The sequence below is a fragment of the Calliphora vicina genome, chromosome 5 (assembly GCF_958450345.1).
Source record: "Calliphora vicina chromosome 5, idCalVici1.1, whole genome shotgun sequence".
NCBI classification, from domain to species: Eukaryota; Metazoa; Arthropoda; class Insecta; order Diptera; family Calliphoridae; genus Calliphora; species Calliphora vicina.
The window spans coordinates 100,152,470-100,224,558 of NC_088784.1; the positions used below are offsets into that span (position 1 = coordinate 100,152,470).

Below are 72,089 nucleotides of genomic sequence, written 5' to 3' on the forward strand. Positions count from 1 at the left end.
AAATTTCGTCTTATCTTACTTTATTGCGGAATTTTGGTTTTTTAAGTTTTGAAGAAATTTGGTGTATCTTTCTGGCGATTATTGAGGATATGTTAGGGATTAAAGTGGTGGACTGTATTGTAGATCGAGATTATGTAGACCTTTGGGAAACACCAATTTCTCATAAAGTATATTTTTCTCAACGCATTGGGAAAAATATACGAGGGTTGGTTGAATGCAATTAGAAATAGGGTTAGATAATTAGTGGATTTAGTATATAAAAAATGTGTGGATGTATGAATGTGAGTGTGTGTGTTTGTGGATGAGCTCACCTTGTGTTTGTGTGTGTGTGTATGAATGTGTGTGGTTATAAATAAATAGATTTTATAATAATTCTTTTCAATTTTATATTACAAAAGTTTATTTAGGGTTTATATTTAATTAAATATAAGTTTTAATTAGATATAAGGTTTTAAATAAATGTAAGTTTTAATTAAATGTAAGTTTTAATTAAATTATTTAGATATAAGTTTTATTCAATTGAAATTAGTTTTAAGTTTTAGATTTCTTTTAGAATTGATGTTATCAATCTTAAGGTTGCAAAAGAAGTGATTTTACAATTTTTATGAGGATAGCAATTAGGTTTAGTTTCTTCATTTTTTAGTACTATTCTTTTTATGTTCGAAAATTAATAATTCACAATAGAAACTCGTTACAATTATTTAGTTACTCGTTACAATTATTAAGTTATTCGTTATAATTATGATAATAATTCATTTAGTGTACAATTCAGGTAAAAAATTCAATTAGTAAATTATAAATACAAAAAATATAATTTTTTATTTATGATTTTTTTATAAAATCATTGGATTTTATACATTCCGGCCACCAGGTGCAGGAGGTTGTGGTTGAACACAAAGAACCTGTGCTAAGGAACGAATGGCTTCGGAAATGATGCGTTGGTCTGGAACTGCTGAAGAAGCTGATTGGTGCTGGCGGTCAGTTGATGTTTGTCTTGGATGATGACGTTGATTTGATGGTGCTGAACGTGTTGACCTTGCTGATTCTCTACGCTTTGGGGGCTTTTTGTCGAGACGACTTCGAATGCCTGGATGGAGCAAAGTGTGGTGACAGTTGCCACATTTTCTGCATGTATCCCTTGATGGACAGGATCGTAGTTCATGGCTCCTTGCTAAGCAGTTAAGGCAATATTTATACTTGCTGACTACCCGGTTTCTAGTCCGTACATCCATGTCTAAGAAGCGCCGGCAAAACCTGATGGAGTGGAAGCGTTTACACAATCGGCACTGGTACACGTCAGGGTCACGTGTTCGCTCCTGATGCCTTCGGTGGTTATATATTGGCCTGTAAATAAAGACGAGATAGAAAAAGAAAGACAAAATCGAAAGGGTTGGATTAGAAAAGGGTTTTTATGAGGGTGAATCATTGCTATAAATTTTCTTAAGAGATAAAACAAATATGAGAAAAGAGTAAATAGAGTTCAAGATAATTGATCATTAACAAGAGGTAAATAGCAAAGCTTAACAATTGGTCGTTTTATTAAACCTGTTGCTGTTCTAACATCCGCTACACGAACGTTATCATCTGAACCAATGTGAGTTGTTTCGATTCTGCCCAATCTCCATTCGGATGGAGGTAACAAATCATCCATGATGACTACGAGATCACCTGATTTCAAATTTGTTGAGACATTTTTCCATTTATATCTTTTGTGGAGCGACTTCAAATAATCTTCTTTCCATCTAATAGCCATCTGTTGATGGATCGCTTTAAGTCTTTCCCAACGATTAATGAGTCCAATTTTGTGTTCATAGTTTTCAGGGAAACTCATAATGGGTGCGCCTCTTAAAAAGTGTCCTGGAGTTAGGGCTTTAAAGTCTGCTGGGTCGTCTGACATGGCCGAAATGGGACGTGAATTTAAGATTCCTTCTATTTGAGTTAAAATAGTAGAGAATTCTTCGAAATTGAATTTGTGAGAACCGGCAACTCGTTTTAAATGAAACTTAAAACTTTTTACGGCGGCTTCCCATAAACCACCCATATGAGGAGCGTGAGGAGGAATAAATATCCATTCGAGACCATGTGTAACATATTTTTCTGCAATATCTGTTGAGGTAGATTTTATAAAGGAATCAAATTCACGTTTCAGTTGTCGACTGGCTCCAACGAAATTACGACCATTGTCAGAATATATCCTGAAAGGGAGTCCCCGCCTCCCAACGAAACGAGAAAATGCTGCACGAAAAGCTGCTGTTGACAAGTTTGAACATACTTCCAGATGAATTGCCTTTGTGCTAAAGCACACAAATACGCACACATAGCCTTTTATTATAGGTGCGTTTCTAAGAGTTGAGCCTTTTAATTCAAATGGGCCGGCGAAGTCTATGCCAGTTATTTGAAATGGAGCTGAGAGTTTACATCTGTCGGGTGGTAAGGGTGACATTATTTGAGTACATGGCTTTTGTTTATATATTATACATGTCTTACAATGACGTATTATCTTTTTAATACGAGGCTTTAGTCGGGATATATAAAATTCTGTTTGGACCATTCTAGATATTTGATTATATTCAGCATGAGCTAGAAACAAATGCAAATGTTCCAAGTAAAGTTGACAAAATAGAGAATTACCTGGCAATATTATTGGGCAGCGTTCGTTATATGGTAGTGATGCATTTACAAGACGTCCGTTTGCTCGCAGAATATTATCTGTGTCCAAAATTGGGTTAAGCGATTTTAATGAGCTTCGGTTAGAGATTGGCAGAGAATTTGAGATATCTTTAAATTCTGCCTGATAGTGAGATTTCTGAGCTAACGCTATTAGTCGCAGTTTTACGAAGTTAACCTCCTTTTGAGTAAGACATTTCTGTGTATGAGTAAACTGAGATCTAAATTTTGTAATGCTGTTATGATAAAACCGAAATACGTAAGATAACACTCTTAGAGCTTTGTGGTATGATGAGAATCTATTTAAAATATCAGTTTCATTAATAGATGTTTGTAAACATTGGACTTTTTGTTCAATTTTTTGGGTCTGCAATTGATTGTTTTTTGGCCATTCCGATTGTGGTTTTGATAGCCAAGGTGGTCCTTGCCACCATAGCATATTGTTCGAAAGTTCTTGGGGTTTACATCCACGAGTACCGAGATCTGCAGGATTATCATGAGTGCGAACATGACCCCAGGTTGCATTGGGTAGAGCGTTATGAATTTGTGCTGTTCGATTAGCCACATATGTTTCCCATGTCCAGGGAGGTTTAGAAAGCCATCCAATGACAATTGATGAGTCTGTCCACAGGTAGATTTCACATTGAGGTAATTTTAAGGAGTCTATGACATATTTAGCTAATGTAGCTAAGAGTACAGCACCACAGAGTTCTAATCTAGGTAAACAAACTGGCTGTAGAGGAGCTACTTTACTTTTTGCTATTATAAGGTTAGAGAATACGACTTGAGATTTACTTTGACAACGTAGGTAAACTGTTGCACAATATGCTCCTTTGGAAGCATCTGAGAAGCCGTGAATCTGAATGTTATCCTTGGGGTAGTATTGGAGCCATCTTGGTATTTTTATCTTGTCAATGTGAGAGAGATCTGTAAGCAGTTTATTCCACTTATCTAAAATTTCGGAGCTGACTTTATCGTCCCACTGCTTACCTTCTAGCCATAATTGCTGCATTAGCATTTTAGCTCTAACAACAATAGGAGTTATCCAACCTGCAGGATCGAAAATTGAGGCTATACCTGACAACATTTTACGCTTAGTGATACTTTCGGCTTGGGGAATTGGCGAGAATGAGTAGGTAAATTCATCAGTTAGAGCATTCCATTTTATCCCTAGAGTTTTTGTAGCGCTTGTTTCGTGAAATCGTAATAAATTGGAGTCATAGAGATCTTCAGTTGGTATTTGAGCCAGTAATTGGGTATCATTTGCGGTGATTTTCTTTAGAATAAATCCAGCGGACTTAAGAGTGTCCAGGATCTGAGACTGTGAATCTTTTGCTTCTTCAACTGTGTGCCCACCAGACAATATGTCGTCTACATATGTCTCTTGGCGTAAAATTTGAGCAGCTTTAGGGTATTTTTCTTGACAGTCATCAGCAAGTTGGTGCAGAGTGCGTATTGCGAGAAAGGGTGCACAGTTGACACCAAATGTAACGGTCTTGAGTTGATAATCTTTAATTGGGCTAGTGGGATTTTGTTGATATATTATCCGCTGAAGAGGTCTATCGTCTGGGTGAACTAAAATTTGACGATACATTTTTTGTATGTCGCCGCTAAAGACATATTTGTATATTCGCCAGTTGAGAATTACAGTTATTAATTCAGTTTGCAATGTGGGACCAGTGTATAATATGTCATTAAGTGAAAAACCTGATTTTGTGCTTCGAGATGCATTAAACACTACTCTTACTTTAGTGGTTTTGTGTTCAGGGCGAACTACTGCGTGATGGGGAAGATAAAATGAGAAATATTTGCCATCTGATACAATTTCACGATAGGAAACTGGTTCCATGTGATTAAGAGTTAAATATTCTTCAAGTACATTATAATATTCGTTTTGTAGTTCTGGAGTTTTAGACAAAGATTGGTTTATACGTGAATATTGGACTAGAGCTAAAATTCGTGAAGGGCCGAGAAATTTTGAATGGGGAAATTCCTTTTTTAACGGAAGTCTTACAACATACCTTCCATCAGAGTCTCTAGTTGTCGTTTGCTTATAAAATGTTTCGCAATATTGATCTTCTTCTGAAATAACTGGCTTAAGGGGCAACTCTTCTTGTTCCCAAAATTGTCTCAATGTATTATTTAGAGCAGAGTTTTCAGAAGGAGTGACAGTTGTGGTAAACGTTTGTACAGTGTTAGTCTCAATTGGACCGCTTAAAACCCAGCCAAATATCGTATTATAAGCCGATGCTTGTCCACAGATATTTTTTTTAATACCTTCAATGTTAATGAAGTGTTCTGAGTCATTTCCGATAATTAGATCGATTTGAGAAGAGCAGTTGAAATTGGGATCTGCTAGATCGAGACTAGAGAGTTGAGAAGAATTAGGAAGGTCAAAAGAAATTGCGGGAATTCTTTTGGTCAGTTTTGGTAGTACGATCGCATTCAACGTGAATTTTAAATTGCAACGTTTAGCAAATAAAGTAATATTACATTCCTTATTTGCTGATTGAACTTGACCTCCGATTCCAACAACTTCTACTTGAGCTTTCTGATAGGGTAATTTGAGGAGAGATCTAATTCTTTCAGATATGAATGTTCTTTGGGAACCTGGGTCTATTAGTGCTCTGACTGTGAACAATTCCCCAATGTGTTCTATTTGTACTAGAGCTGTACGAAGTAAAATGTTGACGTTATTAGATGAGAAATTAGCTTGAACTTGACAATTTGCCGATGTTGAGGGAGTGTCATCGCTATGTTCAATTTTCTGGTTGTTAGGAGAATTGTTACTTTTGTTTGATAAGTTTCTTGTATCTTTACTGTTTTCATTATTTTGTGTGTATTTGGGCGAGTTTGGAGATTTTTGTAAATGAAGTAGAGTATGGTGGTCAGATTTGCAAATAAAACAAGTATTTTTGCTTGAACATTTAGATTTTGTATGACCTGAGGCGAGACAATTGTTGCAAATCTTATTTTGAAAAACGAAATCAATTCTTTGTTGCACTGTGTATTTTCTGAATTTTCCACAAGATCTCAAGTGATGGTCTCCATTGCAGAGTTTGCATGACTGATTAAGTTTTTCTTGAGAAGAATATGACTGTATTTTAGAATGAGAAAAGGTTGGGAGACTGAATCGTTCTTTTGTGGTTTTTATGGATGATATCCTCTCAACCACTTCGAATCTGTTTACGAGGAATTCATCCATTTGCGCCCATGTTGGCATTTCACGTTGAGATTTGAAAGATTGTTCCCAGAGGGCTAGAGTGTCGTCGGGCAATTTAGTTGAGACTAAATAAATGAGGATTGGGTCCCATCCTTCTACTTTCACGTTAAGTGCTTTTAGGGAAGTTAAACAATCAGTGACTGTCGAATGAATTTTTTGGATAGATTCGCTGTTTTCTGAAGTTGCGACAGGGATATTAAAGAGAACTTTTAGTTTATTGTCTACTAAAACGCGCTTATTGTCATATCGGGACTTTAGTGCATTCCATGCATGATCAAAATTTTCATCGCATAATGTGTATCGTTTGACAATTGCTCCAGCGCTACCACTTGTTTTTACTCTCAAGTAAAATAGCTTTTGGGCCTTTGGAATTTCATTATTCTCAATACATGCGGTAGTGAAAAGATCACGGAAAGAGGGCCATTCTTCGTAGCTACCTGTAAAAGTGTCTATTTCACAAGGAGGGAGCTTAATGAATGATGTTCTTGTTCCTATGGGATTTGTTTGAGGTAGACTACTAGATCGAGCCCTTGAAGTTTGAACTTCACATGCTCTTGAGAGCTTCAGTAGATCCATAATGTGTGATCTACATGTGTAAAATGTATCAGAGCAAGCATTGAAGTTTATCTTAGCGTTTTCTTTGTATTCTTTATTATTCTCAGATCTTGGGCAAATCATTAGAGATTCGTATGAATTTTGCAATTTTAGCCATCTTTTATCAAGATCTTCCAATTTTGTTTCTAATACAGAATCAGTTTGATCTTCCAAATCAGATTTGCCGAAAATATTGCAAAACGCAAGTATATGGTCGCAATCAAAGAGAAACTTTTCATGCTTTACATTGGTATCGTTTTCCTGAGAAAGACTCATTTTGAGACTGTGTTTTAGATAGATGAATGAATTTAATTGCTTTGGGTAGCAAGAGGATTAATTTTGAAGAATATTATACTGCTATTGTGTAGAGATGCACTTTAAATTGACAAATAGTAAAAGTTTGAAAATGTGAATGTAGTTCACTATAGCGAATGCTATTAGAGAGCTTTTACTAAAAGCAATTTTAGAGAAGGAGAAAGTTGTGCAGTAGATTCAAGTTTAATCTAAATACTAGATCAGAGCTTAAATTTTCTAGTAAATCTTTGTTAAGATATGGTTAGCAGAAGTAATTTATTTAATATCACAAATGATATTAAAATTTCGCAAGAAATTGAACAAAACACAGCTTTCTTTCAATAAAAACGATTAGCCAGAGATATTTAGAAATTGTGATTTTTTATTTTAGAGTTTAAAAATTTCAAATTTATGAAGTTATGTATGTTATTAGGCTTGAGCTTTTTAGCTATTAGAGAAATCAATTTTATGATACGAGTAAATTGTAATCAAATATATAAAGCTGCAGCCACAGAATCAAGTTTTGTTTTGACAGTCTTTTGAACAAAAACAGTCTTTTACATATACTGTTTGTGAAAATTTACAAAAAATTTAAAGCTGTGACATAGGCTGCACGCAACTTGAAAACAATTTTAGTACAAATTGTGAAAAAAAATAATCAGATGTTTTCTTGATTGTAAATTGACACCAACTTGAAAGAAAAATTGAAAGCAAGTCGTTTCAATTCTTAAAAGTGTGAGTGTATAGTAAAAATTTGAGTGTATTAAAAATCTTGAAAGGTATAACTTGATCGTGTAACTCCAAGTAAGAATTATTGGTACGAATTATTAGTAATTGTTAAAAAAAACGTTCATTTAGCCGAAAAACTTGCATACAATTTAAAAATATAGAATTTAGATAGAAAAATTTCAAAACTATATGAAATATAAATGTTCGCTGGGATTAATTGTTTATATACTTGTCTTATGACAATTTCGCAATAAAATATACATAAAAAAAATTTTTTTAAAAGAATCACGGTGGAAAAAATAAAATGAGATGTTTTCAAATGAGATATGAGAAAAAAATCGTATTGGAATAAAAATTTATTTTATGTATTACCTTAATGATGATTTTTCTTTATGTTGCTTTAATTTAAATTTATTTTTGTTGTTTATTTTGTTTGTTTGTTATAACGTTTGCGAATTTGTTTTTTATCAACGTTTGCGAATTATTTTTTTTGTTAACGTTTGCTTTTAGTTGTTTTTTATTAACGTTTGTTTTTAACGTTTGCGATTTAGTTTGTTTTGTGTTAAGCGGTTATTTTGTTTTACTCGTTTGTTTTGATTTACACATTTGTTTTAACACTTTAGATATTCACCACACTTTATTCTCTTATTCTTATTTTTTTTTGCAGATTTTTTCTTTTTGGTTTCGTTTTCTCTTTAGTAAATTTACAAATTTGTGTTGTTTCTTTTTCGAATTCTTTATTTATTATTTTGTAGTTGCTTTTTATTTTACTTATTACTTTTTTGTTTAAGAAAACTTTTAACAATTTTTCTTATAAGAATATCAAATTTTTATTTTGGTTTTGCTTTAACTTGTTCTTAAGTAGTTATGTGTGTACATATATATATGTATATTCATATACATATATGTAGATATGTATATATTTGCAATCACGGTGAAGAGCGAGACGGATATAGGAGTTGCAAATTTTTTTTGAAGATAAACTGCCAATTTTCTTTAAAAATACATATGTACATATACATATATGTAAATATGTATTGTTCTTTTTTGTAAATAAAAACGGTAAATTTTATTTTTTTTTTATTAGTTTGCAAAAATTATGTACCTATTGTAATTTTACTTATTTTAACGGAATTTTTTATGTAAATTTGGAAATTTATGATTTTGTAAGAATATTAAGTTTTATGGCACTTTTTTTTGGCAAATTTCAAGATTTTGTTTGATAAATTAACGGTTTTAATTATAACGGCACTTTTTGGTAATTTTTTTTTTTGATTTTGTTGGATATTTTAGCTTTTTAAATGCACGTTTTCGTTTTTGTAATTTTTAGATTTTTTTTGTTTGATATTTTAACGGTTTTAATTATAACGGCACTTTTTGGTAAATTTATTATATTTTTTTGATTTCTTGTATTTTTTAACTTTTTAAAGGCACGTTTTTGTTTTTGTAATTTTTAGATTTTGTTTGAAATTTTAACTTTTTTGGTATTTAAGACACTTTTTGTAATTTTGATATTTAACGGTTTTTTATAGAATGTTTGAGTTTTAATTTTACCGACACTTTTTGCACAATGTTTGGCACTTTTAACAACAAATTTAGATTTTTTGTATAGGTATGTATATATGTATGTACTTATATTTTAGCTAACGGATTTTACTTTTGTAGTTTTAAACTTTTTCTTTTGCTTAGATTTTTTTTCATTAGTTTTATTTACACTTTTTATATGTATTTTTTACTTTTATTTATTAATTTTAACTAAATATTACGGTTTGCTATTATTTTTTGATATTTTTATATAGATTTTCTTGATCTTTTGATTTTACCGTCGCGCTCGCGTGTTTTCTTTTAGGATTTCTTTAAACAAACTAATTCTTAGTTTTATATATGTATGTATGTATCAATGTATAAATTTTTACATTTCTTATTTACCTCATTCTTTTGTGGTGAAACAGCAATTACGAACAATGATGTAAACTGGAACTTTCTTTTTCAGCGAAAAAGGACCATGAAGAAATTTGGTGTATCTTTCTGGCGATTATTGAGGATATGTTAGGGATTAAAGTGGTGGACTGTATTGTAGATCGAGATTATGTAGACCTTTGGGAAACACCAATTTCTCATAAAGTATATTTTTCTCAACGCATTGGGAAAAATATACGAGGGTTGGTTGAATGCAATTAGAAATAGGGTTAGATAATTAGTGGATTTAGTATATAAAAAATGTGTGGATGTATGAATGTGAGTGTGTGTGTTTGTGGATGAGCTCACCTTGTGTTTGTGTGTGTGTGTATGAATGTGTGTGGTTATAAATAAATAGATTTTATAATAATTCTTTTCAATTTTATATTACAAAAGTTTATTTAGGGTTTATATTTAATTAAATATAAGTTTTAATTAGATATAAGGTTTTAAATAAATGTAAGTTTTAATTAAATGTAAGTTTTAATTAAATTATTTAGATATAAGTTTTATTCAATTGAAATTAGTTTTAAGTTTTAGATTTCTTTTAGAATTGATGTTATCAATCTTAAGGTTGCAAAAGAAGTGATTTTACAATTTTTATGAGGATAGCAATTAGGTTTAGTTTCTTCATTTTTTAGTACTATTCTTTTTATGTTCGAAAATTAATAATTCACAATAGAAACTCGTTACAATTATTTAGTTACTCGTTACAATTATTAAGTTATTCGTTATAATTATGATAATAATTCATTTAGTGTACAATTCAGGTAAAAAATTCAATTAGTAAATTATAAATACAAAAAATATAATTTTTTATTTATGATTTTTTTATAAAATCATTGGATTTTATACAAGTTTATTGAATAAGCTAAACCGTTTTTTAGTTATGCGAATATATCGAGCCCTTAGCGCCAAATTATCGTAAGCGACATTTTCTAATTTTTTTTTTATTGCAAAAATTAAAATTTTATGGACCGACTGATGTTTTAGCGTTCTCAGAATATCAAAATTGTTAATAACTTCAAAATTATAGGGGGTAAGATTTTATCGTAAGTCAATGTTTACATTTTACAGTAAACGAATTTTATCGTAAGCGACACATAGTGGTATAGAAAAAAGAGGGAAATAAATCCTTAACTTCTAAATGGTTAGATTTGATTTGTGAATGAAATTTCACATGCGCAAAGAATAAGTGTTGTCGAGTTTAAGTTCTGAACGTGGACCTCATGGGCCCACCAGGGCCGAGAGTCCTCAAAGTAGGACACCTCGGGTATATTACATATTTAAAATGATCCTATTTCTTCGTTTGTATTCAGATTTCAAAAAAATTACACACATAAAATCTTTTCATCGAGTGCTACAAAAGACCTAGTCGTAGCAGATATTCGCATTTGAAAATTAAATTTTCAACATTTTTACCCAACCTACTCCAGTTTTTTGATAACAGCGTATCCAAATATTTTCCGATTTTCTCCTGTTTTCCTTCATTGGACTAACAACATACGTATGTGTCAAATAAGAAAATAACTAATAAAAAATAATGACTAACTCCAAAGTTATATGCATTTAAATTTAAAAAATTTTGAAAAACCGATTTTTCGCTAATTTTTTGGGAAAAAATAACTTTTTTTATTTTTAAGTTATCGCAAAAAATTTCTAAGAGGATGTATAAGAAATTTATACTTTCTGAAAGCTAAGTTTTCATAAAATATTTAAAATGAAAAAAAAAATTAAAAATTTTTGTTACCAGGGGAACAGGTCCATTCAAAAACCACCTATTTTTTATGTAAAATTAAACTTTAGGCCAAAAATTCTCAAATCGCATATTCGATATTAAAATATAATAACCGATTTTAGATGGCCCAATATGCTTTTAATTATTTTGTAAAGGGTTTTGATAACTCTGACCCTGGTATGGATATTATAGCCAAAAAACTAAAAATTTCCATTTTTGGGATTTTTCAACACTTTTTTGGGAATTGCGGGATTGCTGATAATAAATTTCAAAATACGTTTCTATTTTTCCATTTTCAATAGAAAATTTTACATAACTGTGAAATTTCATTAAAAACTATTCTCATAAGTAACAATTTTATTTCAATTCGAAAAATTTGTATCTATGCAAAAATTCAATAAAAAATATTTTTTGTCATATTTTTCAATAAAGTATTCCATGAATTTTTAATTGTCAAAAGTTATAAATATTTTTGAAAAATAGACAAATAGCTTGAACGAAATTATAATATATCGCATCATAAAATTTTTAATTCTATGTATAAATTTCCAATCAATCGAAAAAACCTTTTCCTGTAAAATTTGTGTTTTGTCGCTTACGATAATTTGGCGCTAAGGGCTCGATATGATGAACTACCTCCTCCATTTTCGAAATAACGGTATATCTCGAAAACAAGAGCTAAGCTAAAAGAACAGTAATAAATCTCTTAAACTTCGGATTATCATTATGAATCCATTTTTCATCGCAAGTTCTGATTCGGTGAAAAAATGATTTTAATCAGATTGGTATACTTTAAGGTGGATGCTGGGATAGTATTTTTGCACATTACAAATATTAGCCCAATATACCCTCCCCCACTATGGTGGTATTCCCTGCCACACATTGCAATAAAGAAGTTGGGAAGAGTTGGCGGAAGCTCGTTTGTTACAATTGTATTTGTTTTTAGTAAAGTTCATGGAGGCAACTTTTGTGTTCATTTCAATACCCAGAATGCTAGCTATATGATACATTTTTAATTAAATAACTTTTTTTCATAAGAATTTGCCTAAATTATGTTTATTATTAATCATAAAATTCCAGTTAGTTATCCTATAAGAGTGGGGATAATTTGATGTTGTAATAAATTGTATAGTTTGTTCATGTTTAGAAAAAAAACTAATTTTTACATAAATAACCATTGCAATGTTGACCAAATTGTATATAATAAACAAAATTTATAATTTAAATATCGTAGTCATGCCCGCAGAAATGTCTATGACAATTTTTCAGGACAAAAAATAAAAACAGTTTATGTTGTATATGAAAGCCATAGATATTTGCCTATGATAGTTTGTGAAAACTTTGGCATTAGTAAAGATTAATAAAGGTGAAATATTTTTTTTTTTAATTGCATATATGCCTTTTTCAGGCAAGTTGACGATATTTAAATTGTTTATATACAAAGTGACTAATTCATATTACGAAATTTAAATTGTTTTTAATATTAATTAATTTAATTTCATCTGCAGGGATATTTTTGTAAATGGGTTTTTTGTCCGTGGGTCTGTTTAAAATAAACTCATTTTCAGATAAGAATATCAAAAAAATTATAGTGTATTCACACTCATAAAAAAAATTGAGTAATCCGTAATTAAATCAATCCGCAGCGGTGTCAATAGTAGGGTAAGTACGGATTTTTTTAAACCGAGTACAAAATACTTGATTCAAGTACGGATTCATCAAGCCCAAAAATCTTAATTTTAGCTCTCCCTAAGTACGGCCGAGATTGAACTAATCCTAAAATGAGCTTGTTTCAAGAATTCTAAACTTGATTTAAGAACTTGATTTAAACTTGTGACTGACTCAGAACCAATGACTTGTGTTGAATAAAATATTAAGAAAATTTATACAACTTTTTTTAGTATGAAAAAGTGCAATATTTTTTAAGGACGGAGTTTTAAAGTGGCATATTTTTGAATGTAATTGAGATATTGAGTTGAATTTTTTTTTGTAAAACCAAAAATTAACTTATCTAAACAAAACAATATAGCTCGGAATAAATGTGTATCAAATTGTTCCTAATATTTGCAATCCTATTAAAATTTAGATATAAATTTTAGTTTTAGAAACTCAATAAATATGTAATATGTAATAAAATCTTTATTTATTAACGAAACTCAATGAAATTTTCACCATTTTTTAAGTTTGTCATTCTAAATCACAAGGTGTAAAAAAACTTGTCAAAAGGTCAAAGGCAATCCGGCAATTCCTAAAAATTGGAGCGAAAATCACAAAAATTGTATTTTTTTCAATTTTGCCTATAGGGTCCACATTTCCTTCGGGGCTGGAAAAATACTTTGGCGATATATAGGGAACACACCAAGGTTTCCAAAGCTGCTTTCCGTTTTCTGATCGCAGCTTTGGGATTTTAGAACATGTGGCCCAAAGTAGAAATTTTGATAAAAAATAGGTGAAATTCCGAAGAACGTAGGGGCGACATATTTGAAAAGTGGGACATGTTTTTTATACCAGAATGTTTTCCGTAAAGATACCTTACAGAGAAACAAAAAATTGTTATACGTTCTTAAAGAAAGTTTTTTTTAATAAAAAAAGAGTTATGTCACCTTTTAGCCCAAAAAACAGCAAAAATCTACTATTTTTTTAATACTTAAATTGAAAATCGTTTATTTTTGGATCAATAAATTATAAATATAAATTGTAATTTAGTTGTCTAACTAACAAAAAAAAAGTCGAGTCCATTCGGTCCAAAATTACGACCTATATTTTTAAAATAGCGGACCAAGGTATGGCCAAATTTTAAAATTTCAATTTTAAAATGCATATAACTCGAAAAGAGATAAATAGCACATGCAAGCATGTTTTTTCAAGACCTACCCGAGCGTTTTCCAAAAATATAAAAATCTTTGAAAAATTCTACATGTCGAAGGTACCCTACTTTGAGCCCCTATAACGCCGCCCCTGGAGCATTTGTAGGATCCATTTTAATAACTTAAACTCGTATACTCCTTGGCTACGGTCACGTCAAATTTTATCCCGATCGAACCAGCCGTTTAGAAATGCCAGATTTATTTCCAAAAATGTTCTATTCTGCCCCACTGTGGGAACGCACAAAACAGACTGATGCAAATTGCTTGTTTATTCATGTAACTAACCGACAGCGCGAGTAGAAAATTACTTTGAGAATAGCTCAGAGAGTTAATTTTATACCGCTCTTTATACCCTACACCACAATAGTGGGGAGGGTATTATGCGTTTGTGCAGATGTTTGTAACGCCCAAAAATATTAGTCTAACACCCACCTTAAAGTATACCGATCTACTTAGAATCACTTTCTGAGTCGATTAAACGATGTCCGTCTGTCCGTCCGTCTGGTCGGCTGGCTGGCTGTCCATTTAAACCTTTTGCGCAGAGTACAGGTCGCAATTCTGAAGATATTTCGATAAAATTTGCTACATATTATTTTTTTGGCCCAAGGACCAAGCCTATTGAAACTGGCTGAAATCGGTCCATTATTTCACCTAGCCCCCATACAAATGTCCTTCCGAAATTGGACTTTATCGGTCATAAATGTTTAATTTATAAATGTATCTCCACAAATTGTGCTCTAAATAAGTTTTATATATACAAAATTCATGTCACCAAATTTTGTTACGATTGGTCCATAATTAGTCATAGCTCCCATATAGACCCGCTTCCGAAAATCACTTTAACGTGCAAAAATCGCTTAAAAATGTTGGTATACTCACAAAATTCAACGTAGTAAACTTTCATATATACACAAATTACACAAACTTCATGGTGATCGCTCCATAATTGGTCATAGCCCCCATATAAGGCACACTTCCGAAAATCACTCAAAAATATAAATTATTGAAATTTTAAAAGAAAAATGTTTTTGCTCTTTTACTTAGTGTAGGGTATTATTTGGTCGGGCTTGACCGACCATACTTTCTTACTTGTTTTCTATTATGGATCATTATAAGAATTTTTTCTTATTTCAAGTTATCTTACTCTTAATTTGAAGTTTAAGAATTAACTACTTGATTTAACTTCTCACTTGTATTTAACCCAGATATGCCGACTGCTCGAGCTTGATGATTTTAAAAGTACTTTTATATTATTTTAGAAGCAAATGAGAAATAAAAAACATTGCAAATAATGTTTTTTAAAAATTTATTGAAAAAAGTGTTTTTTAAGTCGTCCAAAACTAAAACGTAATAATAAAATATTCATGCATATAACAATCAAGCTACTCTTCATAAATATAAATTCCAAAAAAATATATTATTTCACTTGTAAATGTACAAAATTTTACTTTCCGTACAAACGAGATATGTCCATAATGACTGAATATGAACATTATGAAAATATCACAAATTAAAAATTCAATAACTCAAAAATAGTAGCAAAATATAATGCGATCGACAATCTCCCATGAGGTATTGGTGAGTACTAAGTATGTGAACAAAGAATAATGATATTTTGATAAACGTGACGTATCCTGTAAACAAGAACTACATGTACTACATGTAGTACAGTCGGCATATCTGGGTTAAAACAAGATTTTCTTACTTAATTCAAGAATTTCGTTCTTGTTTTAAGAAAATTTCCGCTTGATTTTTTTAATCAATCCCGTTTATACTTATTCTAAGTACAAATGAGTATGAATCTTACTTAAATTTTTATATAGTGTAAACAACAAAGTTTTTTTTTTTTGCTTCGAACATATCGAATTTTGTACCAACAAAGCGTCATATGCTGGACATTTTGCTTTACTTCTTTAATCCGAAAATAAGTGCACCTGAAGCACACCAAATCAAAATTACACTAAATTTAAAGACTGCACTCGTACTGAGACACCCTCTACTAACATTGTGCTGACATAAAACTAATAAATAAAGCTGAAAATGTCCGTGCAATTTTAATTAAATACTAAGAATTTCGGTCGACTGCAGCAAACTGGCCCTTAACATTGATTAAACTTGTTACAAATTCTGATAATATCAAATTTTGCAGAATTCATTTAATTACATAATATCCTTTAATAATTAAAAATTTATTGTAGAATATAGAAAAAATTTCGAAGAATTCATTGAAAATTTCTTAGATTGCCTTTAATTGCATAATAACCAACCACAATAATAATAATAATAATGCAAACAATTACTATTTACTCTAATGCATTTTCCTGAAAAATTTATTTCATTTATACTGGTAATCTTTATTATATTAATTATAGTTATAGTTATATAGCAATTATATATAATGAGGGTAAAACAATTTCTAGTGACATAAATCTAATAATTACGCATGTTGAATTAAAAAAAAAAAAAAAAATTATACGAAATTTGTGCAGATGAAAATTATTATTTCCACGACAACACGCCTACATGTCTACACAACCACCGTTGATGCTGTAGTCAAGTTAAACTAATTTATATTTAAGTAGGCGGCAATGAACAGATCTAGTGCTGTTAACATAATACAAAATATGAAAAATGTCAATGAGAGCTTAAAAATGTGTTGTTTTATTAAACAAAACATTTTAAATGTCAAGGGGTTTTAACCAAATAATTTGATTTGTTTTTAAATTTGTACAAGAATGAAATATTTAAAAGTCGCACCACTGAAATATGTATTTGAACAACAATGTCAGCTGATTACGATCTCGCTGCAGTTAGCAAAATAATTAAGTAGCAACAATTGCTGCTAGCGGTATTTGTCGGTAGCCTGCTGTCGTGAATATGTTTAATGCATATTACTAAAACCTATTAAACTTAAATTTTGTATTCCCTAAACCATATACGGACACCACTACGTGATAAAAGACCAAAAAAAAAAGACCCGTGTCTCCCAGTTTTGCCCAAATTCATGCTCATAGCTTGCAAACAGTTCGGAATTTTGATTTACTCTCTGAGGCAAAATTGTAGCCCTTATCATAAAGAACAAAAACTGTGAACATATAAAATCAAAAAAACTTCATCTTCAAGATCAAAATCGCAAAAAACTTTAAAAAATTCGAAATAAATTTGGAAATACATTTTTTAAAGCTGCCTAAAACTATGCTTTAGTTTATAATAATTTAATAGTTTATGGCCCAAAACATTTAATTCCTTTAGCTTTTATACCCTTCACCTTCGTGAGAAGGGTATATATAAGTTTGTCATTCAGTTTGTAATTTCTACATTTTTCATTTCCGACCCTATAAAGTATATATCGTTCTGGATCGTTATAGATAGCGGAGTCGATTAAGCCATGTCCGTCTGTCTGTCTGTTGAAATCAACTTTCCGTAGCCCCCAAATAACTTATATACATGATTCATAAATCAATATATCGGGAATTCTTCCGGCTCGATTGCTATTTAAAATCGACAAAATCGGCCCACAAATGGCAAAAAAGTAATAATTTTCTCAGGCTCATATATTGCAAACAATTCGGAATTTTGATTTACTCTCTGAAGCAAATTTGTAGCCCTTGTCATAAAGAACAAAAATTGTAAACATATAAAATCAAAAAAAATTCATCTTCAACATCAAAATCGCAAATTCGAAATAAATTTAGAAATAATTTTTTTAAAGCTGCCTAAAAGTATGCTTTAATAATTTAATAGTTTATAATAATTTAATAGTTTATGGCCCAAAACACTTAATTCCTTTTGTTTTTTGTAACTAACTTAATGGTGTTAAGAATCATTCCTAGGAAGTTCATATGATCTAGAAAGTTGTTTATTGATATCGTAGCTACATTTTTGTAGCTGATTGTTTCCTTGAATTTTGCTACCTATGGACCTGAACAAGGGAAAAAAGGTAAAAAATCGAATTTTTTAAAGTTTGCTTACGATTTTGATCTTGAAGATGAAGTTTTTTTGATTTTATATGTTCACAATTTTTGTTCTTTATGACAAGGTCTACAACTTTGCCCCAGAAATTAAATCAAAATTTCAAACTGTTTGCAATATAAGCCTGAGAAAATTATCACTTTTTTGAAAAAATTACACCGAGGCGCCATATTTTTGGGTGCCCATTAGGGTATTCAATCGATTAACCGTTAATCGGTTAACCGATTAATTTTGGACGGTTAACTGTTCGAATAATTTGAAATTGCCGATTTTCAAATAACGAATAAACCGATTAATTTGTGTCGATTAACCGAAATTCCTTTTTCCGTTTCAATTCAAATACAAATTTCAAATTAAAATGAGATTTTTTTTGAACATCCGATAAACATGATTAGTGAGTATTTAGCTTACATTTATTTGAAACTTTGTATTTATAGACGAAACTTTTTTTTGAAATGAGTTTTTTATCATAACTAAACGAAACTATTAAATTAATCAAAATCTAAAACAATCCAAAAAGGATTCTTAATCATGCTTTTGATTTCTCCAACATATACAATCAGCCAGAGAGTTTTTTCCAAGAAAAGTTTTATTAAATCTAAAGAAAAAAATCGTTTAAATTATATTCTTTTTATAAAAGAAACTCACACATTCTTATTTGCTGCAACAACGTCATAATTCAAAAAAAGTCGTTTCGAGAAAAACGTCTTTGAATGTTTTATGACATTTTACTATTTCTTAAATAAATCATGCGATTTCAGAAATATAAATAGTAGATGTTAATATCTTTCTAATCTGTATTTAACCCAAATCTTTACTTATCAAATATACGAGAAAACATGAAAAAAAACAATAGAACAGCGCATATTTTGTATTACTCAGTTTATAAAACACGGATTTTGAGTTATGACGTTGTTGCAGCAAATAGGCGATATGTTTACAAAAATTATCTGAAATACCTTGTTGTATTTCCAATTTAAAATGAAAATATAAATTATTCGGTTAATCGAATAATTTTAAATTAACCGATTATTAACCGAATAAATCTAAACCTCGATTAATTATTTGCTCGATAACCGATTAAACCTGAAACCCGATTAATTGAATACCCTAGTGCCCATAAAAAAGTACATGACTTTGGGCAAATAGCGTAGGGCTTGCTGAGTACATTACAAACTGTGTCGAAAAATTTCCGAAACACCCTCAAATTCAGAAGTTATTCTGAAAAATTTTTTTTAGTGATGTTCGTCAACTTATCGATCTGTAACTCAGTCATTTTTTGTCCTACTTTAAATTTTTTAACGGGTTTGGAAAGAAAACTGATTCCGCTTTAAAATTACGTGCATTTTTTAATACATTTGTAAGTTATAAGTATTGTTTTTATTAAGAATATCTAAAAGAAAAACAAAATTTATCAACTTTTTTGATTTTATTCGATTTTCATTTCTTTTTTTGATATGGAAGCTTATAAAACTATATAGCAGTGTATAAAGGAAATTTAATTCTTAACAAAACATCGTTTTTAGTATTTTCTCCCCCAGCGCATATGAATAAAAAAAACAAAAAACTGTAGAAAAAAATATTTGTAAAATTATGAATTTACAAGGAAAATTTTTTCGAACTTTTTTCAGAAAAGTTTAATCACTTTTGCAAATATAAACCGATTTTAACAAGTAATATCTCATTTTTTCCCATATAAAGTTCTCTTTAAAACACTGTGCAAAAAAGAATATGTTTTTATAGAAAAAAATTAAAATAATTATTGTTGAATTTGAAAAATTATTAAAAAAATAAAAAATAAAGCGAAACTTTTTATAAAAACTTACGCAATTTTTTCGATATACATTTTATGAAAGCTTAATTCTTTGTCTATCCATAATTGTTTAAGATTTTGAAATCAATCTAAAAATGTATGAGTTAGAGGTACTAAAGTACTAAGACATACCCTAAAACGTTTTTTTCAAAATATCTCAAAATTTTGAGGGTGTTTCAAAATCTTTGAAAACGGTTTTAGTATGTCCACACCTAGGCCTACAACCCCTATTAGGCCGCTTTTCAAGTTCTGACAAAAAGTCTCATTTTTTAGCAGAGTGCTATTAGCAAATTCTGAAATACATTTGGAAATGGTATATTGTTGACTCCAATGATGGATTTAGTCCCTAGTTTGCGGCATTCAGCCAGTTCTTCTGGATAGATGTATTCTTCGAAATGTTCGCTTAGTTGATAAAAATGAATTTGTATTAAAATTGTCTTCAGTGAATGAAAACATTTAATCAAAATTTTAATTATTTAGAGTTTCTTTTCATATGAAATTTAATAACTAAAACGCATTCAGTTTATCTGGAAAACATAAAAATGACATTATCACATTGCCATTTCACTTTAAAAAATATAAATAAATTGAAATTTATAATTTAGCTAAATTTATAGCAAAAAACTGACAACAACCTTTGTTTATGCAAAAGATCATTATTTTTTTTCTTTTTGCTATTTGATTTTCATTAAGAGGCCTTTTTTCGACGCTCTCAAGGTCTAATGATTTCATATTGCGACATGAAAACAAAGTTATTTATTGCCTAAATCATATGCGGGCAGTTTTGCTTTACTTCTTCAATTTGAAAAAAAACACACCGATTGCTCACCAAAGCTTATGGTGAATGTGTTTCATCAGTTTCACCGTGTGATAGATGGCTTGTGATTGGTGATTTTGATATGGATGACAAAGATCGCTCAGACCAGTCAAAAAGGTTTGAGGAAAAAGGTACAAACTTTTTTTCTTTTAAGTTATCTAAAAAATTATCTGCGAGATGTTAAGTTTTCCCTAATTAATTTACGACGAAAAAACACGAGGTAGCATGTTATATATCAATGGATACGGGTTTTTGCTTTTCAAAAATATATATAACTTTAGACAATTAAAAAATTCATGGAACACTTTTTGAAAAGAATAGAATTAAAACAAGTAAGAAAGTATGATCGGTCAAGCCCGACGATATAATACCCTACACCAAGTAAATGAGCAAAAACATTTTTCTTTTAAAACATCAATAATTTATATTCGTGAATGATTTTCGGAAGTGGGCCTTATATGGGAGCTATGACCAATTATGGACCGATCACCATGAAATTAGGCCGAGTGATTTATGTCTATATGGAAGTTATTTATGGTGAATTTTGTGTGTATACCAACATTTTTAAGAGATTTATGCAAGTTAAAGTGATTTTCGGAAGCGGGTATATATGGGAGCTATGACTAATTATGGACCGATCGTAACAAAATTTGGTGACATGTATTTTATATATATAAAACTTATTTGGAGCGAAATTTGTGGAGATACATTTATAAATTAAACCTAGGGGGCTAGGTGAAATAATGGACCGATTTCAGCCAGTTTCAATAGGCTTAGTCCTTGGGCCGAAAAAATAATATCTACCAAATTTGATCGAAATATCTTCGAAATTGCGACCTGTACGGACGGACATCGTTTAATCGACTCAGAAATTGATTCTAAGTCGATCGGTATACTTTAAGGTGGGTGTTACAAACATCTGCACAAACGCATTACACCCTCCCCACTATGGTGGTGTAGGATATAAAAATGCATTTTATTGAGTTTTTAAAATATAAAAATTTTTCAAATTGAAATTAAATTTTTATTTATTACTATTTTTTTAATGCCATTCCACAGTTATATAGATTTTTCTATTGAATATGTAAAAAACAACAAATTTTAATAAATTTTAAAAATTCCCTAAAATGGGATTTTTTTAGTTTTTTGACTATAATATCCATACCAGGGTCGATGTTATCGGAAACTTTTACACAGTAATTAAGAACAAATTGGGTTACTATATTTTACTGTATTGACTAAGCGATTTGAAAATTTTTCCAATAAATTTGAATTTTACCTAAAAAATCTTCGTTTTTTAAGTGGACCTGGTCTACCGTTACCAGAAATTATAAAATTTTTTTGGATTTACAATATTTTATGTAATGATTGATGGCTTTTCAAAAAGTATAAATTTCGTATAAATCTTCTTAGAAATTATTTGAGATAACTTAAAAAGAAAAAAATACTTTTGGCGAAAAATCGACTTTTGAAATTTTTTTTAAATTCAAGTGATTCGACATTCGAGAAAGTTACTGTCTAACTAAAAAATTAGTTTTATAAAACTTTAATAAATTACAAATTGTTTATTAATAATTCGTTATTATCAAAATTCCTATATTTAAGTCAAATTGATTTAAACCTTACTTCTTTTGAATAAAATAACATGTTGCCTGTTTTTTTTCAATAAATTTACTGAAATTATAACTTTCAGTATTGTATATTATTTTTAAGTAAAATAAAAACGAGAATATATTGCCTTTAACGTTTTCTAGAGAAACTGATTACGATATGGTGTTTCCATCATTCTACAAAATGAATTTCTTAATAATCTTGTTTTTGGTAAATATTCTCTTTTACGAAAGAAAATTGGAATGAATTTTTTTATTAAAATACAAAGAAATATAAAGTCAAAGATATGCGAAGGCTGCTCTTAAACATGGATACAAATGACTATAAATAGCTTGAAAGTAAAAATTTTATTTTATTGAACTTCTTATGTTTTTAGTGAAATTGGTTTATAAAAACATTACTTCTTTTGAATAAAATAAGTATTTTATGATAAATTTAATTAAATTATAACTTTTGGTTCACTTTGTTTTTTGAATGGATTAAAGTAAAGAAAATGTTGCCCATTGTTATACAGAAACTGCAACAGAAATAGTGTTTGGGTTTTTAATTGTAACGCAAAATGAAACTGTAAATAGTTTGGATTTTTGTAAATGTTTTGTTTGACTAAAGAAATTTAATTAAATTTTTTTATAACAACACAAGAACTGGGTAAAACAAAAGCCAATAAAAACCAATTAAGCATGTTATATTCGGCTGTGATGAATTTTATATACCCTATACCAAAGTATATTTTAAGATAAATAATGAAAACTAATTTTTGGTGAAAAAGAAAAAAATAATTTTGGGTGGAAATTTCAAACTTCTTTTTTTACATCTTCCATGTTTATTCCTCTAGTTTTAGTAATAATTAATATTAGTAGTTTTTTTTTCCATAATGATACTTTTGTATTTGCAACAAATGTATTGTGCTCTAGACGTATGAGCAATAATTATTTATTTTTCTAATTAATATCAATCATACGCCTGTCTTCTAATACTTGTTATGCGACAGTTAATACCATTTATTATACGTCATGTTGAATATAAAATTATGTTGTACAATTTGTTTAGCTGAAAAAACAAGAATAACACAAGGCAACAAAATCGAAAAAAAATTTAAATGGCTTGAAAATTTTAATGTAGTACAAACATGGTCAAAATTTTAAATTCTTTAAAACTACTGAGCCGATTGAAAAGCAAAATATATGTGAACATTTGTATATAGCATGGGGAAAATTTTTTCAAAATTCAATCAATCGAAAGAAGAACTTTAACTACTCAATTTTATGTACATATATCCAAAAAAAAAATAAAATTTTGTGAAAATGAGTGAATTCACTTAAGTATAAATAAATTAGAAAAGAATCAATCGATTTTTATGATCAATATCTCATTTTGTTGTTATTACATGTGGCTTGGCGATAAAGCAATAAATCTGAACAATTTCTGCCGTTTTCGATTTTTCATGATTTTTTTAAAACAAAAATATTTTCTATTTTCACGTCAAAAATATATTTTTTTGCTTCAATTTGTTATTATAACTCCTAAACTACTGAGCCGAATAAAACATAATAAGGGTCCTCATGTAAACGCTTAAATGCCTCGCAAACTGTGCAATCTGTGCATTTTTACACTCTCGCAAATGAAATGTCAAAAAATGTATGGAAATTCGTTTGCACAACCCCGATAAGTTTGCGCGACAATATAGACTCGCAAACTTGAATTTATTGTGCATTTGATGAATCAGCTGCTTTGGTTTACTTTTATTAATAAGAAATAAAAATCAAATAAAATATAAAAATGTTGTGCATGTGAAAATTCTGTAACTTTGGAACAGAATGATTGTATTAAATGGCATTGTGTACATTAATCAACAGCTAGAATATAAACAAAATCTTGCAAACTCTGTATATCACCGTTTGTTCCAAAGATTTAACTTTCATTCAACATTTTTAAAATTAAAATTTGTAGAAATTGAAAATTTAGTTTAAGGCTTTTGTTGAATTTATTTTTATTTGACATTTATATCAAATAGAGAGAAATTTAATGTATAAACTTGCACAAAATTGATAAGGTGGGTTCATGAAACACGTCGCGCAAATTTGCACAATTGAACAAATGGGAAACTTAAGCGTTTAAATGAGTACCCTTAATATATAAACGGATAAACGATAAAGACCTTAAATAGTTTCTCTGCTCAAAATTATTAATATGAATATCAAGAATTGTTCAGAATTGCTTTGTTTTTGTTTTTAATATATTTTATCAGCAAAATATCAAAGTCTTCCCAGATACATTTTATGAGGAGTTGGGACCAACGATATTTTTTCTCTGGGTGTTTTATCGATCGATTTAAATTTAGTGGATTTCGAGTAAATTTAGTTTTAGTCAAAATTATTTATTGATTTTTATTTTCTATTATTTTCATTATTCAAAAACCGGTTTGCGTTTTTTTCGGTCAAAACCCGGTTCCATAACCGGTTTTTAGCAATTTTATCATTCCGTTTGTAATTTCTAGATTTTTCATATGCGACCCCACAAAGTTAGATATAGAGAAATCAATATAGCCATGTTCGTCTGTCCGTCTATATTTAAAATTGATATAATCGGCCTACAAAAATGGCTGAGATATAAGGAAAAAACCAGGACAACCTCGATTTTTAACCTATTTTTATACCCTTCACCTTCTTGAGAGGGTATATATAAGTTTGGTATTCCGTTTGTAATTTCCACAATATAATTTTCCGATTCTATAAAGTATATATATTCTGGATCCTTATAGATAGCGGAGTCGATTAAGCCATGTCCGTCTGTCAGTTGAAATCAATTTTCTGAAAAACGCAGACATCTTCGGGATCCAAATCTTCAATAATTCTGTCAGACATGCTTTCGAGAAGTTTCCTATTTAAAATCAACAAAATGGCTGAGATATGAGGAAAAAACCAGGACAACCTCGATTTTTGACCTATATTTGGATTACTAAGTCATTAATATAGACAATATGGATATCTAATGATAGATATTTCAAAGACCTTTGCAACGACGTATATAAGACTATAGTAAGTTGGACATACAATGGAAAAAAAACAACATTAAAAAAATTTTATTTACCTAAAAATATTTAAAATTTGTATTTTGAAGTATAATTTGGTGAAGGGTATATAAGATTCGGCACAGCCTAATATAGCTCTCTTACTTGTTGATCTGTATCTGGGTTACTAAGTCATTAATATAGACAATATCGATATCAAATAATAGATATTTCAAATTCCATTGTAACGATGTATGTATGTTGGACCTACAAAATCGGGAAAAATATATTTTAAACCCGAACTTTTTTTTCATCAAAAAAGTTTTTTCAAATAAAATTTTGTTTAAAACTGAAATTACAAAAATTTGGAAAAGACTTTTTTTTAAAAAAAAATTTATTTTAAAAAATTTTTCAAAACAATTTAAATAAAAATTAATTTTGTTTAAATAAAAATATTTAAAAAAAAATAAATTTTTAAGTATAATTTGGTGAAGGGTATCTAAGATTCGGCACAGCTGAATATAGCTCCGAAATTCAAAAACGAACATGAGTTATTTTACAAGTGTTGCCAGTGAAGGATATTTTCATAAGAAATTTGGTTCAGTGTACACACATCGTAACACTAGAATACGAAGCAAATATATTGTTGTGAGAGTTTGGTTAGCAATGCTTTAGATCCACACTGTTGTAATATTAGGGCCTTCACAGTTTTAGACATCGACTACGAATAGTTAGTTTTTGAGTTTGTAATCGCATTAGCAAATAAAAACACATGTTGATTGTTTGCAAACAGCGCATGTTTATTATTATTTCTAATTTTTGATTTTATTTAATTTCCAATTTCGTAAATATTTACATTTTTATTCGTTTAGTACTACGGTATGTTGATGTTAATCCCCGACGTTTTCCGTTTGCCAATGGAAAACTTGAAATTACAGCTTCCAATTTAAACGAAATTTAAAAACATGAACAGTTTGTTGGTCGAATTGTTGACGGCAACAATACGACAGAATAATTTAAACAAAAAAAAAATAAAATAAATAGAAGTGTACGAAAATATTTAAACAGTGTAAATATAAAATGAAAATACAATAGGATTGCGATGTATGTATATAATTAAGTATGTATATTAGGGTAATATTTTTTGTATTTATACATAAATATATATAAATATAGGTGTAACAAATGTCTATATTTTTGTTTGAAATTTCGAGGAGGTTATATAAAATAGTCTAACTCTGGAAATTTGAGTCAAATCGTATTGCGTTAACCCATGAGCATTGGCCTTAATATAGGACAATATTTAAAAAATTTCATTAACCCTATTAAGTGTTAGCCTGGCGACCCATATTAACCAAAGTCATAAATACTGTTCAAAACAATTTAAAATATATATAAATTAAACTATAAATGTTGTAAAATTATTCAATTAAATCAAATTTAATTGCACAACAATGTTTTTGCATTATTAGCATTAATATTTATGAATACGAATTTTACAACATTCTTGTCGTTGATTGATTATTTTCGATTTTATTCACAATTAAGTGAATTCGCCATTTTCACAAAATCAGAAATAACTAGTTTTTGGACATCTAAATTTTATTGATTTTTAAAATTTTTTCAGTTTTTCTATTGTTGTAAGAATTAAAAATACGGGATTTACAATATATGCCGTATGTTTTGAACGCGGTTTTAGTTTTCAATAACTAATATGTAATTTTTCCCACTTTGTTATTGGCTTTGAAAATGTCGAACTTTGTGCCAACAAAGCGTCATATGGGGGAAGTTTTGCTTTACTTCATTAATTTGAAAAAAGTGCCGCTGATGCACAATGATTGCTGAGCGAAGTTTATGGTGAATGCGTTTCATCGGTTTAAGAAGTGATTTTAATATGGAAGACAAAGATCGACCAGGCCCAAACTTAAAATGAGCTTACAAAATAATTGGGAGCTACTCAATGAACAATTTCAAAAGCAGGGTTCATCCAATTATAGCTTGAACGCTATAAAAGAAAATAATTTTTACACCATATCATTGCTTGCGATGAAAACTGGATCCATTACAATAACCCGATGCATAGAAGAGCTCGGCGAACCAGCCGAATCGACACCAAAGCCAAATATCCCAGCCACTAAGGCAATGTTCTGTATTTGGTGGGAGCCAAAGGGTTCTATCTATTATGAGATTTTGAAATCTGCCAAGACCATCACACGCAACCTGTACCAAACGCAACTGATTCGTTTTAAGCGAGCATAGGCCGAAAAAAAACCCAGAATATGCGGCCAGACATGAAATCTTAATATTCCTTTATGACAATGCTCGGCCACACGTTGCAATCCCTATTAAAAATTGTTTAGAATGAAGTGATTGGCAAGTTTTGCCTCACCCGCCCCCGTCTGACTACTATTTGTTTCTGTCGCTCTCTAGTTTCTGAGATAATTTGGTACAAATTATTTGTTTATAACCAAAAAAAATTGTTGCCAAATATAGTGCAAAATCGTTCCATATAGCCCGCATAAAAGCCCTATTGTCAAAAAGAATTTTTACACTCAAATAAAACAAATAGCACAAAAATTATGTTAACAAATTTAATAAAAAGCATCTTACTAATTGGTTCATGAGTTAACAATTGAGTTAAATGTATATATAAAAAACAAAGAGACTGTAATTAAAATTTGGAAAATTTTAATTAATTCGCTTGGTTTTGTATTTTATTTATTGTTTGTTTATTAAAGAAATATTTAAACAATTTGCATAAATACAACGCTAGTATCCCAGCAAACACGGTGATTTTAACTCGTTTCTCCAACCCACTCACACCAGCCTGTTCTTATTTATTTGCAAATAAAATATATAAATTTGTACTGCATACTTTAGGGAACTTTTTTAGTACAGTTGACTGGACTCACAAACAAAAAGAATTTCCGAGTTTTACCCGTAATTTTTTAATTTTTTTTCTTTACAAACCATCTCCTGAAAATTTGGAATCGAATAAAAAAAAATCAGCCAAATCGCTCCAGCCGTTCTCACGTGATGACATTACATACATGGACCATTTCATTTTATATATATAGATACATATGGATATAAATATATAGATTTAGTTTTTCAACAATATTATAGTCACAGTAATTATTTATATGATTCTGATGACCATAAAATGGTTAAGTCATTATTCAGTTGATTGTCGCAATCATATACGAATATAACACTCTAACTTTTTTGTTTTTAAATCAAACTCGGAGTTAGGTTTGATAATTAAGTTTTTTATTCAATACTAAAGCTATAATATTTAAAACATTTGCCTTAATACTTGCTGGGATGGTTATGATATACATATGTAGGTGTAAATGTATGTACGAATTAAAGTATGAATATGTGAGAGTGTTATGTTTGGATTAAAATATAAAATTAATAAGTTGCTATTTTTAAATGGTTGCATTAGGGTGGCCCTTACGGTTTTAATTTATGTAAGTGTTTCACATTTCATTTGTAGTTTAGAGTTTTGGTTCCAAACAGCAGTATTTTCAAAACAAAAAAAAAGTTGAGATAAAAAATCCAATTAAGTACTCTGAAAATATATTGTACAAGATCCCCCTTAGAAAATGACTTCAACATTCATAATTGTCTCATAATCATTAATATTGTGATAAAATTAGATATTAATAAGTTTTTTATTATTAATTATCATAAAAAAGAAAGATTTATGATCATTGATCATAAATCTTTCTTTTGTGAGGATCGATCCATAACACAGTTCAACAGCAAAAAAGACTTGACTAAGCACTATATAGATTTGATGCATCATGGATACCTAAGTACAACAAGTAAAAAAGTATGGTCGGTCAAGCCCGACCATATAATACCCTACACTAAGTAAAAGAACAAAAACATTTTTCTTTTAAAATTTCAATAATTTATATTTTTGAGTGATTTTTGGAAGTGGGGTTATATGGGAGCTATGACCAATTATGGACCGATCACCATGAAATTGGATCGTGTGATTTATGTCTGTATGAAAGTTATTTATGTTGAATTTTGTGTATGTACAAACATTTTTAAGCGAATTATGCACGTTAAAGTGATTTTTGGAAGCGGGTCTATATGGGAACAATGACTAATTATGGACCGATCGTAACAAAATTTGGTGACATGAATTTTGTATATATAAAACTTATTTGCAGCGGAATTTGTGGAGATACATATATAAATTAAACATTTATGACCGATAAAGTCCAATTTCGAGAGGACATTTGTATGGGGGCTAGGTGAAATAATGGACCGATTTCAGCAAGTTTCAATAGGCTTCGTCCTTGGGCCGAAACAATTATATGTACCAAATTTTATCGAAATATCTTCAAAATTGCGACCTGTACTCTGCGCACAAGGTTTACATGGACAGCCAGCCAGCCAGACGGACATCGTTTAATCGTATACCGCTCGACTCAGAATCACTTTCTGAGTCGATCGGTATACTTTAAGGTGGGTGTTAGACAAACATTTGCTCAAACGCATTATACCCTCCCCACTATGGTGGTGTAGGTTATAAAAATGGTAAAATTGCTACATTCTGTGGATAGATTTTTTTTGTTAGACGTTTGTCCACAAAATTAATAATAACTCAAAAAGGGTTAGTCCGATGTTCTTAAAATGAACTTAAAAAAGTTGAGATTTACATAACAATAAATCCGTTTATACATTGCGTTTCAATCGACTCAGTAGTTTCGGAGTTATAATAAAAAATTTAAGCAAAAAACATATTTTTTATGTTAAAATAGCAATTTATTTTGTTTTAAAAAAATCATGAAAAATCGAAAATGGCTGAAATGTTCAGATTTATTCCTTTATCACAAAGCCACATGTAATAGTAATAAAATGAGATATCTATAATAAAAATCAATTGATAATTTTCGAATTTATTCACAATTAATTGAATTTGCTGATTTTTTCAAAATTTAAATTTTTTGTTTGATATACATAAAATTGAGTAGTTAAAGTCTTCTTTCGATTGACTGAATATTGAAAACATTTTCCCATGCTACGGACAGATTTTCACATGTATATTGCGTTTTAGTCGGCTCAGTAGTTTCGGAGTTATAATAACAAATTGAAGCAAAAAATTGAGAAAAATGAGCGAATTCACATACTTCTGAATAAATTCGAAAAGTATCAATCGATTTTAATGACCGATATCTCATTTTGTTGCTATTATATGTGGCTTTGCCATAAAGCAATAAATGAAATGAAATTTTTTGCGGTTTTCGATTTTTTATGATTTTTTAAAAAAAAAAATTGATATGATTTGAACATTAACTACTCAATTTAATGTATATCAAACAAAAAACTAAAATTTTGTGGAAATGAGCGAATTCACTTAATTGGGAATAAATTCGTAAAAAATCAATCGATTTGTATGATCTATATCTCATTTTATTGCTATTATATGTGGGTTTGCCATAAAGCAATAAACCTGAACCATTTCTGCCGTCTTCGATTTTTCATGATTTTTTTAAAACCAAAAAAAATAGCTGTTTTCACTTAAAAAATATATTTTTTGCTTCAATTTGTTATTATAACTCCGAAAGTACTGAGCCGATTTAAAAGGATTAAAGGTTATCTAAATTCCAAATTTTTTAAGTTTGCTTTAATAATATGGTAGTGATTTTAAAAGCTTCTAAAATTTGTTCGATTTTGTTGCCCTGTGTAAATGATTAATATATAAAAAAATACCCACATATTGATGGTGGCTATACAAGATTCGATAAAGCCGAATATAACACTCTTACTTGTCATTTCTCATTTAGAATTTATTATTTTTTTTAAAATTTCGAATAATTCCAATTCAAGGGCCATCCTAATACAGATTCTTAAATACATACATATGTATTTATTTCAAATATAATATAAACATATAAAATAAATACTTATTAATTCAGTACATATTTCAACACAAATAAAATGCTCTTGTTCATTCAAACTAATATTTGTATACATTCATATGTACGCATTCAAGCATCCATTCAGTTATCGCATTCATTCTTTAAATACACACATATGTGTTTAATAAACGATCAATTTGCACCATAAATTAGAAAAACAAATAAATAAACAAAATCCAAAAACAAATGCAAATTAAAACCAATATTTTTCATTTGCTTAAGTAGTTTCAAATAATTTTCCGTTTATTCTTTTTTCATTTTATCTATTGTTATAATGGGCAGTTTGTGCTGATGTTTTGTATGGGCGAAAAATATTGCTGCGAATCACATGTTTACAATTTACATTATTAATTCGAAATGTACGAAATTCCTTAAAAAAATAACACAAAAGTTTAGAGAGCAAGAATTGGGGGAATTACTCCATGAAGATTGTTTTAAAACTCAACAAAAGCTTGCAACTCAAGCAGCAATTTCAAAATATTTGCGAGCAGCAGGATTCCTCCAAAAGCAACGAATTGAAGCCGAGAGACCTTGAATGATGATTTTGCATGTGATGCTTGAACGCTATAAAAGAAAATCATTTTTGCATCGCTGAAAAAAGGATCCATTACGAAAAGCCGAAGCGCAAGAGATCGTATGTGATAACCGGCCAACAAGCCGAATCGAAACCAAAGCCAAATATTCATGATGCTAAGGTAGCAAAAGGAGCTGCTGAAATCTGACCAGACCTGTACCGAATGCAAACGATTCGTTTGAAGTGAGCATTGGCCGAAAAACACCCTGAATATGCGGCCAAATTTGAAACCTTAGTATTCCATCATGAAAACGCACAGTGGGATAGAATAAATATTTTTTGGAAATAAATCTGGCATTTCTAAACGGCTGGTCCGATCGAGATAAAATTTGACTTGAGGGTAGCCAAGGAGTATTCGAGTTTATGGTATTAAAATGGACCCTTCAAATTCTCCAAGGGCGCCGCTATGTAGGCTCACATTAGGGTACCTTCGACATGTAAAATTTTTAAACATGTGCCATTTTTTGTTTCCCATCCGACCGAAGATTTTTATATATTTGAAAAGCGTTCAGCTAGGTCTTGAAAAAACATGCCTGCGTGTGCTATTTAACTCATATAATTTACTAGTTATATGCATTTCAAAATTGAAATTTTAACATTTTGTCATACTTTGGTTCGCTTTTTTAAAATTATAAAGCGTACTTTTGGACCGAATGGACACCAAATTTAGTTAGACAACTAAATTTTCAATAATATACAAAAGATCTTAGTGAAATATCGATTATGGATCCAAAAATATACGATTTTCAATATAAAAATTAAAAAAATAGTAGATTTTATTATCTTTTTTATTAAAAACAAAACTTTCTTTAAGAACATATAAAAATTTTATGTTTTTCTGTAAGTTATTTTTACGAAGAAGATTTAGGTATAAAAAACAAGTCCCATTTTTAAAATATGTCGCTCCTACGCACTTCGGAATGTGACCTAATTTTTATCAAGATTTAAACTTTGGGCCACATGTTCTAAAATCCCAAAGCTTTGATCAAAAAACGGAAAGCACCATTGAAAACCTTGATGTGTTCCCAATTTATCTCCAAGGTATTTTCCCAGCCTCGAAGGAAATGTGGACCCTAGGGCCAAAATATAAAAAAAACAATTTTTGGGATTTTCGCTCCAGTATTTAGGAATTTTGGATTCGCTTTGTTTAAGTTTTTTTTTCTACTTTCCGCTCTATGCGTTTTTCGCCATATTTTTCTACTAGTTCATTTTCACTTACTTTCACTTAGATTTTTGACAACTAAATTATGTTTTTGACAGGAGAAATTCCCCATTATTTTTTGGAACTTTTATTTTTGAGAAAGGCAATAAATAAATCAATACCTGTCATTCAAATTATGGATTTTCCATACAATATTACAGCTAAAAATTACTTTGTATTTAATAAAACTTTTTATCAGATTTACAATTCAATTTCAAAATAATGAATTTCGTGGAATTATTGAAACAGGTGGAATAATTGTTTTTCCCAACAATTCTCTCTTTTATTCAGTTGATTTTTTCACTCTACATTTGTTTCCAAAAATTTTATTATTCCGCATATAATATACGCAGGCCACAAACTTTTTGGTAAATATAATTTTCAAGCCAGTACAATACAATTGTTTTCTTTTACCTTTATTTTATATATAAAAATCATGAACTTACCAAAAAATTACTGAAATGGAGAATATCATTAATTAAAAACAAGTAACAAGTTAAGAGAGCTATATTCCGCTGTGCCGAATCTTATATACCCTTCAGCAAATTGTACTTAAAAATATATTTTTTTTAAATATTTTTATTTAAACAAAATTAAAATTTTTTTCCAAATAGTTTTTTTAATTTTTTTTAAAAAAGGTTTTTAATTTTTTTTTCTTAAAATTTTTTTTTTTTTTGGAAAAAGAATTTAAGACATAAAATCGGGTTTAAAAATATAAGACAAAAAAACGGGTTCAAAAATATTTTTCCCGATTTTGACCCATTGTAGGTCCAACTATATAGATCGTTGTAATGAACTTCGAAATATCTATCATTAGATATCCATATTATCTATATTAATGACTTAGTAATCCAGATATAGATCAAAAATAGGACAAAAATCGAGGTTGTCGCGGTTTTTTGCTTATATATCAGCCATTTGTGGGCCGATTTTAAATAGCAACCGAGCCGGAAGAATTTCCGATATATTGATGTATGAATCATGTATGTATTTGGGGGCTACGGAAAGTTGATTTCAACATACAGACGGACATGCCTATATCGACTTCGCTATCTATAACGATCCATAATATATATACTTTGTGGGGTCGCAAATGAAAAATGTAGAAATTACAAACGGAATGACAATCTTATATACATATACATTTGCCACTCATGGTGAAGGGTATAATAAAACATAATAATAGGTCTAAAACCCTAGCTGTTAGTACCTAATTTCTTTTGATTTAATCTTATAATTTATTATGATTTTAAATTTTTATAAATAAATAAAACATAATAAAAAATGTAGCAACCACATGCATATAAATACTTCTAATAGACAATACAAGTAAATGAAGCAGATAAAGAAGAAACTAATTGATATATTTTTGGGTGATTTATAGTGTAAAAAGAAGTCAATTGGTTACTTTATACATCCCAGGTAATCTATCGCGATGTTAATTGCTATATAAGTGTCTCTAAGTAATCTAGAGTTTTGTGAGTAATTTGTACAAACGGGATTTATACAAATTATGTTGATATAATTCTCATACAGTTTATTTACTTTTTGCTTAAGTGTCAGTCTATCACATGTAACCTAGCGTGAAATCAATTGCCACATTAGTGTAACCTAAAGTCACATAAGTAACCTAAAGTGTAGTTACTTTATGGCCGTAATTTCTACAAATAGATATCTACGGTATAAATTACACGGAAGATAAATTTACCTAAAAGGTAACTTTACATTATTTTCATATCAATATCTATGGTAAAAATTACCAAATATTTTTACTCCATAAGTAACTAAGCACTGGTGGATATCTATTTATTGAAATTACGGGCATTAATCGTCTATTTTGAACTTCACTTTAGAATGTGGTTATTTTACCTAGCAGAAGTAATTTATTGGAGAGTTGTTGGAAGAATGTTTGTTTGCATGCAATCGGTTATTGGACTGTGATCAATAATCATTCATACATGTTAAAATAACTAGTTATGTAGCTGATCAAGTAAACATTTAGGTAGCTAGTAAGGTAAATTTTTCCCAATTTTGAACTTTTTAAAATTTGTATGTCTTGAAATTTTGTATGTAGGCACCTCTCCCCATTTGAAGATCCACTAAGAAGGGATTTTTTTAAATACAAATTTTAAGGGGGTAAAAACGATTAAAATCGGTATCTCTAAATTTCCGGAATTAATAAATCTAGCACCAAAATCCAACTTAATCAAAATTTATGCTAAAAATAAGTAGATAGGTGTGTGGTACTTTCTGAAACCCGAATCTTAGTACTTTTTTGTATCCCACATCCAAGCAAAACAATTTAAATGAATTTCAAATGTATTTTGGAACCTTTTTGAAATTTGAAGGTATAAGGGTTAAATTGATCGCTCTTTTGGAACTTTTTTTACAAAAATATTTTTTATGTACCCCGGTATCGTCTAGTGGTTTATATAACAGCTATATTCAAAATCCATTAGGATTATTATTGGAATATATGTATATAGGGCTGATTTCATGTCAAGTAAACCAACTTTTCAAATCGTTATCTTCCGATCGAGATGAAATTTGCACCAAGGTTCCAATTGGAAAATAATTCAGACACAATTGTTCAACAAGATCGGTGCAGAAGTTTCTTAGTTAGAGGGGGTAAAAATTTGTCATTTTGGCCAAACATGTGTTTTTTCTCATCCATGTAACTTATTACCTATTGTTCTTAGCAAAATGTGTCACAAATAGTTTAGATAGCTATTTCTTCAATCTTTCGAAAAAAATTTAAAAAAAAATATAAATTTCCAATCAAAATTTTTTTGACTTTTTTTTAAAAAATGCGCCCTATTTTTCTTAAAAGAAAGCTTAGCTTTCTTCCTTGAAGACCTTTTTGGTCGCTTAGTGGGATGCGAGTTGGATATCTATCAAAATAAATGTTTTGTAACTCAAGACATCAAATTTTTTATTTTTTTTTTTTGCAAAATAAATAAAAAAACTTTGTTGACTTTTTTTCACAATGGACCTTTTTTTAATTTTCAAAAAAAGTTTAGGTTTGAGAGATTTTTTGTCGCTGAGTTGGATGCGAGTGGCATATCTATCAAAATAAATATTTTGTAACTCAAGACATCAATTTTTTATTTTTTTTTTGCAAAACCTAATTTTTTCAGAATGGGCTCTTTAATTTTTATTTTTTTGGATCAAAAGAAAGCTTAGGCCTATTCCTTTAACAGCTATTTGGTATCTTAGTGGGATGCTATTTTTTATCACTTGATATTTTAAATCAATTTGGTTTATATTTGAATCAACAAAAATTTAAAGTTTAGAGCAGGTTCAGGAATCGAACCTGCAACCCTAGGAGGGACACCCTTTTCATTAAAATTAGTCAAATATTGAATCGCTTTTATCTGAATTTCATAAACAAGTACTTATATATCAGAAAATAAGTCAGCTATTACCAAACAACTTCTAAGTAATGCAAATGGTATGAAGTAGTCATTGAAGTGTAAGTTATTCAGAAATTTCAAATCATTACCAAGTTTTTGCTGAGATAGTTTACAGACTAAAGAAAATTAAAAAAAACAGGTCATTGGCATTCAATAAATTTGGTATTGAATATTTGAAATGCTCCCTTTTAAAAGCACTCAGCTATATTTGGGTTTAAAACAAACAAAAATTAAATAAATACGAAAACAAGAGATGAAAAACCAACACGACAAAGACCTCCATAACATTAATCTATCTGATGCTGCGATACATTCAACCCAACTCTAAATGAAAAAATGCAAATTAAAAGTAACATAAAAAGTAATTAATAACTTGTATGTGTGAAAATTCATGTAAGTTTAATTTTTATACAATATTGTGAAATAATTATTAAAAATGAATACGAAAATATTACGAAATATGTCAAACTTATGTATACATTAAAAATTAAAATGTTTATCGATTATAAAACCGCACAATAAAAGTCGAACAATTTATTAACACATGATTAAATCCATTATACGTTTGTAACTACACACTTCATATAGTTCAACTGCAAATTCTGTTTTTCATCTCGTAATCAACATTTTTAGCTCCATTCTACAAAATTGTTTATTTTCCTCATATGTATTTACATATAAATCATGACATTTTCCTTGCATAACAAGAAGTGGCTTTACATTATTTATGTATAATTTAATTTATTGTAAAAATTCAAAACAAAATATTCAACAACTGATTTCATAACCTGCAAACAAACAAATTCATTATAAGAAACAAACATTTCATTTTAATTTCAGTTGCCCGCTATCAACAGAAGGACGTATTCAGAAATATTGAGATGTGAGTGAATTAAAAGCAATAAGTATTTTTCTTACATATAAGTCAATACGATTTTTAACAGCCATAAAATTTATCAAATATTGATTAAAAAAGTAATTTAGACCAGTGATCGGCACTCATAGCTACTAGGGACCGATCGCCATAAACTTTCGGACGCTACATCTGCGAAAATCAAACTGGCGAAGCAATGACTGTTACTGATATCGTGAAATTATAACAAAGTTCTTTCTAAATTGGATGTGGTTTCAACAAGAAGGTATCACATTATTAAGAAAAATAAATTATTTTCGAAATCTCATACACACAAATGATCTATATGGAAATTTCCGCAATCAAGAATGCGACATTCGTATGCATTTAAAGTGAAAATTAATAAAGAAATCTTAAAATTTTTGTTATTTCTTATATTATTTCCAATATATTGTTACGAAATTGTACTTGAATTCAAATATAACGATTTTAAGGGCTGATTTAAAATAACAATGCTGTAATAGTAAACTGCAACATATCTGTGGGCATTTTTAAATAAAAGCTTTCAGTTGACCATTGATCGTAAGTTGCCAACTCTGTTTGCTGCGATCGTATATTCGAATTCGAATATTCAGTTAAAGAACATTGTAGAAATAGATCTTTCTAGATGGTAATACAGTGTTATAAATAGTGGCAGAGGTTGCAGTCGCGAGTGAGTTTATCAGAGACGCTTTTCGAATAAACATCAACTGAGTGCCTTAAAGTGTGTTGTGTTTTTCAAGTAAATTCGTGTACATTATAAATTGTGTCTGTATTTCTGCGAATTTACAAACGTGTATAAAAAAACATTGAGTGACTATTTAATTCTGTTGTTGTACATTTGAATAAATAAAGAGTTGTTACCATTTTCAAACTATTAAACTGCATTTATTTCCAATCAAAAGTATCCGGTTTATTTAAAGGAAATAAACTAACGTTTTGAAAAGGTTAAAACGTAACAATATTATTAGATCCAGAACGCGACAAAATGTAGAATTCGTTTTCGAATGCATCTGGAAAAATGCAAAAATCTGCGAATTGCAATTATTTCAAGCGATTTGCATTTGTTCTGTTAGTTGTCATGTTGAAATATTCGCAAGCTTTAATTTAATTTAGCACGCGACACTTCCCGACACTTTTGTAATAAGGACTAATTCAAGAATTCAAGTTGTCATGTTGAAATATTTGCAACCTTCAGTTTAATTTAGTGCAAGTGATATTTATAACGCGACAAATTTTCCCGGTCACTTTAGTATTAAGGATTAGTTCCAAAAATTTCCACAAATACTTCGTATTTATTTATTTATTGATTCGACATACATTTATATAGTGCTGCAATAATTTCACTGATTTACCCAATTTAATAGAACTCGGTTTTGACTGCATCTGGAAAAATTCTAAAATCTGCCAACTGCTACTTTATTTTATAAAGCGATTTTTGTTTCAATTAAAGTAGACTAATGTGAATTTCCATTCGTTTTATTATACCCTTCACCTTCGTGAGAAGGGTATATGTATATAAGTTTGTCATTCCGTTATATTCTGGATCCTTACAGATAGCGGAGTCGATTAAGCCATGTTTGACCTATATCTGGATTGCTGAGACATTAATATAGACAATATGGATATCTAATGATAGATATTTCAAAGACATTTGCAACGACGTATATAAGACCATAGCAAGTTGGACCTACAATGGGTCAAAATCGGAAAAAGAAATTTTTAACCCGATTTTTTTTTTCAAAAAAAAAAAAAAAAATTAAATTTAAAAAAGAAAAATTTTAAATTTAAAAAAAAAAATTAAAATAACAATCGAAAAAATTTTTTTTCCAAAAACTTAAAAAAACAACTAAAAAAAAAAATAAATTTTGTTTACCTAAAAATATTTAAAATTTTGAAGTATAATTTGGTGAAGGGTATATAAGAATATAGCACTCTTACTTGTTTTTAAAACATTTAATAATTTTTAACTTGCTAGATTTATAACGCGACATATTTTCCCATCGTATTTGCAATAAGGATTAGTTAAAGTTATTTCAATAAAAGATTGGTATTTATTATTTATTTATATGTACATATGGGGGATTTGATGTCAAGTGAACCAACTTTTGAAATCGATGTCTTCCGATCGTGATGAAATTTTCTCCAGGATAGTCCTATTGGCTAGTAATTCTGGATAGTAATGTCTTGAGTTACAAAATTTTTTTGATATATACCACACTCGCATCCTACTAAGCGACTAAAAGGGTCTTCAAGGAAAAGACCTAAGCTTTCTTTTAGCAAAAAATTCATAACATTTTTTGATTTTGCAAAACAAGTCAAACATTTTATTTTTTTAGTTACAAAACATAACATTTTTGATAGATATTTACTCGCATTCCACTAAGCGACCTTTTTTATGGGAAAAAAAGGGTGCCCATTTTGGAAAAAAGGTAAAAAAAGGTTTTTGAGAAGAAAAAAGTTTCGGAAGAAAAATTAAAATTTTTTTTAATTTTTTTTTCGAAAGATTGAAAAAATATCAATCTAAACTATTTGAGACACATTTTGCTAATAACAATAGGTAATAAGTTACATTGATGAGAAAAAAACACCTGTTTGACCAAAATGTAAAGTTTTTACCACCTCTAACTCAGAGAGTTCTCGACCGATCATGATGAAAAATTGTGTCCGAATAGGACCTTGGTGAAAATTTCATCCCGATCGGAAGACATCGATTTCAAAAGTTAGTTCACTTGACATGAAATCCCACATATATAATATACGATACGAACGTGACACCCTTTGAAGATCGAAATAAAATGTTTACTGTGATTATAATGCATCAACTCTTTTTTAAGTTAAGGCCACTGTTTTAGAAATTGAGTACAATAATTGAAGAGTACTGATATTAAACGATGATTTATTTACAAGAACGCGACATTGAAATATGAATAAAATCAAGTGATAAATTTACCTTTAATCAAGCTTTGTAACACCTCTTTTCGCTGAATAATTTGTTATTCATAGAAAGATTTTATAAGATGTTTGCCACTCAAAAACTTTAATAGACAAATTAAATATTTTTTCCAGCGAAAAAATGATTTTTTCTGAATCAAGGTTAAATACATTTCTGAATAATATATCGAACCACCACTCTTAAAAATACTTCAAATAACTATGAAAAGGATGTATTTAAAAACATATTAAAAATTTTTCAATTTGTTTTGGAGGTTGTCTCATAACTCTGGTTCTACATAAACGATTTTCCCGATTTACAATACCAAACATTTCTGATCAACAGAGAATATTTGTGGAAAATTTCAGCCGCCTAAGGCCTACCATATAAGCCCTATCGTGATTTCAACAGACAGAAAAACGGACGGACATAGCGAGATCGTATTAGAATTTTACAAGGGCCTTGAATTTATCTAGTTCTGTGTATCTGCGATGAATATTTCGATGTGTTACAAACAGCATGACAAAATCAATATAACCCCCATATTTTTGGTGGCTTCCCGGGAATTAATACATTATTCCTGCGAATAAATACTTAATACTTTAATATGTAAATGCTTGGAAATATATATTATTGATAATTTATACCGTTAAATAAGGTCTTCCGCAAAATTAATAAAATTCAAAGCATTTTAAATTTATGAGTTTTCACAGCCTTTTTTTTCACCATAAAAAAAAACATTATTGGGCATAAGTTTTAATGTTTTAATTAATTTCCCTCATGAAAATGTTATTTAAACGTATGTAGTTATATTAAATTCCATATTAATTTCGATTCATGTGAATTGTTCTTAGGTGTTCTGTTTTAATGCATTCCATAAAAGTGAGTAAACACAAATTAAATTAAAATATCGTTATATACGTCGTTGGAGAGGTCTTTTATATATCTATCATTATATATTATATTATAAATAGTTAAAAAAATCGAGAAAGTTGTTGTTTTTTGCTTATATCTCAGCCACTTTTTCGGCCGATTTTCTTGATTTTAAGCCGGATGTATCTAAATTTAAATTTTACCAATTTATTTTTTAATTTTTATAAAAATAATTTTTGACAAAAAAAATTGTTGAAAAAAAATATTTTTTTTCCAGATTTTGACCCATTGTAGGTCCAACTTAAAAAGTCAAATAATTTGTGGTATATATACATCGTTGCAATGGACTTTGAAATATCTATCATTAGATATCCATATTGTCTATATTAATGACTTAGTAATCTAGATATATGTCAAAAATCGAGGTTGTCCTGGTTTTTTTCCTCATATCTCAGCCATTTGTGGGCCGATTTTGTCGATTTTAAATGGCAACCGAGCCGGAACAATTCCTGATATATTGATGTATGAATCATGTATGTAAGTTATTTAGGGGCTACGGAAAGTTGAACATACAGACGGAGAGACGGATATGGCTATATCGACTTCGCTATCAATAACGATCCAGAATATATATACTTTGTGGGGTCGCAAATGAAAAATGTAGAAATTACAAACGGAATACAAACTTATATAATTCCCTTGCCACTCATGGTGAAAGTTATAAAATTATACCTGCTGCATAATGGATGACGAAACGTACGTATGGATCATTTTTCGCAGCTTCCGGATCAATATTTTTGTCATGGCAAGGAATACCGAAGTTTACATCAAGGAATGTTTACAAAAGTGAACTTCTTAATGTGTCCACTTATTTGTGGCTTGATTTTGCATCCTGTCGCTATGGTAAGCAAGGTTTTGAGTGGTACAAGAACAGAAACACAGGTCAACAGCAAAAAAGGCTTCACTAACCACTATATAGATTTAATGCATCATGATTACCTGATGATTAAGTACAAAAATGGTAAAATTTTTGAATTCTATGGATAGAGATTTTTTTTAATTTTTATACCCTCCACCACCATAAGTGGTGAATGAGGGTATATATAAGTTTGTCATTCCGTGTGTAACATTGAGAAATATTCATCTGAGACCCAACAAAGTATATATATTATTGATCCTTATGAAATTCTAAGTCGATTGAGCTATGTCTGTCTGTGTAAAACACTCTCACAAACAAAATTTGCAAACTTGTAACTAAAATGTTTATTGTTCTCCTAAGCAGTTTGGTATTGAAAATCAGCAAAATCGGTTCAGTGGAACCAGAGTTATGAACCAAAATGTGAGACAACCTAAAAAAAAACATGATAATTTTAAAATTGTTTTTGTTATATGTGCAAATATATTGCAGATAATACCATCAAATTTTACACACGATATTTTTATATTAAAGGGACTTACTCTGGTAAAAATTATAGGAATCGGTCCATGATTTCTCCTAGCCCCCATAAAAATTTCTTCCCGAAATATAGTTCTATGTTCTGTAAATGCCTACCAAATTCCAGTATCCACACAAAATTCAGGAAAAATAAGTTTTGTGCTTAAACAAATCACAACACCAAATTTTTTGTGGATCGGCCCATATTTGACCATAGCCCCCATATAAAGTTGAATTCCGAAAATCACTTAAATAAGCATAAATGTCTTATTAATATCGCTATTAAGTTTAAATTCGGCATAAATAGTCCCAATATTTACCAAAATCGCTGTACCTAATTCTATGAAGATCGGCCAATAACTGGTTATAGCTCCCATATAAGGACCACTTCCGAAAAACACAATAACCTACATAAATATCTAAAAAATATCAATATCAAAACAAAATTTTATACAAATCTCTAATTTATATTTAGAAATCATACTACTGGATTTTGTGAATATCGGTCCATATTTGACCATAGCTCCCATATAAGGTCCACTTCTGAAAATCAGTTAAGTAGTCATAAATCTCTTATAAATACATTTATCATGCTAAAATTCGACACAAATAATACTTCACTTGAGGTTAAAAAGGAAAAATTTTAAATTGTTAAATTGTTAAATTTCATACGTTCTAATAGAAATTTCAATTATAAATTGCTGAATTAGATAAAAATTGTTTGTACTTTTGAAATAAAATATCTTCTGCGTAAACTAGTCTTTCTAACAATTGTTAAGTATATTATTTCAGTTGTTATACCATCATATTTAGGTGGAGGGTATTTAAGATTCGGCACGGCCGAATATAGTACTCTTACTTGTTTTTTCTAAAATTGTGATTTTTTTTTGGATGTTTCTCTACACAATTTATGATAACTCTAAAAGGTTTAGTCCGATATTATTGAAAAAGAAAAAGAAAAGTTGAGATTTACAAAACCTTTAATCCGTTTATATATTGCGTTTCAATCGGTTTAGTAGTTTTGAAGTTATAATAACAAATTGAAGCAAAAAATATATATGTTTTATGTAAAAATAGCAAATTCTTGTGTTTTAGAAAAATCATTAAAAATAAAAAACGGCAGAAATTGTTGATATATATTGATTTATCGCAAAGCCAGATGTAATAGGAACAAAATGAGATATCGATCATAAAAATCAATTGATTCTTTTCGAATTTATTCACAATTAAGTGAATTCGCTCATTTTCACAAAAGTTTACCTTTTTGTTTGATATACATAAAATTAAGTAGTTAATGTTCTTCTTTCGATTGATTGAATTTTTAAAACATTTTCTCCATGCTATGCACAAATTTTCACATATATATTGCATTTCAATCGGCTAGTAGTTTCGAAGTTATAATAACAAATTGAAGCAAAAAATATATTTTATAATGAAAACTGAAATTTTTTTGTTTAAAAAAAATCATGAAAAATCTAAAACGGCAGAAATTGTTGAGATGTATTGCTTTATTCCAAAGCCAGGTGTAACGGGAACAAAATAAGATATCGATCATAAAAATCTATGGATTCATTTCGAATTTATTCACAACTAATTGAATTCGCTCATTTTCACAAAAATTTTACCTTTTTGTTTGATATACATAAAATTGAGTAGTTAATGTTCTTCATAGGATTTATTAAATTTTGAAAACATTTTCTCCATGCTATGCACAAATTTTCACACATATATTGAATTTCAATCTGCTCAGTAGTTTCGAAGTTATAATAACAAATTGAAGCAAAAAATATATTTTTTATGTGAAAATAGCATTTTTTTTATTTTAAAAAAATCATAAAAAATCGAAAACGGCAGAAATTGTTGAGATATATTGATTTATCGCAAAGCCACATGTAATAGGAACAAAATGATATATCGATCATAAAAATCGATGGATTATTTTCGAATTTATTCACAATTAAGTGAATTCGCTCATTTTCAGGCATGTACTTTGAGTGTAAATTTTACATGTGTTTTTTTTTTGTTTTGTTACAATTAAAATAAAATATCTGTTATTAAAAATTTTTTAATTAAAATTGTAATGGCGATGCGATGTATTTTATACATATAAAAGTAGATTACGTTATTTTTTAAAGGCATCTTTTTCTATAGACTTCAAATAAATAAATGAATAATAATTATAATAATGATGTGTAAATATGATTGTAATGTTATACAATATTAACGAATACATGGAAATATGAAAGTTTTGACCATCACGAACAGTGTGTAAGGTACTTTTTTCCAGGAACTGAAATAAAAACTGAATGTTTTAACAATTGTTAATTGATAATGTAGTGTAATTTTTGCTACATTATAATTCTACGGATTATTGTTTAAATTTATTGTTAAACAAAGGATTGTAAATTTAAGCTGCAGAAAACACTGGAAGGTAGTTCTAAGTAAACGTGATTTATAAATCACTGTTCATTCGTCCATCCGTCTGGCTGGCTGACTGCTTTTTTTTAAAGATATTTCGATAAAATATGCAATATCTATACGTTATTACATTTTGCTAAAATTTGCATCATTTATTTGTTAGATGACGTATAATTCTACTTTTTGGTAATGCAGACAATATGTTTTACTCATTGAAAATAATGTTATTCAGTACACAGAAAAAATAATATTTCAATTCAAACATTTATCCCATGTTGAACTGGTTTCAATTATTTCATAATTAAATCAAGTATTCATTTGCTCAAAAACAAAATTTCTTGATATTTTCTATTGAATTTTGAGTTTTGAATTTGATTATTTTCACAATTGAATATACAATTTTCGTTATTGGTTGAATTTCAAATACAAAAAATTTTGAATGGATAATTTTTTTACAAAAATGTGTTTTCAATTACGAAAATAACGAAAATTGTATATTCAATTGTGAAAATAATCAAATTCAAAACTCAAAATTCAATAGAAAATATCAAGAAATTTTGTTTTTGAGCAAATGAATACTTGATTTAATTATGAAATAATTGAAACCAGTTCAATATGTGAGAAATATTTGAATTGAAACGGTTTAAGAAATAGTTTTTTCTGTGTAATTACAAGTCATTATTAAAGTATTTATATAGTTAGATTTCCTTAACACATGCTCCTGCTTATCCTACTCAGTAAATTAATTCGATTGTGAAATTACGTATCCTGTTTTAATTTACATAATTATGGTTGTTGATAAAATGTTATTTGCATGTGTGGCTACAAAGAGAAAGAAGGATTCCACAAACGTTTCTTTTCAGATGAGAGCTGTTGAAAAAGTTTTAAAATTATGATAATATGATGCCTTTGTTTTCAATATAATTAGTAAATTAAATAGTTTTAATTCACTTTGATAAGGTTAAAAGCAAGAGTAAAACATTATTTCTATGGTCGTATGGAAAAACTAGTTAACTCCACTTTGTCAGATCGAAATTTTGATATAGTTTCTCATTTAAAAGTTATTTTCATGTAAAAACATTTAAAAAAAACAAGGTAACTCCATAGTTTTTTAAAAAACAGAATAATTAAAAGTTTAAAACGACGTTGTTTCGAAAACTAAGAAAGAGCAAAATAGAACCAATTTGGTTCACAAAAACTCGGCTTATTTTTAATATGTATGTACACACCCTTACAAAAGTATACATACGATCGACTTATTGGTCGATCAAGCCCGACCATATAATACCCTACACTAAGTAAAAGAGCAAAAACATTTTTCTTTTTAAATTTCAATAATTTATATTCGTAAATGATTTTCGGAAGTGGGCCTTATATGGGAACTATGACCAATTATGGAGCGATCACCATGAAATTAGGTCGTGTGATTTATGTCTATATGAAAGTTTACTATGTTGAATTTTGTGAGTATACCAACATTTTTAAGCGATTTATGCACGTTAAAGTGATTTTCGGAAGCGGGTCTATATGGGAGCTATGACTAATTATGGACCGATCGTAACAAAATTTGGTGACATGAATTTTGTATATATAAAACTTATTTGGGGCGAATTTTGTGTAGATACATGTATAAATTAAACATTTATGACCGATAAAGTTCAATATCGGAAGAACATTTGTATGGGGGCTAGGTGAAATAATGCATCGATTTCAGCCAGTTTCGTCCTTGGCCGAAAAAATTATATGTACCAAATTTTATAGAAATATCTTCAAAATTGCGACCTGTACTCTGCGCACAAGGTTTACATGGACAGCCAGCCAACCAGACATCGTTTAATAGACTCAGAAAGTGATTCTAAGTCGATCGGTATACTTTAAGGTGGGTGTTATACTAATATTTTTGGACGTTACGCACATCTGCACAAACGCATAATACCATCCCCACTATGGTGGTGTAGGGTATAAATACAAGACCTGACTCATTCATTCACTCAATCACCCACTCTCTGACAAACAGTGCTCGAAACTTGTACTTATCATTGTTTATAAGTATATTGTTTACAAGTATAAAAACATTAGATGTTAACATCAGCTGCTAACATCAATATTATAGCTGCTAAACGCATGAAACTACTAGAAGATGACACATCAATTGTATTACCAGTGTGTTCTTGTACATTACCAGGGACATTGAGTACCATACGAATTGATGCTGAGAGGCCTTGAAACACGATTTTGCATTTCCGAAATGATGCCTGAACGCTATAAAAAAAACATTACTGCGCCCAATCACTACTTGTGATATAAAATGGATCCATTGCGAAACCCGAAGCATAAGAGAAGCCCTTTTAACGAGCCGAATCGACACCAAAGCCAAATATCTAAGACGCTAAGGTAATTATCCGTATTTTGTGGAAGCAAATGGGTTCCACCTATTATAAGCTGCTGAAATCTGACCAGACTTTCACGGGGAACCTGTACCGAATGCAACTGATTCATTTGAAGCGCCCACACATGAAACCATAATATTCCATCATGACACATTTAGAAATACCTTTTAAAAAATATTTATAATGAAGTGGTTACCTCTCCCGCTTTATAGTCCAGACCGTGTCCCGTCCGACTACTATTTATTTCAATTGATGCAGAGCCAAATTAACTTGATTCGTTCTTGGCCCCAAAAGATAAGAATTTTATTTGTTTCGAAATCCATATGTTGCCAGAATTATGGGAAAAGATAAAATCCCATCACTGCCATCCATATTTCTCTATGTTACAAAGTATGTATGTCTGTACTTATGTCAACTTGTTATGCAATTAAATACTTAGAACATTTTCATTATTATTTAAATATCTATATAAGTATGTACAGATACAATTAGTGCGTGCACAAATTTGTTGTTAACCAAAGACATGCAAATATTTGTGAATATTTACAAATGAAATGCTTGTAATACACACATTTGTTCATTTCTATTTATTAGAATTTAATAATAATTTTGTTATGAATATAATATTGCAAAGTATTTGCTTAATACAAAAAGTTGAGGGTAGAAACATCTAACTCAAATATGTTTTTTTTTTTCATATTTTCATGTATTTACGTATCTTGTGTTAATGGATGATTTTTAAATAAAATATTCTGTTTAATTTCTAGCTAAAAACTTATTACGTTTATCATTTAATGAGTTAGTATGAATTCAACTATTTATTTTGCACCCACCAATTAGAAATTCAACTTTAAATCTCTGTAAAACCCTTACTACGTAATGTGGTATTTAATTTTCTGTGAAAGCGGTTTTTGTTTTTAATAATTTATATATCATTTGGAAGGGTACACACATATATTTTGCATTTATTCTCACTTATCTAGTGCAAACAAAAAAACTTTTTTGCTTCGAAAATATAGAATTTTGTGCCAACGAAGCGCCATATGTGGGAAGTTTTGCTTTACTGCTTTAATTTGAACAAAATTTCTGGTTTGTGAGCTTCACACAGAGAAAACATATTCGTAGTGGCAACCGAATTTGTAGCCAATCGAATGATTCGATTGCACACATAGAATTTGTCGGTTCTAGCAACAGAAAATCAGTTACTAGGGAAGAATTTCGGTTGAAGCAACCAAATTTTGGTTATCTCTTATAAAATTTTGTAGTCACAACTGTAAAATTCGGTCACCAAGGCAGAATCATTAGATTAACAACAAATTCGGTTGCTATTACGAATCTGTGTTCTCTGTGCAGGAGTAGTGATTTTGAAGACAAATATCGCCCAGACCAAAAAAGTTTCAAGATCAAGAAATGGAGGCTTTACTTCATGAAGATTGTTGTAAAACCTCTACAAGAGCTTGCAAAATTATTGGAAGCTATTCAAGCATCGATTTCAAAAAGTTTGCGAGCAGAAGGATTCATCCAAAAGCAGGGAAATTGGATAAAATAGGAATTGAAGCCGAAAAACATTGAAAGACGATTTTGCATGTCCGAAAAAAAATCATTTTTGTACCGAATCATTACTTGCAATGCAAAATTAATCCTTTACAATAACCCGAAGCATAATATCAATGGCGCTAAAGTATTGCTCTGCATATGGTGGGACCAAAATGCCTAGAATATGCGGGCAGACATGAAACAGTAATATTCCATCATGAAAACAGACGGCCACATGTTGCAATACCTGTTAAAATGTATTTAGAATGAAGTGGTTGCCTCACCCGCTTTATAGTCCAGACCTCGCCATGTCCGCCTACTATTTGTTTCGATCGATGCAGAACGCTCTCTCTGGGATACGCTGCACTTTGAAATAGAGTTTAAGATATTGGCTTGATTTCTTGTTGGTATTGAAATCCCATTTTTATATGATAGAGCCTCAATAAAATGTTTGAACATCTGTCTATTTTGTGCTAACGCCTTCACTTCTCCCCCACTCTTGCCACTGCTATTTACTTCGGCCTCCATCTGCCTTCTCCATGTATGAGCTGGGCGTTCCCTTTCTCTGTTCCCTTGCGGTTTCCAGTCTATGGCAGTTCAAGTGATGTCGTTAGGCTGCCGATCCAACGCCATTTTCGTCTCGTTATTTCAATCGATTGGATTTGTTGGCCTTGTTTTTCCCAGAGCGTGTGATTAGATATGGTTCTCGGCCAGAATACACTTAGGATCTTGCGAAGACAGCGGTTCACGAATACTTGCATTTTCCAAAAATCACGAGTGGCAGCCGTACAAAAGGTTATATTTTACATTGGCATTGAAGATTGCTATTTTCGTACGCAGAGATAAAGACGTGAAGTGATCTCCAAATAGGTTTAAGGCGGCAAAATGTTTGACGGGTCTTCTACACCCGAAACCTCGTACATAGATATAATGATCCCAAGATAACATAATTGGCTGACATCCTCTATTTCGCTAGTAGACAAATATCGTCAGCATAATTGAGATGGTTTAGGCGACCCTACCGTTATAGACTACTGTTCCAAGGATAGTGTCCAGAACTATATTCAATAGAAGTGGTAACAGTACACATTCCTGTCGGATATCTAATCCAACTCTCACAGTTTCAATCAGCAATTTGCAATGTTTTATCCTACAAGAGGCATTACGGTATAAGCATTTTATAAGGCGTATAGGTTTGAGAGGTATTCTCCTACATGCCAATGAACTTAAAACCACATCGAGGGCCTTCTCGAAGTTTATGAAGCATAGATACAATGGTGAGCGCCACTCTACAGATTGTTAGACAATAACACGTAGGCTGTTTATGTAATCGATGTTGGACTTAAGGGGTCTGAATCTAGATTGTACCTGCTTTAGAGTTGGTTTTACCCTGTCGGAAATCCTTTTGCCAATTATCTGTGCTATTACCTTATTAATCGCGCATATTAGAGTAATGCCGCGCCTGTTATTATGGCGCCATTCGTTGATATCTTTATTATCACGCCCTCAGTCAGCTCTTTGTCCAGATTTTCGCTCTCCCAGAATGTACAAATGATTGGCAGTATTATTTCAGCACTCGTATGTGGGTCGGACTTCAAGAGCTCAGCAGAGGATCCACATCTGAGGATTTGTTTCCTTTAAGGCTGCTAATTGAATTCGCGATCTGCTCAATTGTGGGACATGCGGAAACGATGTATGGGTCATCCACGTGTGACTCACATACGAATTCCGTTCGTAAAGGGCGAACAATCCTCGAAAGCATTCGGCTATAGTCCATCCGCCCATACCTAGCCAAGCAATCGAAAAAAGTAATAAAACATACCCCAAACTTACAGTGGTTGACAAAACAATGGAAACTTTTCCAAATATACCATATAAAGCCCAAAAATTAAAATATTTTTTTTAAATAAAATTTTTTTTTTAGTAGTTTACTTGTATAGTTTTATTTATATAAATTAACTGAAAAACAAACAACATGATTAATTATATTCTGAAAAGAGGGAACAAAATTACAAAAATTCACTATTTCGCTACTGACAAAACAATGGAAACTTTTCAACTTCAGAAAGAAAGTGTAAAACGAAAAAAATATTTAAAAGAACGATGTAAAAAGCATCCTGTTTATAGTTATTTTATTTTTAAATTCTGGTAATTTTTCACAATTTCTTTTTCTAAGTTTTTCGCATAATTGAAGACTTAAAAAATAAAATAATTAACGATTTTAAAGTTTTAAAAGTATCTGTGACAAATATTCAATAAATAAATCAGCAGTTTCAAAAATTATAAAGAAATTTCGTGAGACCGGTCCTGTAAAAATTCAACATTTAGGTGGAAGACCTCGTAAGACTACCCCTAGACAAGATAATTTAATAGCGAGAGAGTTCAAGAAATTCCCAAAAATAACTCCTCGAGAGGTTGTTAATAGCCTAAAATTAGAAATAAGTTTCCGAACGGTTAGTCGCAGGGCAAATGAGGCTGGTCTTGGTTGCTATCGTCCTGTGAAAAAACCACTCATTTCTAAAAAGAACCGTTCTGCTCGTCTACACTTTGCCAGGGATCATTTAAACTGGTCGATACAGAAATGGAATACTATCCTCTTTTCCGACGAATCCAAATACAATTTAAGAGGCAGTGATGGAAGAACATTTGTAAGACGACCAAAGGGAAAAAGATTAGATCCAAAGTACAGAAAGAGAATAAGTTTAGCGGTGGCAATATTATGGTATGGGGATATTTTTCAGGGCAAGGTATGGGCCCAATTCATATTATAAAAGATACCATGACAGGTATAGGATACAGAACCATATTAAACGATGTTATGTATCCATACGCTGAGGAAAATATGACCCTAGTTTGGAGATTCCAACACGACAACGACCCGAAACACACCTCTAGGGTTGTAACCGAGTCGTTACAATCCAACGAGGTACGTGTTTTGAAGTGGCTTGCCCAATCGCCACATCTCAATCCCATAGAAAATCTATGGGAAATAGTAGATCGTAAAATAAGGACCCAAAATTACACCAGGAAGGAAGATTTATCGGAGGCGGTTATAAGGGAATGGCAAAATATTTCAAAGGAGACCATTGACTCTTTAATTGGTTCAATGCATCGTCGATGTGTAGCAGTTATAAAAAATAATGGATACCCAACAAAATATTGAGTTATTGCAAAGTTTAGACCATATTTGTTAAAATAATAACTAAGTTTCCATTGTTTTGTCAATGCCGTAATAAAGAAATATTTTAATTTTGTTTTCTCATTTTTAGAATTTAATTATTTATGTCCTTTGTTTTTTGTTAAATTAAGTTAATAAAAGTATACAAATAAAATACTACAAAAATTTTAAAATTTTTTAAACAATTATTTCAGATTTTAGGCCATTAATGAAATATTTGGAAAAGTTTCCATTGTTTTGTCAACCGCTGTATATAAATACAAAAGATCATTTTAACACCTTCTAAACATTTCAATATAAATAAAATTTAAGGCAAAACAACATTTGCCGGGTCACCTAAATAGTTATGAAAATAAAAATGTTTGATTTCCATAACTGTGTTACAGAATTTAAAATGAAATATAATCACTAGGGGGCGGATTTTCATGCATTTATTATTGGAAAATATGCGCCTAAAATATGCTTCAAAAAAATCAAAATATGACCTAAAAATTTAAAAAATATGCACTTATATTTTTGTGCAGAAACATAAAATAATTAAGTATGGAATTCGAAATGTCCAAAAAATACACAACACTGTTACCAGCAGTTAGAACTCTTTAAATTATACCAGGAATTAAACCATTAAAGTTCTAAAACTATTTTTAAAATAACTTTTCTTCTGAAAAAACGATGGATATTTATATTAATTGTTTTATCTTGGTATGAATACTTGTTTAAAGCCATAGAGCTTCTAAATTGTGACTTTCCTTTTAAAATCATCAATATTTTGATCGTGCTGTAAAGTAGCACCCAACCTTAATTTTTATCTCGTAATAACCTTATAGACGGAAATTGCTGACTCCAATTCATATATTTTGGGTCATTTGATGTGCTATTTGTAACGCAGAGAGAAGTCAATTGGTTACTTTATACATCCCATGTAATCTAGCAAAAAGACAATTGTCACTTAAGTGTCTCTATGTAATCTATAGTGTAGGGACTTTAAACTTTAATTGTGTAGTGCATTTGTCTCTAAGTTATCCAAAATCACTAGTTTACGACAGTCTAGTAGAAGAGCTTGGAAATGACTGTCAGGAGCAGTTACTGTGTAGGTGAAGTTACTAAATCTTTCGATAACGAAATTTCTTATAAATCGAATTTGCAATGAAAACAAATATGAATGTTTTCGACACATTTAATGAATTTTTGATACTTAAAAAAACTAAACTTTTTTGAAGAAAAATGTTTTGAAATGATAATTTTCAATTACTGATAGAGAAATGAAGAAATTAATGCCAGTTTCTGGATGTCGAAAGAAGTTAGTCGATAAAATTTACAGCTATTTTTATAACAAATTCGACAAAAAAAATTTGGTTGAAACAATGTATTGCTCATTAACGACAAAAAATTATATTTTTATTAAAAAATGGCATAATATGCATATAAATATGCATTTTGAAGTAAAATATAACAAAATATGCATTATAAATAAAATATGCAAAAATATGCACTAACAAATCGATGCCATTTTGCAGCAAAATGTGCAATTCGGATAGATAGTTAGTCTACATTGTATTTGGACGTTCGAGAAAAAACATGCATTTGCATATAAATCCGCCCCCTAATAATCACATTATACAAGCTTATTTGAATTTATTGAAATAATCCTAATTAGCGTAGAAGTTTCGAATCGCTATTTACTTTTTAACTAGCAGATAAAATGTTAATGAAATCGCCGATAAATTTTGTATGTCCTTTTTTCCTAATTTGAAACCACATAGTTCTGGAGGTTCCATCATCAGCAAATAAACTCTGCTACGCTTGTGTTAAATATCATGTCAATCGGATTAGCCATTTAGAAATGTTATTTCCAAAACATTTTTATTAAAAAAAATAATAAATACTATTGCATAATCACAAACACATTGGCAAAACTGGCTCTTAAATCCAGCTTAAAGAATATTTTCATTTGAAATACTTTTAAAGTATTATACATTTTTGTTAAAGTTGGTAGGGGATTACAACTTTTTTCAACGTATGTTCTATTACAGTTGTTATGTAAGTTTTTTATTTAAAATTTTTATAGTAAAATAACAGAGATTCAATGTAAATACAAAGTACAGGCATCTGCAAATATGTAAATGCTAAAATAAAAGATATACAAATTTAACAACATCCGTACGTATACATATTTGTTATAAAATTTCCGTAACCACTCCTGAAAAGTAGATACCATTTAACAAGTATTTGTACATGTTGTGTATTTAGGTCGAAAACTGGAGATTTAATTTTCTCAAAGTATAAAATAAATTTTGCATATATTTTTTTTTCCTCGAAATATGTGAAATAATGGAAAAAAATAACACTTTTAAGCACGCATGTGGACATTTCCACAGAAGAAAAATAAAAAATGTTAATAAACAAAATATTTTGTTTCCAACATTTTATACATTTCATTGTAGTACCGATATAACATTGAAACGGAGCCAACGGTGCTCCAGCGAATCAATTATTATATATATAAGTTCCCGTCGTTCCTACAAGATGCATAGGGCCTCAATGGAATTGGATACCCCCTGGTACTGTCACCAATAATCACATTCAACCTCTCCAAAATAGACTTTATAGCTCCGGCCCATATACGGCTGCTGTATTCTATTTTCGATCGAATATAGATGGTGTCAATATTGAGATCAGCTGGAGTGAAATAATTTATACACCGTTTCAGAAAACCGACACTTGAAAAATGTGTTATGACCAGTGGACATCACATTGTATTCTCATCAGGCGCGGATCCAGGTCAACCATTTGAGGGGAAAAATTTGTTCTACATTTTTAATTTTTTCTTCTTTTTTTGTATGAAAACTTTTCGGTTCTGAGGGAGAGGGGAATTCCTATTTCACCTCCTCTGGATACGCGCCTTATTCTCATGCCCAGAACATCAAGAGTGTCTGATTCCACTATATTTACACCAAACATAAATACAGAAGAAGCGACATGGTCTGTCGTTCGTTTGCAGCACTTAGTCTTGCGAGCATTGAAAGCCTTCCTATTTGCACTACCCCATTCAGATATTGTATCATTCATATTTTTGCCTCATTACCCCAATCACCGACGAGCTTGATCTGTAACTGAATGAATGTGAATGCAAATCTATAACAACTCGTAAAGTGCTATCTCTAAGCTTGATATAAACCGAAAGATGTTACCGACACCAATAAGTTTTCATAAAAGTGCACCATGTCACACTCCTTCGATCGCCTTGGAAATATCTAGAGCCACCACTTTACTTTCGTCAAAACAGTGAATGGAACAACACCATTTCTCCGATAGGAAGGTTAGTCTACCGTAGAGCGTCCTCTATGGAATCCATACTGACGGTCATTAAGTAAATTGTTAAGAACTCGAAATATTTAACCAGATGGTAGTTTACCATACTTTCCCTAACTTTGGAAAGTGCAGAAAAACCAGCTAAGAGCAAGAAAAAAATATATTTCCAATTTTCTCATGATAAAAAAACGTTGGAAAATATAAATTTAGTCGAAGTATAGGGCATTGTTAGGCTATGACTTTTTCTCATCTATCTGTCAATATATGAATTCCTAGCCAAACTGCTCTTCTTTTGAGATCAAGAACGAATCAAGCCAATTTCGGATACTCTGTTCCAAAGTGAAACGTATCCCAAAGAGAGCGTTCTGAATCGATCGAAACAAATAGTAGTTGAATTGAACGGTGTGAACTATAAAACCTCATTCTAAATACTTTTTAACAGGTATTACAACGTGTAGCCGAGCGTTGCACAGTGGTTTAAAAACTTTTTTTTTGGAAATAATTCGGTATCTTGGTAACTATTGGACATATTGTTACAACATTTCACATGATTTGAGCTGAGGTGTTTTCGAGTCGATTTAAGTTTGTTCAGGTTCCTAGCGCTAATGGGGGCCAGTATGTCTAAACCACTGTGCGTTGTCATGATGGAGTATTACGGTTTCATGTTTGGCCGTATATTCTGGGCGTTTTTCATCCAATGTTCGCTTCAAAAGAATTCGGTTGAGGTTCCCTATGATGGTCTTGTCAGATTGCAGCAGATCATAATAGATAGGAACCTTTTGCTTCCATCAAATACAGAGCATTACCTTAGTGAAATGGGTTTATGGTTTTGGATCGATTCGGCTGGTTGACCGGGCTTCACGTGCGATCTCTTTTGAATCCATGGAACCATTTTTCCATTTTTAATCGCAAGTAATGATTCAGTGCAAAAACGAGAGACCTTGAAATTGGATTCAAACATATAAAATCTACTTTCAAGGTCTCTCAGAATCAGTTAGTATGGTATCCCATTTCCCTGCTATTGGATGAATACTGCTGATTGCAAACATTTTGAAAATGCTGATTGAGTTGTTCCCATTGAGTTTGCAAGTTCTTGTTGAGTTTGACAACGATCTTCATGGAGTAATGAATGAATGTTCACCAAGCATAAGCTTTGGTGAGCTGAAATTTTGTTGAAACTAAAGCAGTTAAGCAAAACTTTGCGCAAATGACGATTCGTTGGCACAAAATTCGACATTTTCAAAGCAAAAAAAAAACCTAATTGTTTACACTATAATGTTCAATAACTAAGTGAGAATAAATGACAGATATGAACCCTTCAAAATTACATATTTAAAACATACGCCATCTACTGTAAATCCCGCATTTTTAAAACAAAAAATATGAAAAAAATCAAACTATTTAAGAAATTATTTATAAATGCATTCAATGAATTGAATTCAATGAAACCAGATCATACTACATATTTATATCGTTAGTATCGTTCCTGGCACTTTAAACCGTTGCCCCGCCTGTCATCAAAGTCCTCACGATACAATGCATTTATTTAATTGTCCCACCAGGTCTACAAATTTGCGCCCCATAGACCTGTGGTTAAGACCAACTGAGGTGGCGCAGTTTCTCCAGCTCCCACTACCACCTACTGACATCAACACAAATAATTAAAATATTCACTCTTATAATTTCAGGAAAGAACAATCGGGCACAGTCGAACTGTTACAACAACAACATATTTATATTGAAATTTTTTTCTGTTTTAGGAAAATGTACAACAAATATCCAGTAATAAAAAAATAATAATAATATTTGTATTTTCTTAGGAAAATAATACAAATAAAATTATTGCAACACAAAAGGTTACTAAATCAATTATTCATAATAAAATTTATTTTATTAAAAGTTTACAAAACAATTTTTTTTATGAACTTTGATAAAACACAAATTTCATCTGAATAGGGGACAAAGTATCAAAAAAATATTTTTTTTTTTTTTTTTCAAGGAAGCAAAATTTATTAGTGAACAAATTTTAAGGAAAAAAATGTTTTTGGAAGAAAAAAATTCGTTTTAAAAAATGTTTTTCCCGATTTTGACCAATTGTAGGTCCGACATACTACGGCCTTACATACGTCGTTGCAAAGGTTTTTGAAATATCTATTATTAGATATCCATAGTATTTATATTAATGATGCAGATCCAGAGGTTGTCCTGGTTTTTTCCCTATATCTCAGCCATTTGTGAACCGATTTTCTAGATTTTAAGTAGCAACCGAGCCGGTCTATACCTAATATTTTGATGTATGAATCATGTATGTAAATTAGTTTGGGGCTACGGAAAGTTGATTTCAACATTAATTTTGGAATTTGAGAAAATTGACTTTCAAAAAAATATGATTTTTGAAAAAATTCTTTAGAGGATCAATTGTCTCAAATCCCAAAATTAGTTCAGCTATATCACTAATAGTGCATAATTAGGCACCCCTTGGACTACCAATCCTATATAGTGTGTTACGTGTACCATTCCAAAAATGGCAATTTTTACTAATGATCCTCTAAAGAATTTTTTCAAAAATCATATTTTTTTGAAAGTCAATTTTCTCAAATCTCAAAATTAGTTCAGCTATCCCACTACTAGTGCATCATTAGAAACCTCTTTGACTACCAAACCTATATAGTGTGTTACGTGTACCATTCCAAAAATGGCCATTTTTACCAATGATCCTCTAAAGAATTTTTTCAAAAATCATATTTTTTGAAAGTCAATTTTCTCAAATCCCAAAATTAGTTCAGCTTTCCCACTAATACTACATCATTAGGCACCACTTGGACTACCAAACCTATATAATGTGTTACGTGTACCATTCCAAAAATTTCCATTTTTAACAATGATCCTCTAAAGAATTTGTTTTCGAAACAGACATCCAAATTTTTAAATTCTATAAATATTTTAGATATTTACAGACCTCATGGAGTACCACTTCAATATAGTTTTGGTCATGGACTTGGTTCCATTCTCCTGTATTAGCCTCCTAAATATACTACCTCTTAAATACTATCTCTGTTAAATGCATAACAGTGCACTGTTAACTGCAAAATAAGCTCTGTTACAAAATGTGGTTTGTGTCTCTACTAGTTAAATACGAATTTATCTTCACACACATAATTTTTATTCATATAGGACATAGAAAAAAAATACATAGAAGTTATTAGCGAATTTAGATATTTTGAGTTTTTATATAAAAAATCGATTTTTGGTCAGAAATATGAGTGATCACAGATCGAGCTCTTTTCTTGATTAAACGCTTATTGGCCAAGTTATTTTTAGAATTTAGATATTTAGAGTTTTTAAATAAAAAAATAGATTTTTGGTCAGAAATATGAGTGATCACAGATTGAGCTCCTTTTCATGATTAAAGGCTTATTGGCCAAGTTATTAGCGAATTTAGATATTTTGAGTTTTTATATAAAAAATCGATTTTAGGTCAGAAATATGTGTAATCACAGATCGAGTTCCTTTTCTTGATTCAACGCTTATTGGCCAAGTTATTATCGAATTTAAATATTTTTAGTTTTTATATAAAAAAATTGATTTTTGGTCAGAAATGTAAAAACTTTTGCTGACTATGTAGTTAGTTAAATCGGTCCAGGCGTCCTGCGATTTTAGATATATCGAAAAAAAATGGCGTGGTCCATTTTGCTTTCAGTAAAAACTTAAATTGGATTATTATGATCATTTAAACAAAAAATTAGCCAAATCGGTGTAGCCGTTTTCCGATTTTAGATAAATCGAAAAAAGTGGGCGTGGTCAATTTTTCATTCCGTAAAAACCTAACTTGGGCTATGACCAACATTTTAAAAAAAAAACTTTGTCTAAATCGTTCCGGCCGTTCTCTACTGATGCAATTACCAACGAACTACAAAATCATCCAAAGATTATTTTCATTTAAATATGACGGAATATCAATAATAAATATTTGGTTTAGTGTAACAATTTTAGAGAAAACATTTCGCTCGATTTTTTTGACAACAATGTTTCGAAATAACTTATTATTATTTTTTAAATATAGTACCCTCTAAATAGAACATAAAGATCAAATTATTTTTCAAATAATCTTATTTTGGCAAAATCTATTCCACTTTATAGGCGTACAAATGTCACGTACGATGACATGAAATTGCCCATATGTTTGTATATATGTAAGTATGTATCTTCTGCAAAATTATTATCCCATGAACATTATCCTGCTGTCATTTCTCATTGTGTTGGCTATTTAATTCTATGAAAAAAAATGTTGTAACCATGGAGTTAATACAAAACCTGCAAAAACTTACATTTTCAAATAATGGATTTACAATGTTAATATAATAATAATAATAATAGATTCCACCATTTTTGAATACATTGGGATTACAAAACATTACTTTAACACGTTTATGCCAATGCATAATGCGTCAGTATCAAAATATTTTTTAAATAAATTTGCCATTTTTAACTGGATGAATCGATTGACATTAAATTTCACATTCACTCAAAGTAGATTCAATTCAATTTATGACAAATATCTGTTAAAATGTATTTAGAATGATGTGGTTGGGAACTTAAGCCTCATCCCCGTCCGACAACTAAGTATTTGTTTCGATCAATGCAGAACGCTCTCTCTTTGGGACACGATACATTTTGGAACAGGGTATCCGATATTGGCTTGATTAGTTTTTGGCCTCAAAAGATGAGAAGTTCTTTTGGCTCGGAATCCATATGTTTGCCAGAAATGTCATAGGGAAAAGGTCATAGCTAACAATGGTCAATACTTTGAATAAATTTATGTTGTACAAATGTTTCAAAATAAAAGCTAAACATTTAAAAATTCCTGAATTTTTAAATCATACAACTAGCTATTGTTGTAGTAAAGTGAACTAATCTTTATTCTCATGGTGATAAGAAAATATGTCGCGTGCTAAATCATACTAACCCCCATTAACACGAAGTCTTGTTATGACTTAACTAGTAGTTATACTGTCGGTTACAATTATTTTTGTATGAAAACTGTCAGTATAACTATTAGTTAAAACATAACCAGACTTCGTGTTACTGGGGGTAAAGGTTTTAACAAATGTAAATATTTCAATGTGACAACTATCCACAGAAAGCCAGCCGCATTGTTCTACATTGCTTAAAACAAACTGCTTTAAAAAATTATGTTCCAATTTTTAAATTTTTGCATTTCTCGTTTTCTTTATGTAGCGTTCAGGATCTGATGTTAATTGCAAATATAGTGGAAACAATAAAACGAACCAAATCTACCTTTTGCGCTAAACATGCTCTATCGAAAAATGGATACAAGAAAAAAATTTTTAAGGTTTATAATTTCTTCACTTCAAAGTACCCATCCATACTGTGAAACTTTTGCTGCGTTCTAGAGCCTAGAAATAGCCATATGGGCAATTCTTGCTAACAGAGCAACAGCTTAACTTCTATTCTATACAATTAATTATATAGTTTAATGTAGATTTTTTAAACTTTTTGCTTAAATGTCAATTGCTTTATTTATATCTATTTTTTTTTTTTCAAAAAAAACCAAAAAAACCTTGAGAAAAGTTACGTTTTTCCAGAAACTACAACTTTTCAATAAAACAATAATAAATACAAGGAAAAATATTTTCTACGTAAATTGTATTAATTACCATTTCAATTTGTAATAAATAGAATAAAAAAAACATTTAATTATTTCCTTGGAAAACAAATTTATTTTCAGATTCAATTTATTTAATACTTATCAATAACTCAATTTAAAAAAAAAAAAAAAAACTTAATTAATTCGTTAATTTATCCCAGTAAAAACATCAATAACCAGTAATCAATAACACTAGCAAAAGTACATTGATATAATAAACGTTTTATTTTGATTTTCACAGTTTGTCACGTTAGCCATCTTAAGTGTATCTTTTTATAAAAGCAAATGTTAAATGTATTAAATTCTCTTAATATTAGCATTTTATCTGTTTACTTGGCTGGTTATTAATTTCAATTATTTCGATAGAAAAATATTTAGTACTCGTACAAATAAATGGTCTCCAAATGCGCATATAATCTACGCTATTATCTAAACACTAAATATTTTGTTGTGTAAATACACAATTAATTTGCAAACAATTTGTAATAATAACAAATAAAAAATATGTATAATTTATGTGTAAATACCGCAAAAAATCAATATATAAATATTTTATATCCACTGCAGAATTAGTGTATTTATATTTGAAGATTTAATTGTATTTAATTGGTAGAAATCCAATAATATTTCTATTATTATGAAATAAATAAATATTAGTTTTTATCAATAAATGAAATTGATATTTTTAGCTGGCTTATGCCCATAATTTCAATAAATAGATATAAATGGATATGTGTTAATTACTTATGGAGTAAAAATATTTGGTGTATTTTACACCGTAGATATCTATATACTAGCTGACCCGGTGCGCTTCGCCACCCCAATTAGAAGAAAGAAATAGTACTATCAAGTCTCACTTTGTGAATCTAATTGTAAATGTCTAATTTCATATTTCTGGGTCCATTATTATAGAAAATGCAAAATGTGTTCCTAATTTTAAATTCTTAGGTTTATTATTATAAAATATTCAAAAAGTACCATTGCAATAAGGAAATAGTACCATTGATTATCACTATTAAATTCGCATTCACTAAACCATAACCCGTCAAGTTTGAATTTTAGATTTGTATATCATTTCCTATATTATCAACTAATTTTGTTTCTATAATACTTAATATTTAATAAATTATCACAAAACCGAAACCGATCGGTTTTTAATTTTTTAAAACCGAAACCTCGGTTTTGAGTCCATTGCTATAGAAAATTAAAAAAAGTACCATTAGAATATAGAAAAAGTACCAAAAACCCCACACTTGTGCTTTCCCACTCACTCGGTTCCATATAAGCTTTATTTCATGTTTCTAGGTTCATTTGTGAAGAAATTACAAAAAGTACCAATCGAATAAAGAAAAAGTACCACAAAGTCTCCCCCTAGAATTCCCACTTACTTAGGACCATATATGTTTAATTTCATGTTTCTAAGTTCATTGTTATAGAAAATTCCAAAAAGTACCTATAGTTCAGTTCACACATTTTGGTACCTATAATATTCCTAACACTAACTTCACTCAGATACATATCAGCTAACTTTAATGTCGATAACTGAATTAATTTAAAATGTTAAAAAAGTACCATTAGGAGAAAAGTACCAATTTCCCTTTTCTTCCTTGAACACCCCTCAAGTTTGAAATTTAAAAATATTCCATTTTGCCAAAATTGTTTATGCTACAGGCATGTCTCAAAATATTAAAATCTGTGTTAATGTGCCCAAGAATAAATATGTTTTAAAAAAAGTACCAAACTGTTTACCCGGATTTGGCCCAATATACACCTTGGTACTCGAGTTCCAAATAACACCCTGTTAGTTAATTTTTGTATGAATCCAGGAACCAACGTTAAAAAAATTATTAAAATTGGCTTAATAATTTCAAATATAATGTATTTTCCCGATTTTATCCCCATTTTTGGTACCTTTTTTATCCCCATTGAGGTGGTACAATTTTATTCAAATAAATTTCTGTAACGTGGTGGGAGCTCATAATAAAATATTCGTATGTCTATGTCAAATTATAGAAAAACATATTTTATGAAAAAGTACCAAAAATAAACACAATTTTTATCCCTTAAGGTTTCGAATTTCCAAAAAGTACCAAACTTATATTTTTTATTTTTTGATAAGTAAAGAATACGATTTAAATTTGGTTTCTATGTTTATTGGTTTAAAAGATACATAGGGTGCCAAAAAAGTACCAAAATACATTTTTTACCCGTTTTCTCCCCTAAAAGTTTCGAAAAAGTACGAAACACCTGTCAGCTTATTTTTTTAATAGAGTAACATGCTATTTTAAGTTTTTTTGTATCTTTATTAGTTTTTAAGACATAAGGTTACCGAATTTACCCGTTTTTACCCTTTTTTACCCCCTAAACGTTCGAATTTCCAAAAATCCCTTCTTATCGGATCGTTTTGGGGAGGGAGGAATCCACAGTTAAAATTTCGTGATTCTAGCTTCAGCCGTTTGGGCTGTTGATGATGAATCAGTCAGTCAGTGAGTCAGTAACGTTACTCTTTTATATATATAGATTTGTTGAAATTACGGGCATGTGTGCCGGTTTACACTCGTGTGTGCCGAGTGCCATTACAAAGAAGTTTCGTAATATTATGATTACCGATCCGACTTTAAGTTGGATATTGTGAGGCGGTAATCCGGGTAATTCTAGCGAGTTTAAAAACTCGGTTGGATAGTTGATAACATCATTTTGGGAATCAATGTGTTCGCTCAACCAAAGTTTGTGCAATGTTTGGAAGCACCTTGAGGATGAGTTCGGATTTTGATTCGGTAATCTGGAAGAAATTGAATAGAGCCGGTCGAAATGTCCAGCAAATTTGGTCGTTCCGCAGCTAGATACATATGTTCGTAGTCAGTTTGTTTTTCTTGACGTGTTTCCACAAAACTGCCTACTTCAGTTCATCGGCCGTCATTGATCTTAAAATCACTGACAATGTTTGCCAAAAGTGAACTGCCAACAGAATCATTACACCACCAAACCGTTTTGATTGTTTCCTAAATTATGCATAGTTTTGTCTAATGCCTCCAAAGACTTTTTATGCGCCATTGTACACTTATCCCAAACGCTCAGTTTTCATTGTTGTAACACTTTAGCACTGTTCTTGGAAATATTGCACGGTTGAGATTTCATTGTTCTGTAAAAAACTTTCATGGACTATTACAAACATTTAATAAAAAATAAGCCAAGACGTTCATCGATTTTAGATAAATTAAAAAAGTGGGCGTGGTATTTTTTTTTTTTTGAAAATTAAATTCGATTACTACGAACATTAAAAAAATTAATAGGCAATTTTTTATAAATTAAAAAAAGTGGGCGTGTTCAATTTTTCTTTTCGTAAAAACCTATGTTGAGTTATGACGAACATTTAAACAAAAAAATTGCCAAATTTGTGGAGCCGTTTCCAAGTGATGCGATTACGATATTTGATTTTTATACCCTACACCACCATAGTGGGGAGGGTATAATGCGTTTGTGCAGATGTTTGTAACGCCCAAAAATATTGGTCTAACACCCACCTTAAAGTATACCGATCGACTTATAATCACTTTCTGAGTCGATTAAACCTTGTGCGCAGAGTACAGGTCGCAATTTTGAAGATATTTCGATCAAATTTGATACATATTATTTTTCAGCCCAAGGACCAAGTCTATTGAAACTGGCCGAAATCGGTCCATTATTTCACCTAGCCCCCATACAAATGTCCTCCCCAAAATTTGACTTTATCGGTCATAAATGTTTAATATATATATGTATCCTCACAAATTCCGCTCTAAATAAGTTTTATATATACAAAATTCATGTCACCAAATTTTGTTACGATCGGTCCATAATTATTCATAGCTCCCATATAGACCCGCTTCCGAAAATCACTTTATCGTGCATAAATCGCTTAAAAATGTTGGTATACACACAAAATTCAACATAGTTATCTTTAATATAGACATAAATCACACGACCTAATTTCATGGTGATCAGTCTATAATTGGTCATAGCTCCCATATAAGGTCCACTTCCAAAAATCACTCAAAAATATAAATTATTGACATTTTAAAAGAAAAATGTTTTTGCTCTTTTACTTAGTGTAGGGTATTATATGGTCGGGCTTGGCTGACCATACTTTCTTACTTGTTATTTATATAGATAAATTAAAAAACTTTTATTCAAATTTGATCATGCTAAAAATTATCACCATTCATATTGACTGTGTTTATTGTGATTTTAAAAGTTGAGGGTAATTTTAACCGCAAGTGCCATTAAGGATTAATTTCCATTTTTGTGCTGTTATTATAAATACTAGACTTTATGTTATATTTTTCTTAAGTGTCATGAAAATCGGTCCAAAAATATATAACATTTCGCTATCTTTCCATGAGAAATTCCAAATATTGGAAAATTTTACCTTTGACCTTCACGTTTTAAGGGTTAACGTATTTCGATATTAGCTAAACTTTCAGAGTATATTTAGAATTATCTCAAATTCAATATTCTGAATAGGTTTTACTTAAAATTTATAACAGTAAGGAAATTGGTCACTTTCACCAAAATATTGGAAAAAAAATTAGATTTTCTCGATAATCGCAAAATTTAAATGGCAGTTATGGCAAAACTATAGGATGTATTGTCATACTTGCAATTTATTTGTTTGTATGTATGAATATTTTATTCAAAAATAATAAGAAAATTTTATTTCATATGAAATATTTTTTCTTTATTTTGACAATTACCACTTTTCAAATCATATTTTGCTTTACAAATTTCTAAAAAACAAACTTCTACTGAAAAATTCCTTTTTTTTAATTAAATTATGATTTCATAATAAATTTATTTATGTAAATAAAAATTACAGAAAATTCTAACAAAACAGAAAAACTATTTTTCATTCTAGGTTGTTTTTTGAACAACTTACAAACATGTATATTAGAGTGTCCCTTAGAATTAAATTTTTGGAAATGTTGAGACGGTACCCCCTGAAAACTTGTGTAATGACATAAAATATCACCAAAAAAATGTTTAGCTTGTTCTAAGAAGGGCAACCCGTGCCGACTTAGCGATTTAGTTTTGAGGTGCAGTTACAAGGGGAAAAAATGCAATTTTTTCAGTTTTTGTAAAAATTTTGCCATTAAATAATTACTTTTGGAATTTAATTTAAAAGAATCGATATGTGAACGTAATTGTCGTTCCAATAAGACATAAAACACTAAATTGGTTAAAACATTTTAAAGTTATTAAAAAATCGCCAGGCCATTAACGTGTCTCAGGCCACTAGAACAAGAAACTTAGGAACAAAATTAACATATTTTGAGAAATATTAAAATAAGAGCTAATGTTTACTTAAAATATATACATATTTACTTGTATGTATATGAGTTTTTTTCTTCGTAGGATACCCTTAACCTATTCGCAGGTACAACCCAAAAAAAATATATTTTTTTTAACGGCAGTTTCAAAACTCCAGTTTAAAATTTTTAAAAATTTTGTTTAACAAATTTCAGAATTTTTTTATCATCTCATTGGTATTTATTGAGATTATAATAGGGAATAAAAATATGAAAATATCTCTTATAATTTTTCCGTTCCTGCGATTTAAATTTCGAAATTTTCGAGAAAAACCAATTATTTGCCCATTTTTTGGCGAATGAGCTCTATTTCCTTACTGGTATAACCTATTCAGAATATTTTAGTTCAGATAATTCTAAATATACTCTGAAAGTTTTACTAAAATTTTAAAACGTTAATTTTTAAATTTTTTCTGGATGATTTTTTACTAATGTTCACCAAAATGGGGGGTGAGAATGGCCAAAATCCAACTTTCTTGAATTAAGGATCACCCTAATGTATATACGTAAAAAGTTAAAAGAAAATTTCGTTGTAAAATAACTACAATTCCATTAACTTTTAACTTAACCAAAAACTTTCTGAATGAAGGGTAAGTCACAAAAAAACTTATACACAGTATTTCATCAAAACTAATCATTGGTCCAACAAATAATTATTTTTTAGAAATATTTGAAATATTATCTTTTCTAAATCATTCATTTACAACAGTTATTTCGGTCAACATGGACAGTGAAAAAAAGTACGTAAACAAATATTTAAAACTTTTCAAAAAATATCCAATATGGAATTTCAAAAAATTTGTTCGAAATAAATCTGGCATTTCTAAACGGCTTTTTCGATCGGGATAATATTTGAAGTGGGTGTAGCCAAGGAGTATTCGAGTTTAAGTTCTTAAAATGGATACTACAAATGCTCCAGGGACGGCGCTATGCCGGCTCAAATTAGGGAGTAACTTCGACATGTAAAATTTTTAAACACGTGCCATTTTTTAGTTTATAATCCAATAACAAAGATTTTTATATGTTGGGAAAGCGCTCTGTCTATGGCTATGTCTTGAAAAAACATGACTGCAAGTCCTACTTATCTCTTGAAATTTTGCAATTTTTAAATTTTGCCTTAACTTGGTCCGTTTTTTTAAAAATATAGGTCGTACAATTGGACCGTACATCAATTTAAAAATTCAAAAAATAGTAGATTTTTGCTGTTTTTCTTCGGCGAAAAGGTGACAACTCTTTTTTTTATTAAAAAACAAGTAACAAAATAAGGTCGGTCAAGCCCGACCATATAATGATTAAAAATATTTTTCTTTTAAAATATCAATAATTTATATTCATGAGTGATTTTCGGAAGTGGGTCTTATATGGGGGCTATGACCAATTATGGACCGATCACCTTGAAATTAGGTCGTGTGATTTATGTCTATATTAAATTTAACTATGTTAAATTTTGTGTGTATACCAACATTTTTAAGCGATTTATGCAAGTTAAAGTGATTTTCGGAAGCGGGTCTATATGGGAGCTATGACTAATTATGGACCGATCGTAACAAAATTTGGTGACATGAATTTTGTATATATAAAACTTATTTGGTGCGAAAATTGTGTGGATACATAGATAAATTAAACATTTATGACCGATAAAGTCCAATTTCGAGGGGACTTTGTATGGGGGCTAGGTGAAATAATGGACCGATTTCAGCCAGTTTCAATAGGCTTGGTCCTTGGGCCGAAAAAGTAATATGTACCAAATTTGATCGAAATATCTTCAAAATTGCGACCTGTACTCTGCGCACAATGTTTACATGGACAGCCAGCCAGCCAACCAGACGGACGGACATTGTTTAATCGACTCAGAAATTCTTAGAAATGATTCTAAGTCGATCGGTATACTTTAAGGTGGTTGTTAGACTAATATTTTTGGGCGTTACAAACATCTGCACAAACGCATAATACCCTCCCCACTATGGTGGTGTAGGGTATAAAAACGTTCTTTAAGAACATATAACAATTTTATGTTTTTCTGTAAGATATCTTTACGGAAAACATTTTGGTATAAAAAACATGTCCAATTTTTCGAATATGTCGCCCCTACGCCCTTTTGACCTATTTTTTTTATCAAAATTTCAACTTTGTGCCACATGTCCTAAAATCTCAAAGCTGGGATCAGAAAACGGAAAACAGATTTGGAAACTTTGATGTGTTCTCTATTTATCCCCGAAGTATTTTCTCAGCCCCCAAGGAAATGTGGACCCTATGGGTAAGATTGTAAAAACTACCATTTTTGGGATTTTCGCTCCAATTTTTAGGAATTGTGGGATTCCCTTTGATCTGTTCACAAGTTTTTTTACACTTTGTTATTTAGAATGATAAATTATTTATTTCCAAAAAAATTTTGATTCTGACCCACTGTGCAGTATAAGAATGAAAGAAAACCGGGATCGGGAAGTAAAAAAGATGTAACAGATATTGGTACGGCAAAAGCAGTCGAACAATTCTTCGAAGAGCACCGAAGACTTATATCAGAAAAGCAGCTCATAAAGTTAAATGCTCTGATTCTTTTGTGAGCAGAGCCAAAGCTAATGCTGGATTGAAATCGCATAAAGATCACAAAGTTCCAGATCGCAATGCAGTAAAGAATTTAGAAGCAAAAGAACAAGTGAGCAAATTGAGCCACAATTTTATTAAAAACTAGTTGACCGACCTGGCTTCGCCCGGTAGCTATTTACTAATATTAGTTCTTCAAGTTTCTCCAACCCACATACACCTGTCTGTTCTTATTTATTTGCAAATAAAATATCTAAATTTGTACTGCATAATTTAGGGGGTTTTTTTATTATAGATGAATGGACTCAAAAAAAAAAAAATTCCGAGTATTACCCGGAATTTTTGAATTTGTTTTTTTTACAAACCATCTCCTGAAAATTTCGAATCGATTAAAAAAAAAATTAGTCAAATCACTCCGTTCTCACGTGATGCCATTACATATATGCACCATTTCATTTTTATACCCTACACCACCATAGTGGGGAGGGTATAATGCGTTTGTGCAGATGTTTTTAATGCCCAAAAATATTAGTCTAACACCCACCTTAAAGTATACCGATCGACTTAGAATCACGTTCTGAGTCGATTAAACTATGTCCGTCAGTCTGGTCGGCTGGCTGGCTGTCCATGTAAACCTTGTGCGCAAAGTACAGGTCGCAATTTTGAAGATATTTCGATCAAATTTGATACATATTATTTTTCAGCCCAAGGACCAAGTCTATTGAAACTGGCTGAAATCGGTCCATTATTTCACCTAGCCCCCATACAAATGTCCTCCCCAAAATTTGACTTTATCGGTCATAAATGTTTAATTTATATATGTATCTCCACAAATTCCGCTCCAAATAAGTTTTATATACACAAAATTCATGTCACCAAAGTTTGTTACGATCGGTCCATAATTAGTCATAGCTCCCATATAGACCGGCTTCCGAAAATCACTTAAACGTGCATAAATCGCATAAAAATGTTGGTATACACACAAAATTCAACATAGTTAACTTTAATATAGACATAAATCACACGACTTAATTTCATGGTGATCGCTCCATAATTGGTCATAGCACCCATATAAGGCCCACTTCAAAAAATCACTCAAAAATATAAATTATTGAAATTTTAAAAGAAAAATGTTTTTGCTCTTTTACTTAGTGTAGGGTATTATATGGTCGGGCTTGACCGATCATACTTTCTTACTTGTTACATATAGAGAAAAGATACACCCTTTGTGTTATGATGATGTGACTGTCCAGAACTTAGACCTGTGGAAAGGTGTTTGGCTCTTGTAAAAAAAGAATTAAAGAACACAGGAAAGGTATCCTAGGACATATCGGATTTTAAGCATAAATGGACCAATTAGTCCAAAAAGTTCGTTTCAGAACTTTTTTCGGTGCAAATGTATGGAATTTCGTTTTCGGTGCCGATTACAGCGTATGCGGAAACGTAGCTTTAATGGCAGGACTTCCAGAAAAAGTGGATACATTTTTAAATACCAAGTAATATGCTAATATTTAAATGTTTAATGAATTTGTATAATATTTAAGTAAATTTATGTATTTTTGAGAATTTTTATATAGAACGATTTAAGTTTTATTTAACTTAATACAAATGTATACCTTTGTTTGCTCACCTTTTATATTTAGTCATTTGAAACAAAATGTTTAAATTAAATTTTATCGTTTTTTTTTACTATTTTTAATTGGTTTACAAGGGAAATTAATTATTTTTTTTTAAATTTTTGCAAAAAGTTTATTTTCTCAGTGATCACACAGTATCAGATAATTAGTTAAATATAAATTTATGCTCTAATTGTTTCATAAATAATACTAGTAATAATAGCATTATTATTAAATATTATGATGAATATAATTAAATAAAAATTTAATGGAAAAACTCGAAATTGCATTTTCATAAGAAAAATTATTTATTTATGTAGCTTTTAATATTTTTCTTTCATAAATTTTTTAATCAAATTTGTTATATATATAAAAATAGTAATATTAAGAAAATAAAAAATAAAATATTATGTCAATATATAAAATTAAATGGAAATTTAATGTAAAAACCATGGAATAAATGCATAGAACGGAAGGAGTGAGGAAAAAATTACTCTCTTTTCACACATACGGGTGATATAAAAACAAAATATATGCAATACATTCTCATGAATTAGGTTTTTGACAACAGACTTAGGTTTTTGGCTCTCAGTTACCTTCTAGTTGTTGTCTATGGTTTTTACCATAAGTCTATTGTCAAAAACCTAATTCATGAGAATGTATTGCATTTATTTTGTTTTTGTATCACCTGTATGTGTGAAAAGAGAGTAATTTTTTCCTCTCTCGGAACTTTATACGACTTCAACCCAGCATTAGCTTTGGCTCTGCGCACAAAATAATCAGAACTTGACGAGCTGCTTTTCTGATAGAAGTATTCCGTGCTCTTTGAAAGAGTTGTTCGACACTTTTGCCTTACAAATATCTGTTAGACCTTTTTTTTTGCATCCTGATCCAGGTTTTATTTCAATGTTCGAGTCTTCCTTATACTGTTTAATGGCTTTGGAAACAGTGTGCGGCCTTTGTGGTTAATACTTGTCTCCAAAGACACCAACGTATTAAGATATTGAGTTAAAATCTCTAATTATTAATATTTCATCTCTTTATGTGGCAATGCAAGTTATTGCCTGGCTATTAATTTCAATTATTTCGATGGACAAATATGTATGTTATTCTCTAAGCACTATATATTTTGTTGTGTAAATACACAATTAATTTCCAAACAATTTGTAATAATAACAAATAAATTTGTATAATTTATGTGTAAACACCGCAGAAATCAATATATATAATTATTTTATATCCACTGCTGCTTTAAGGTATTTATATTTATAGATTTAATTATATTTAAATGGAAGAAATCCTTTAATATTGCTGTTATTATGAATGGTAAATATTTGCTTTTATCAATTGACAGTTTTATCTGGCTTACTGTAATACAGTGGAACTAAGGTGTGTTTGAGTTGATTTACAGTAGTTCAGCTTTGTAGGCGAAACATTTTCTTAAAAGATCTACAACAAATTTTATCGCAAATAAGCCTGCCGTATACCATATTCCCATATATACCTATGGACCAGAACAAGGC

At 30.0% G+C, this 72,089-nt stretch overlaps 1 protein-coding gene across 1 annotated transcript; it reads right to left on the reverse strand.

The window, feature by feature from the left end:
* Positions 1–1,480: 1,480 nt before the first annotated feature.
* On the reverse strand, positions 1,481–6,760 carry LOC135961503 (uncharacterized). Its single transcript, XM_065513003.1, has one exon. The coding sequence runs from the start codon at positions 6,758–6,760 to the stop codon at positions 1,481–1,483; it is 5,280 nt and encodes a 1,759-aa protein (XP_065369075.1).
* Positions 6,761–72,089: the final 65,329 nt, after the last annotated feature.

What these genes read in the sequence shown, in the direction of transcription:
- LOC135961503 (XM_065513003.1), bottom strand. Translation starts at nt 6,760, where the DNA reads ATGAGTCTTTCTCAGGAAAACGATACCAATGTAAAGCATGAAAAGTTT.